We start from the raw sequence: 67,500 nt of genomic DNA, 5'->3' as shown, positions 1-67,500 counted from the left end.
ATCACTCTGTTTGTCAATAACACTTTCCTCGGCTGATGACGGTGAAAACGGACCGCACTCAACACTTAGAATTATTGACGTTCATGGCGACAATTAGTAAGAAAACAAATGGAACAACAACCTTACCCATGGACATTTGTTACACGTCTGATAATTATTCAGGTGGACATTTGTGATACAAGTGTCGTGCTCAAACACTGAACAACAATCGCTCAGCTAATTTAGCTGAGGTAGCACCAGAGCTCGTACCATCACCAGCTTGTCCAATCAGTTTCCGATGTCCTCACTCCTACACAAAATGAGCCTCCATTGAAACAAGGCAGACTATGTACTGTACATGAAAAACTCCTGCCAATGCTGTTCACAGTATGATGAATGTTGTTCGATTTACGATGAAGTATAGCATACAAACGATCTCAAAGTTCATTGAATTATTGGCTCTGTACACATTTCTAGATTTTATCGACGTTGGAATGAAAAGTTGCTCAATTTTTTGGTTAGTTTAGTTTTGTGAATTTCGTCGTGCAAACTGGTGCTCCAAATGTGACCCTCCACCACGAAATGAGTCGCATGTCACTTCACGCGGTTCTGCGCTAGGCATAATATAAGTCTGGGGGGTGTCCATTACACAGTGTGAGAGTCACCATAGTCACAGGCTTATAACTCGAAAAGTGTTCACTCTTTTCTAAAACGGTTTTCACCACTGGATAGAGAATTAAAAAAACTCTTTAAGAAAATGTAAAAATATGAAAATCATGAAAAGGTGACATGCGACTCATTCCGTGGTGGAGGGTCACAAATATGCTGTCTTGTGGGAACACGATTTGTCGGCAAATACCGATAGATGTAAGGACTGTGAAAAGTAACAATCCTTCTTGTCAAATAAGACCATCCTTCCACTTGGACACATACCTAAAAACAAACCGCAACACGGTTGGCCTAGTGGTAAGGTGTCCGCCCCGTGATCGGGAGGTCGTGGGTTCGAACCCGGCCGGGTCATACCTAAGACTTTAAAATTGGCAATCTAGTGGCTGCTCCGCCTGGCGTCTGGCATTATGGGGTTAGTGCGAGGACTGGTTGGTCCAGTGTCAGATTAATGTGACTGGGTGAGACATGAAGCCTGTGCTGCGACTTCTGTCTTGTGTGTGGCGCACGTTAAATGTCAAAGCAGCACCGCCCTGATATCACCCTTCGACTGGGCGTTAAGCAAACAAACAAACAAACAAACAAATCAACAGCTTAACCGCTACCTGGTCTTGAGATCCAAAGAACAAAACAAACTGAGCGAATTTCCTTTTCTGTTCATTTCTCATTAGTATTTGTTTTACCATCCACTTCGAAGACCACTACGCCGATATACTTAACTTGTGTGAATGTTTCTTTCATCTCTATGGTTAAGACGTTCCTATAGGAACCCTTTGTTGTAGTTTGATATCTCCATCTCTGATTCAGCCACACTCTGTATTCATGGGGACAAAGTTAGAAGTTGTCTTACCAATAAAATATCCCAAGAGCTCACACAGAGTTCTAAACAAGCCGCATTCTGGGAGACGGATCGTAAATGTCTTACCGATTGGGAAACCAATTCACTACAAGAAATATGCACACCGCATCTTTAGACAGCCACATTCCGTCTTTAGGTCGCAAATGCCTTACCCATTAGGACATCACAACACTACACGACTGAATAGTTCACGGCACCACGTCTTTAGTGAGCCACATTCCGTCTTCAAATCACAGTTCCCTTACCTATTAAGACATCACAACACTACAAGACTTAATAGTCCACACCACGTCTTTAGCTAGTGAGCCACATTCCGTCTTCAAATCACAATTGCCTTACCCATTAAGACACCACTACACTACACGACTGAATAGTCCACACCACGTCTTTAGCTAGTGAGCCACATTCCGTCTTCAAATCACAATTGCCTTACCCATTAAGACACCACAACACTACAAGACTTAATAGTCCACACCACGTCTTTAGCTAGTGAGACATTCCGTCTTCAAATCACAATTGTCTTACCCATTAAGACACCACAACACTACAAGACTGAATAGTCCACACCACGTCTTTAGCTAGTGAGCCACATTTCGCCTTCAAATCACAGTTGCCTTACCCAGTAAGACGCCACAACACTACAAGACTTAATAGTCCACACCACGTCTTTAGCTAGTGAGCTACATTCCGTCTTCAAATCACAATTGCCTTACCCAGTAAGACGCCACAACACTACAAGACTTAATACTCCACACTACGTTTTCAGTCAGCCACTTTCCGTCTACCGGGGAAATGGATGGAATGTGTCTTAACCTTTAGGCCACCAAAGTACCCCAAGATGAGGCCACACCACGTCGTGTGGCGTGGTAAATCAGGAGCAACAGCTGAAGAAGTTTACGGTTAATCGTCATGCTGTTTGTTTTAAAAACTGGACCAGCTTGATTAAATGGCTGTGTTGATCAATTGTGCTCCTCGGCTGAATAGTCTGTCGTAATTAGCAGCGGTTCAGTACAGGAGAAGAGTAGTATTAGTATATATGTATAGTAGTAGTAGTATCTGTACATTCTAGAATGTTCGTAAGCATACGCTGGTACACTCAAAGATGGGCGCACGTGCACATACACGCACACACAAACACACACTCACACACACACACACACACACACACACACACACACACACACACACACACACACACACACACACAAGCGCGCGCGCGCGCACTCACGCGCATACACTCACGCTCACATAACGGCAACGAACCAACTAGCTAAGTGACTGACTGACTGACTGAGTAACAATGTGTTTTTGTTTGTTTGTTTTTTAACCATAGTAGATAGATAACTACACAAAGCGCATGCTCAAAATCTAAAGCATGGTTACACCGGTTTTTTTCAAAGCCGTACACCAACTTTTCCTTTTCGTTTATATGGACATGGGAAATGACGCGTTTGATCAAATAAAGAACATAGAATCAACGCCTTTACTAAATTGCTGTGAATAATTATGAAACGACAGTAGGCCATAGATAATCGATTAGTTTTATCAGGCCGTTTCAAATTTCTTAATTTTGGCAAGCGGTTATGGAGAAATATCTACAAAATTGTGATGATAAATAAACCCTTTTGCTTCAGTTTATGAACAGCCTTCTGTAAATTAAGCAAAACGATAAATGTAATGCACAACTGAGAGATGATTTGTTCGATGCAAAAAGCACTTCCTTGTAAACCATTTTTTCACACACACACACACACACACACACACACACACACACACACACACACACACACACACTGACACACACATACACACGCACACACTGACACACATATACACACGCACACACATACAGACAGACAGACACACACACACACTGACACATACTGACACACATATACACACGCACACACTCTTTCGCGCGCATACACACACACACAACCCCCCCCCTTACACACACATGTTGTTTTTGAGAAAATAAGTCCGTCGCTAAACAGTCAATCACAGGTGTCAAGAAAATGCAAATAGACATGTGCCTGTGCCGTCATACCGTGGTCTTTTTATTGATCTGTTGTGTCATTAATCATAAACGTCGATATTCGGGTGGGGATGAGTTCACATATCATTCCACGTGCACAGTCAATAACAAAATCCTGCACGGAAGAATTACACGCGTTGCAATACGTGTAGTGTGGTGTGTGCAGAAATGATGATAGCCCGGTGTTGGTTATATATTGTAATTTAACATCCTCCTAAGTATTGAGTTGATTCATTTTGCAGGCTGTATCGTTGTGTCGACATCGCTTTGTCATCTGAAAGAGACGCCTACGTAAGCTCTTACATTATTTTTATTTTTTATTGCGTGTGTAGGTAAACTGAGATTAAATACACCTGAATATAAACAAACTTAAATTGTTCACAGAGAGAAAGACAGACGAACAAACAAACAGACAGACAGACTGACAGACAGACAGACGAACGGACACACACACACACACACAAACACACACACACACACACACACACACACACACACACTGACACACTGACACACAGACTACACACACAGACACAGACACACACACAGACACAGACACAGACACACACAGACACAGCCACACACAGACACAGACACACACACAGACACACACACACACACACACACATACAGCAACACGCACACACTCAGCGGACACACATGCACACACCGATTCGAGTCCAAGGGAAATAATCGTACTCACACGCATACACACAAAGACACAGACGCATACTCCCCAGGCCTACACCGCTTGATCGAGTGCACGCCGATTCAAGCCAAAGGGAAACAATCGCATAGAAGCATGAATTCGTTTGTTCTGTGTTGTTTCGTACCTTGTTAGTATGTATCCATCCATTTAACAACAATAGGGAGGTTTAGATATTGCGTTACGTACCCCGACTTCACCTATCCCAATCGAGATAAGTCACGCAGAGGAAAGTTGTAAAAACTGCTCGTTAGATACCACGTCACCTTGGGGGCCCGGTAGCTCAGTTGGTAGAGCACTGGACTTGTGATCGGAAGGTCGCAGGTTCGAATTCGGGCCGGGACGGACACGGGTCAACTTTATGTGCAGACCCAGAGACGGAAGCCATGTCCCACCCCCGTGTCATCACAATGGCACGTAAAAGACCTTGGTCATTCTGCCATAAGTGCAGGTGGCTGAATACACCTAAACACGCAGACACCTGGGTAGCGCGACTCCGTTGCTGCTAGCTTTCCACTGGGAGGAAGCGACCCGAATTTCCCAGCGATGGGACAATAAAGTAATGAAAATGAAAATGAAAATGAAAAAATGAAAGTAGGGCAAAACTCCAAAACTCGTGCTTTAAAAAATCGTGGACAGCGCGCTAAAGTCTGCAACAATATCCAGTGTTGAAACTGCTGCTGTCATTGTGTCAGTGTCGCTGTGTGCTGCAGGTGGAAGTCATGTTCCACTGACCCAGATCATACCAAGTGTTAACCAGCAGGTAAAGTCAACGATTTTTTTTTTTTTTAAAGGAAACAGAACAGAAAAGTAGGGCAATCGAACTTCGAGCGTTGGTTTGTGTTCGTTCTGACCACCACGCTTTCACCCCTCGCTTATAAGTGTGTGTGTTAGTGTGTAAGTGGGCGTCGTTGTGTTTCTGACTGTCATGTGCATGTGCGAATGTGTGTATGTGTGTATATGTGTGTGTGTGTGTTTGTATGTCTGTCTGCTTGTCTGTCTGTCTGTCTGTCTGTCTGTGTAAATGGGCGACGCCATGTGTGTGTGTGTGTGTGTGTGTGTGTGTGTGTGTGTGTGTGTGTGTGTGTGTGTGTGTGTGTGTTTGTGGGTGTGCGTGTGTGCGTGCGTACGCGCATGCCTTTATGTGTGTACCCAAACCTGGCCTTCAATTCAAATGAATTGGACGGAACATTACTTTATGGTCGTTTACAAAGTCTTTATGAAACAAAACATTCTTGCTAGGCAGTTTTACTAACCGGCAAAACTATACAACACCCCCCTCCCCCACCACACACACATGATACACGTGTGCATTGAGTTACCAAGCAGACTTGATCTGTTCCTGGGAACATCCTTGACCGACACAACGTTCTCCACCACTCTTTTGCCGACGACTCTCAACTTCACAACAGCTCTTCCCCTGACCAGTCTGAATCTCTTCTTTCCTCTATCTCTGACACTATCACTGACGTGCATAATTGGATGACAGAAAACAAATTTCAGCTCAATAGCAACAAAACTGAAGCTATCCTAATAGGCACTACATCCAAACTCTCCAAAGCCACCTCCGACTCTCTTCAACTCTCTGACTCTTCTGTCCCTCTGTCTTCTGCTGTCAAAAACCTCGGAGTCACTCTAGACAACACCCTTTCCATGAAACAACACATCTCTTCTGTCTCTCGCACCTGCTACTTCCAACTCCGCCGCATCAGTCGCCACTATCCGCAAGTACCTCACCACAGATGCTACCGCCAAACTGGTCACTTCCACCATTCTCTCACGTCTTGACTATTGTAACTCTCTCGGCGGGTCTTCCCTCTTCTTCTATCTTTCGTCTCCAACGCATTCAAAATAGCTCTGCCCGTCTTGTCCTACGAAAGAAAAAGAGAGACCATATCACCCCCCTCCTAAATCAGCTCCACTGGTTGCCCGTCCCTGCCCGTATCACATACAAAATCAACACTCTCACCTACAAATACCTCCATGGTCTCGCCCCTGCCTATCTCTCTGACTCTCTCTCTCTCTATGTCCCTTCACGAGCACTCAGATCATCTGCCGACTCCCTCAAGCTCAACATCCCCCACACCAAACTCAACAGCAGGTCAACGCTCATTTTCTTTCCAAGCACCTAGCCAATGGAACACACTACCTCTCCCCCTCCGTCAACAACAGTCCCTCGAATCATTCAAATCTGCACTCAAGACATTCCTTTTTTCCAAATAATCCATGCATTCTACACTGCCCACCCCCATCCCACCCTGAATAACTGTACATATTTAATGGTTGATGGTGTGTGTGTGTGTGTGTTAGTGACTTTAAGTCTCCGTGTGTGTGAATGAGTGTATGTGCGCCTTGAGTCGCCTGTTGGTGAGATATGTGCGCGTTATAAATATTCGTATTATTATTATTATTACTGTTATGCTGAATTTTCAGTCTTTTTGAACATACGCTTCCTGGGAGTATTTTGGTCGAGATGACATTTCTAAATTTAACTTGGGTCGTCCTTGCGATATCGCAGAGCCGTTGGAACGGGTCACCCAATTTATTTAATTTTAGTCAAGCAACTACACAACTAAAAAATGTGGCTTATGCGCCAGGATATATATAGGAAAATGCTGTAAGGGGAGGTCTCGTACTTTATTTGAATGGTTCATATTTAGATTTTAAAGTGATATGAGATACGTTGCCTTCACGTGATCACGCCCGTATCAGAAGCACGCACAGCGATCGACAGTGGGAATACCCGCAGTGATAGGGGTGTAGTATGCACGTAACGTGGTATCTAACGCTCAGAAGTTGTCAAAAAGAAGGTCACAGTGTTCACGTATTATCGAGACACCGACACATTTGCACTAAAATCCATTCTAGGGGAGCTTTTCCATTATTTTTTCTACCGTAGGGATTGAATTCATTCCACTGAACAGATTTAACTACAAAATACATTTGAACGAGCGGTATTTTGCTTTCTGTGTCTGCTTTTCGAAGTGAATCGAGGCGAGCACACTCAATAGGCCCACAGAAGGATACGCGACGTAAGTCTCAGCGCCTTGTCGTTCGTAGGGTCATGCTCTTGACACATCGGCGACTACGATGTATACAAACCAGAATTATGAAATATGGACTGAAGCGTGAAGGAAAGATTCCAGAAAATATTGAGCATCCTTACACCCTTCTCGGATGGTTGGACTTGATAAAATCTGACATACGTTGCGCTGACGTATGGAAGGGTTTGCTACGTGAACACGTACCTAATCACCACACGCAGCGCGACCCGCATGTGAGATAGGTGTCCTGGTAGGTGACGTAGCTGATAGGGACGCAGTTTCTAAACCTCCCTAATGTTAATTTACGTAGAGCTTGTCGCAGAAATATCGAGAAGTACTATTTTGCTTGTGATAATGAGAATATGCAATGCACAGAGAAACTTCGGTAATGTAATGAAAGCAGACTACATGTATTTTCTCTACAAAAAATGTTCTTGAACGCAATTATTGCCAACTAAATGCGTGTGCATGCGTCCGGGCGCGTGAGCGCAATATGCGCGTGTTTGTATGTGTTAGTGTTAGTGTTGGTGTTGTTGTTAGTGTGTGTGTGTGTGTGTGTGTGTGTGTGTGTGTGTGTGTGTGTGTGTGTGTGTGTGTGTGTGTTCATCTGTGCCTGCTACTCACGCTCACACTTGTAAGCGCTTGTCAAATTTAAAGTGCACCCCCCCCACACACACACACACACACACACTCACTCAGACACGCCCAAACACACAGAAACACATCCACACATAGAAAAAAAAGAGAGAGAGAGAGAGAGAAAGAGTGAGTGAGTGAGTGAGTGAGAGAGAGAGAGAGAGAGACAGACAGACAGACAGACAAGCAGACAGAGTGACAGAATAACCAGATAAAGACAGCAATCATAAAGCACACTATACCAGACAGTTTCCTGACATTATAACAATCAGTTTCACATATTTCGTGAGAGTTGATGGATATTTTTAATTTCACATGAATGCAAAACTTCCACTTCACATGAATGCTAATGGGCCAAATGGCATAGTGTCTCAAATAACCACACACTGTTGACAAACATAGCCCTTCCGCGAAAACCGATCTTCCCAGGGTTTTACTCGTGGCTTTTAAAGAAGTATCGAGTCTATGAAGACAATCTAACTCTATGAGGAAGCAGTCTGGCTGTTGAGTGTTGGTATGCGGTCTACCGGAGCGATGGCGTTATTCCATTCAACATCCTGCATGGCCAGGTATGAGACGTTGAGTAACATTATTCACGAGAGAGGGACTGTGCCATTAGTGTACACATTAATACAACCAACAGGTCAGACATATTCAAGTCAACCAAGACGAACGTTATCAGTTACGTGTACTTGGTTGTTTTTTTTTTTTTATAAATACTCGGCTTGCTATTACAGTCAATCGATAATTTGACGAAGTATTGGATTGGAGCCGGTTGGTTTCCTGATGAGGCAAGTAAGTGAGTGAGTGGGTGGGTGGGTGAGTGAGTGAGTGAGTGTATGATTGCGTGAGTGATAGAGTGAGTGAGTGGGTGGGTGAGTGGGTGGGTGAGTGTATGATTGCGTGAGTGATAGAGTGAGTGAGTGGGTGGGTGAGTGGGTGGGTGGGTGAGTGAGTAAGTGTATGATTGCGTGAGTGATAGAGTGAGTGAGTGGGTGGGTGAGTGGGTGGGTGAGTGAGTGAGTGTATGATTGCGTGAGTGATAGAGTGAGTGAGTGAGTGAGTGGGTGGGTGAGTGTATGATTGCGTGAGTGATAGAGTGAGTGAGTGGGTGGGTGAGTGGGTGGGTGAGTGTATGATTGCGTGAGTGATAGAGTGAGTGGGTGGGTGAGTGAGTGTATGATTGCGTGAGCGATAGAGTGAGTGAGTGGGTGGGTGAGTGGGTGGGTGAGTGTATGATTGCGTGAGTGATAGAGTGAGTGAGTGGGTGGGTGAGTGAGTGAGTGAGTGTATGATTGCGTGAGTGATAGAGTGAGTGAGTGGGTGGGTGAGTGGGTTGGTGGGTGAGTGAGAGTGGCCAAGTCGGTGAATGATGGAGTTAGTGAACAAGAAGGTATTTAAATCTTAGAACCACCTTCATCAAAACGTATAATACATGTTTTTTGTTTAAAGGTCCTTGTCTACATTTTTATACCGAAATCGCCATTTGACCATTAAAATGCAGAGTCTATTATCTACAAATATCAACAATACACCCCCGGCCCCTTTCGATCAGGAAAGACGAAGCCAGTGTAGCCGTTTGAAAATTCATTGTAGTATTCCAGCGTAGTACTCATAGTAGGATATCCTTATTTGGAAAATGCCAAGCGCAAAACTCCTCTCAAATCCCGTGCATTTCGTGCGTTTAAAAAAAAAAGCGTGGACAACGCTCCAGTGTCAAACTGTTGCTGCACTTGTTTGGGCGTGGCTATAAGCATAGTGACATGAATTTGATTGGTCAGTATTTTTAGGCAAAGCACATGTTCTCAGCAAACAGAAAACAAAATATTGGAAGCGTGAGTCACGCTACCCAAAAATAAAATCTTTTTTTACATATATTTTTTTTTCTATAACTTTTTTCCCCATGGTTCATTCATCATCTGACATAACTTTTTAGCGAAATCTAACCATAAGATTATTGAAAAAAAGCAAAAATGTAGACGACCACCTTTAAGACGGAATAAGTTAATTGAGGACAGTTCAGTTTAACGATATCCTCCTTTCCGTGTATATTGGTGGTGCACACCGCCACACCCCTGTCAAGCCATGGTAACAAAACATCCCTTGACTTGAACACATACACACAATCAACAATTTGCCTCTTGTGCGGTATCGCGACAATTTTGATGAAGGAACTTCGCACACAGACGTCAGCCATGTAATAAATTCAGGAAAAAACACCAACAACTGAATGTACACAAAGAGCTGCCAGTGTACAGAACTTTGTGTATGCGTTCAAGTGGAAAGATGCTTTTATCCCAGGTAAAAGCCTGGTGAAAGCCGCGGTGATTTACAGGATTTTCTTGACAGGTAGGAAGGTATCTTTAAGCATAAACTGTCCTCACTCCATTTGCTCCTCCCTGGAAAGTGAAAAAAAATTACTGTATCCAAAATGTTCAAAATTACGCCCATATTTACAAAGTCACGAAAGATCGTGGGATAATTTACATTCACATATCTTAATGTACACGAACGTTTGAATGTACATGGCCATTAAAACAGCGTCATCACAGATTCGTCAGTGCATGAGCGAAATCACCCTCAAAACCCAAAACAATCACAGAAGTAATTGTTTCAATGTAGCGACAAAATTTATCACATAAAATGCTGTGTAACGAATAATTATGTCAATGTGTTCCTTGGTCCCAGGCAGCTTGTGATTTAACAACAGAACACAACAATGCCCGCCTGAAATAATCTATGTATCTATATTTACATTTTAACGGTATTGAAATAATGAATCCACATTTACATTTTCAATTTGTCTGAAATAATGAATCCACATTTACATTTTCAATTTGTCTGAAATAATGAATCCACATTTACATTTTCAATTTGTCTGAAATAATGAATCCACATTTACATTTTCAATTTGTCTGAAATAATGAATCCACATTTACATTTTCAATTTGTCTGAAATAATGAATCCACATTTACATTTTCAATTTGTCTGAAATAATGAATCCACATTTACATTTTCAATTTGTCTGAAATAAGGGAATCCACATTTACATTTTCAATTTGTCTGAAATAATGAATCCACATTTACATTTTCAATTTGTCTGAAATAATGAATCCACATGATTGTATATTTCAATGGTATTGAAATAAAGAATCAACATACATATATTTCAACGGTCTTGACATGATGAATTCACATAACATTCCTATGGTATTTAAAACAAGTTGCGTGAAGCAATATAAAAACAATGTCAATCTCTCGGCATCAAACTAAAAGATCAACACCATAAACCAGTCTTCGCCGAGACTACATTTTGATAGTCTCGACTAATCATACCCGAAGACGGGTCACGCCCGTTTCCACGAAGAATGCTTAACCTATTTTCTTTAATTCTGAGCACATTCTCAGAGCAAATATGATCTATATCTTTTGAATTCAGGAGAAGATGCAGAATACACTGCCATCATTTTAAAATCTCTTAGTGAAAAATCGATTTTAATGACAACCTCAATGAGCAAACCAATCAACTAATTTTAATGCTTCCGAGCTGAAATGCAATCCCATAGTCCAGACTTCGTCAAAGATTGCTTCAACAAAATTTCAATCAATTTGCTTAAAAAATGAAGGCGTGACAGTGCCGCCTCAACTTTCACAAAAAGCCGGATATGACGTCATTAAGGACATTTATAAAAATAAAAATAATAATATTCTGGGGATATCATACTCAGGAACACTCATGTAAAGTTTCACGAAGATCAGTCCAGTAGTTTTCTCTGAATCTCTCTCTACACACACACACACACACACACACACACACACACACACACACACATCACAACCCTCGTCTCGATTCCCCGTCTATGTTAAAACATTTAGTCAAAACTGACTAAATGTTAAAAGATTCAACCTGTACAATTCAACGGTATGGACAAAAATGGAATTGTACACAATTACAATTTCAACGGTATAACCAATCAAATGACGTGTGACATTGAGCACGAAATTACACTCAGTGACTTTATCACCTTGAACCCCAATTCAGCAAAACGTTAACAATACACGTTTATTCCAACAATGCATATAACATGAAAACAGATTGATTCGGGCGCACGTTTGCAATAAAACAGCATGTTTATATTCAAAAGGAGTCAGCATTATTTTTGTTAATGCCCATTTCACGCAGAAAATGTAACCGCTTGTACACATACACACACACACGCACGCACGCACGCACGCACGCACGCACGCACGCACGAATACACATGCAAATACACGCACACACGAACACACACATACACGCACACAAACACACGCACGCACGCAAACATACACACATGCACCGAGCGTGTTTACAGAGACGTCAGACATATAAGCCATAGAAGTTCAAATAACGGATGTGACGTTTCACTGCTAGACACAACTAGACACCCTCTTCAACAACGCTCAGAAAACAACTGTATACAATTTACAATGACACGTACCAAAAGAGAGAGAGAGAGAGAGAGAGAGAGAGAGAGAGAGAGAGAGAGAGAGAGAGAGAGAGAGAGAGAGAGAGAGAGAGAGTAAAAGAGAGAGAGAGAGAGAGAGAGAGAGAGAGAGAGAGAGAGAGAGAGAGAGAGAGAGTGTGTAGTGGGGTGTTGGTAGACAACATTATATTTGTTGAATTGTCTTTGCAGGTTTTAGTAGTGAAAACTGATCCCAGATTTTTAGTGTCGATATTTCAGTTTCTTTCTTTCTTTATTTGGTGTTTAACGTCGTTTTCAACCACGAAGGTTATATCGCGACGGGGAAGGGGGGGGGGGGGGGGGAGATGGGATAGAGCCACTTGTTAATTGTTTCTTGTTCACAAAAGCACTAATAAAAAAATTGCTCCAGGGGCTTGCAACGTAGTACAATATATTACCTTACTGGGAGAATGCAAGTTTCCAGTACAAAGGACTTAACATTTCTTACACACTGCTTGACTTTAAATCTTCACAAACATTGACTATATTTTATACAAGAAACACTTAACAAGGGTAAAAGGAGAATTCATGAATCATTGAGTCGTATTTTGCACAAGTGGAGCATATAACTCATGTTAATGTTTAAACTAAACTCACATGAGACTTTTGAACACATGATTTGAAAAAAAATTAAAAAATTGGAAACCATTTTAATATGGTCATACTCAAATCGATCGGCCCTTAAACAAGGAGGCGCCGGTGAACAAATATGCAAGAAAAAACACACAAAGCCAACCAGTAACAGGCCATACCGTTTAGATCGAAAGGGAGACGCTTAGCGTCCAAAAACTATGTCCAGCCCACTGGAATGGAAGTACAACATTTGCAGATCAGTACATGTTGCACGCGGCATGTGTCATCGACATCACGAATAGACAACTGTCGCATTCCACTTGAACTTTAAATGATTGCCAACGTACCTTTGTCAATGAAATTAATCATCTTTTGACATGTAATGTGTGTCGCTCCCTCTTCGCAAAAACTCGAAGCGTTTTCATTTTTGTTTTTGCTTTAATGCTGGGCGCAGCAAAAATTAAGTCAACACATATTAGAAGACTGTTGCTTTTTGACGGATTTGTAAGATCCCATGTCCTACATTATGTCATTCAGTACATACCAGCTGCCAGCTTATGCAAGCTAAAATCTTGCCATGTCTTTGAAGTTTTCAGTCTTTCAGCAAAGCTCTGACTTCCTAAGAAAAAAGTACAGTTTTCACAGCTTCCGAGTCTTTTCTCACATCAAGGACACTGGCTCAGGTTTCAACTGAATAATTGTGGAATCTCGAATGCAGTCATAGGACTATCATACACACTCTATATGTACACATGAACTTAAACCTCCGGTGGTGTTCATACATACGACTTCAATCCGTTACTGCACTTTGTTAATATTTGTTCTTTGTATCATTCCAGGGCAGTGTACACGTCTTTCAACGCCAGGAATGTAAGTTTCTTCAAACGACAGTCTTTACGTCCTTCTTCCGACCCCCATTATCACGTGGTCAAACAAACAGGATGCAAGATAAGGTAACCCCTTCTGTCCATCAGTCAGCATGTTGTTCGATTCGCGAGCTAAGTGGAGGCGCAATTCATTTGTACAAACTCATGTCAATATTCAAAGTCCTGAAGCTCTATGTCAGATGTATAACTGAAATCCAGTCTTCCTTTTTCAAGGACCTTTAATGTCCGTACTGGGATTACCGTGCAAAAACCGTCACAGTTCTACACTGTTTGTCATCAGTTGATATCCCATGCATTCATCAGACAGGCTGAATTTCTCTTCTCTTCCTTCATTAAAGCTTTCATGTCCGCCAGCTGCTTGCATGTCTTGACTACACATGTCTCACGAGTGAAACAAGCATCACTCTTGTATATCTTTGTGTACAGTACTTGTCTCCCCAAACGTCACCACTGTACTGCAAAGCTTTGATGTCCACGACATGATGGCAAAACACACAGCTCACGAATGAAACCATCATCGCAAGCCCATGCTCGAACCACAACGACTCATGATGACACCCGAACGTTCTCTCTTGACCTGCACATCACTGTCGGGGCCACCTGGACCTCCAACCCCACCCCGCACACATCGAAATTAGACTTTCTTGTCCTTGAGCAAGGCCTTGATGTCAGCCAGGTGCTGGCTCATCCTGACGGCCAAGGTCTCCAGGTTGGCCACGCGTTGCGTCAGGTCTCTCTGCTCGCACTGAATGCTGTTCACCGTGTCCTGCATCGTGTTCACCCCCGTGTTCACCTCCACTGTGCCCACCGTGAACTCGGACAGTGCAGTCATGTGGAACTGTGCCCCGTGCATATCGCGCACGGCTTGCAGAAGGCGCGAGCGGTGGCGGATAACGAGGCTGGAGTTGTGGGCCTTGCCCCCTCTCTTCTCGCGAAGTATACGGAAGGCCTGCTTGACGACGTTGGCGGCTGCGTTCTTCCGTCGCTTGTCCAGTTCTACTTGCTGCACGAAGGTGTGGACGTATCTGAAAGGAACGGTAGGAGAAAATTGTGTGGTTTAAAAAGTGTGGTTGAGAGGAAGGAAGGAAGGAAGGAAGGAAAGAAGGAAGGAAGGAAGGAAGGAAGGAAGGAAGGAAGGAAGGAAGGAAGGAAGGCAGGCAGGCAGGCAGGAAGTAAACAACCATTCAACCACCAACTAACCAGTCAACCACACAACCAACCCCCCCCCCCCCCCTCTCTCTCTCTCTCACTCTCTCTCAGCCCTCTCTTTATCCCTTTCTCTCCCTCTCCCTCGTCCTCCCCCTGTCTCTGTCTCTATCTCTGTGTCCTTCGGTCTGTCTCTCTCTCTTTCACGCTTACACAGATATACGGACAAAAACACACTCATAATCACAAACAAACAAAGGGGTACACATACAATAATAGACGCAGACATACAACCACACGCACGCACGCGCCACACGCAAACGCGAATTCCACTTGCTTCGCACAAAATCACTTCCCGATAATCACGACGGAATGAAGGAATTAACTCAGTTTTATCGAAGGACACGCACCCACACAGACAAAACAGGGAGAGAAGACAACAACAGACAGTAATGCCGATACTGTCTCGATCACGACAACCCCATTACCGCTTCATTAGCGAAGGAAGGGCAGAGCAATGCGTTCTGTCATTAGACCACTGAATTACCTCCCTGCCTCGCTGTGACTTATTGACTGTGACGGATGTGGCGCTGCTGACCTATTCCTCGTTAAATACCATGCCTTTTATTTTCGGATTCTGAAGCAACGGCAAATGCCACAAAAGAAGGATGTTCCTACAATATAATTAAAAGCTGCAGCGACCGCGAGAAGGAAATGTCATCAAATATCACACGGATCAGCTGTCGTTCTTTTCTGGCTGTCAATACCGACTTTTCTCTTCTGTGACCACGTGAAACCGTTACCATGGAGAAAGTGCACTTGTTTCTGCAATGCCAAGCGTTTTTGCTGTTTGCATCTTGTTTTAGTACACAGTCATGTCCACTGTTTTAGGGAAAAAAGTCAAAGAAATGGAAACCATCGCAGTTTCAGCTTTGCATAAATTGCGAGAGATAATTGTAGCTGCTCGCCTATTTTCTGCAATGTAAACCATGGAGGATGCTCGAGAGATGAATTTATCCTGCATTTGTTTCTGCAACGCTTAGTGTTTTGGACGTTTTCCAGGCTTGTCAGTTTAGCACACATTTCCACTGCTCCAGAAAAAAGCCACAGACTTCGTGAAAATTATCATCACAATTTCAGCTTTGGAGAAAAATGTACAAAAGAATTATACAGGTTGTTTCTTTTTTTCGGAAATGCTAAGCAATTTGGGGTTGTTTATAATTACTTTTTTTTAGTACGCGTCATGTGCCCTGTCCTTAAAAAAAGTCAAAGATTACGTAAAAACCATCGAAGATTCAAATTCGGAGACAATTTGAGAGATATGTAATTAAAACGAGTCTATTTTCTGCAATGCTGGGAGTTTTGATTTCCCATTCTTCCTTATTGCGCATGCGCACTGTCCCAGAGAAATGCCAATGGCTGGGTGGAAACCATAATAAATTCAAGAAGCCAAAGAAGCGTCGATGGAAGATTTTGTTTTTGTCTCATCTTTCCATTTTTCATCATGGTCATTTCTCCACCTTGATATTTTCCAGCGTTCTTGTTCTCTCATATTCGTATCTCCTTCTCTCCAACCCCCCCCCCCCCTACTCTCCTTTTCACGAGAAGGACTGGTCGAAATAACAGGAAATGAATTCGATCTAATGCTAAATGGCAATCATGCTGAATTGGAAAACAAGCGCACGCTCGCCCACGCTCTGAATAGTCAGATGAACGAAAACATCGACACAGACAGTCGCATAGACGGAAGATTGGCCAGACAAATATGAAAAACATGTGGACATAGACATAGACGGAGACTGAACCTTATTTCATCCTTTATAATTCTCTCTGCTTTTATGACGCTTCTGTTTACTCCATACGAACATGTCCGTATTTAATTTCAGCATGTTGTGTGTACAAAAAACCCCAACGTATTAAAGAATTTTATTCCGCACGAACTGTAAACAAGACCTAATTGAAAACGAACAATGTCTATCTTGAGAGGTTTAATCAACCTTTTAGTAAATAACAAAGAAGCAGAACGAAGAACCACAGCAAACACCACAACTGCCACATCACTGATATTTATTAGTGAGTATTTCTACGCACATACCCTCCCAGAGGGGAGGCTCATGGCGTTTACAATATGCCGTGTGAGATGGAATTTTTTACACAATATATCACGCATTCACATCGGCCAGTAAATCTCAAGCGTGTTAGGCGAGTATATACTTTTCACGGCCTATTATTCCAAGTCACACGGGTATTTGGTGGACATTTTTTTTATATATGTCTATACAATTTTGCCAGGAAAGACCCTTTTGTCAATCGTGGGATCTTTAACGTGCACACCCCAATGTAATGTACACGGGACCTCGGTTTTTCGTCTCATCCGAAAGACTAGCACTTGAACCCACCACCTAGGTTAGGAATGGGGGGAGAAAATAGCGGCCCGACCCAGGGTAATGAGAGACAGTCGAGCATGTCTATAACGCCCAACCAAAGGACCGATAAAAAGTGGTCGCAAAAAAACCCAGGTGGTCGCTATGGAAAGGTGAAGTATAATGGAAAAAGCACGTCCGGGAGCCTTTGGGGTGGACGTTGTAGGAAGGCGGTCATTATGGAGAGGTGTTCGCTTCGGAAGGTTCAACTGTACTTACCAAAACTCACACATTACTACCGCCGGGAATGTCCACAAGCACGAGCACTTGTTAAAAGGTAAAGGTAAAGGCAGTCCCATGACCGTGTTTTGGTGGTAGGGGAGCGAGATGTTAGAGATCTCAACTACTCTCGGGCCAGCTTTATGAGGGCGGTGTTATAGATCTCAACTTCTCTCGGGCCAGCTTTATGAGGGCGGTGTTAGAGATCTCAACTACTCTCGGGCCAGCTTTATGAGGGCGGTGCCCATCCTCTCCCTCGCTGCCTTTTCCCGGCCCTCAATAGGGTGAGATACCCATTTCCAACTGGGTAGACGAGAGCGCTCGGAAAAATCGGATATTTGTATCCACCATGGATGGGGATCGAACCCACGACCTCAAGAGTGAGAGGCAAACGCTCTTACCACTGTGCCACTCCGGCTCTCTTGTAACACAACCACAAACACCCATCACTCAAATCCCAACACCTTTCCTTACCTTTCTGCTCTGGATTGCTCGAGCTTCTTGGCGAGGACGGCGACGGAGAGAGCCATGCTTCCCACCCCCATCAGACCGGTAAAACTGGAGATGACCCGGGCACAGTATGACCTTGGCACAAGGTCACCGTAACCCACTGTCAGAAAGGTCACGGCCGTCAGCCACATGGACTGTCCGAACAAGGTGTAGTGAGATTCTGGGTCTGTGTATACCTAGAAAAAAAATGAAGAAAAGCCATTGAAATGTATGATTACCGAATTCGCCGGATAACTGCATTTCAACTGCAGTCTACCAACTGTGTAGCTGCCCCATGAAACCGGCCCCTGGTCTCGGGTCTCCAGGGAAAGGATCACCTGTTGCATTGTTAGCTTCTAGTTGTTACATTGTTAGGTTATAACTGTTACATTGTTAGGTTCTAACTGTTACATTGTTAGGTTCTAACTGTTACATTGTTAGGTTCTAGTTGTTACATTGTTAGGTTCTAACTGTTGCATTGTTAGGTTCTAACTGTTACATTGTTAGGTTCTAGCTGTTACATTGTTAGCTTCTAACTGTTACATTGTTAGGTTCTAGTTGTTACATTGTTAGGTTCTAGTTGTTACATTGTTAGGTTCTAACTGTTGCATTTTTAGGTTCTAGTTGTTACATTGTTAGGTTCTAACTGTTACATTGTTAGGTTCTAGTTGTTACATTGTTAGGTTCTAACTGTTGCATTGTTAGGTTCTAGTTGTTACATTGTTAGGTTCTAACTGTTGCATTGTTAGGTTCTAGTTGTTACATTGTTAGGTTCTAACTGTTACATTGTTAGGTTCTAGCTGTTGTCGAAGACGATCACGACTTTATAAGTCATAAACGGAAAAACAAACTTCAAAGAACGGCTTCTTCCTCACCTCACAGACCCTCAAGTTCCAGCTGTTGATGATGAAGGTGACGAACATCCAGGAACTGAGCACCACCATGGGTGAGGTGGACATGAGCGCCCTGAAGACGAACTGGGCGTTGATCTTGACTCTGGAGAGGGCCCCTAGACTCTGCACCGAGGTGTCGAGGAAGAGCTTGCTGTGCACCACCACCAGACGACCCACCAGGTATAGTCTTATGAACATCAGGATAGTCAGCACGGCGTTGAGGGGCAGCTCGGCCTCCTCTAGGATCTGGCAGGGAAGAGAATGTACGAATGAATAAAGCCTGATATTAGTTTGGCAAAGTCGACTTCGAGAGGTCTACTTCACGAAGCTTACTGCACGAAGCTACGGCACTGCATTTTCGGTAAAAAGACATCGCGAAGACTTCTTGAAGTCAACTTCGGGCTCAATTTAGGAAGGCCTGAGTATTGTGACCAGTTTGGAAAGATTAAAAAAAAAGTGTGCTGTTTTTGAATGTATTGAATGTACTCATGCACGTCAAGATATATCCATAGTGTACAACACACTTAAGCCAACATAATATATTCCTAGTGTTTTACACATCTAAGCCAAGTGTTTTACACATGTAATTCTCATGTCTTTTTTTTTTTTACCTGTTTGCCATCAGAACCATCCCTGACGATGACGGTGGGTAGAGAGAAGGTGGGGAAGGGCAGAGGGTGGAAGGAACACACCATCAGTTCAAAGAGCAGCTTGCACCACTTAGTGATGGTCATTGCCAGACGCCAGTCCTGCAACAGTGGACAAACACACGCATGATTAGATCTTTCCCTCAAGGCGGTTAATACAATGGAAGCCCTCTTTTCACACCTCAGGAAAAAGGAGGGAGTCTTAAAATGGTGGTACATTTACAAAGGTTCTGAAGCAAAAATCTGAAACAACAAGGTCGTAAAAGGGGGGAAGGTCTTAATTAAACTGGAGGTCTTAAAAGGGGGTTTCATTGCCCTGTGGAACATCCCTTGAAGACCTCCAACAATCTGAGAAAACCAGGCCTTAAAAGCGGGTTTCATTGCCCTGTGGAACATCCCTTGAAGACCTCCAACAATCTGAGAAAACCAGGTCTTAAAAGGGGGTTTCATTGCCCTGTGGAACATCCCTTGAAGACCTCCAACAATCTGAGAAAACCAGGCCTTAAAAGCGGGTTTCATTGCCCTGTGGAACATCCCTTGAAGACCTCCAACAATCTGAGAAAACCAGGTCTTAAAAGGGGGTTTCATTGCCCTGTGGAACATCTTTTGAAGACCTCCAACAATCTGAGAAAACCAGGTCTTAAAAGGGGGTTTCATTGCCCTGTGGAACATCCCTTGAAGACCTCCAACAATCTGAGAAAACCAGGTCTTAACAAAGAAGATTTTTGTCACATGAGGCAGAGCGCTACAATAAGATTTAAGAAACAAATCAGGGGACATGTTGCACACGTCGTCGTATACATGTAGAGCGCTTTCGTGTCCGAATAAAATGTTTCACAGCGGTTCAAGTTTAAAACGTTTCGCCACTGTTATGGTTAGTTGCCTTGCTCTACCTTATTCTTTCGGCAAATATTAACTGCAATAAACACTTCGGGTTTGTCCATTTTGGTTAAAATGTAATGCTGAGGTTAAACACACACACACACATACACACACACACAAACGGACACACACACACGCACGCGCGCTTGCGCACACACACGCACTCACACACTAACGCACGCACGCACGCACGCACACACGCACGCACGCACACACACACACACACACACACACACATACACACACACACACTCACTTACTCATTCACAGAGAAACAAATTAACAAACAAACAAACAAACAAAACCACAGCGACAGTAAGTATTGTGTTATTTGACTAATTATTGAAGTCACGAATCTCATTATAACATGTTTGCCTACAGAAATACAAAGCGAGCAAGGTATTATATGAAAGATTTCAACATTACGAAACAGAACAGAACTACGATTAAATGGAGTTTAGCTCTAACGTAACAACGCAGAATGTAATTTCCAAACATCATTTTTGCCTATGTATATTCGTCTTAGAAGATACCCAAGCTGAACTCGGTTGATCGCTGCTACTCGCAAAAGAAGCAGGCATCATTGAACTGAATACCAAAGGTCACTGACTCTACTATTGTATTGGGCGTGTCCTGCTCCTTATAAAACATGCAACGCAAGCACTGCATGAGAGAGAGAGAGAGAGAGAGAGAGAGAGAGAGAGAGAGAGAGAGAGAGAGAGAGAGAGAGAGAGAGAGAGAGGAAGGAAGGAAAGGAGAGAGGGGGGGGGGGGGGCAAAGAGAGAGGGGTGGGGGGTAGAAAGAGAGATTGGGAAAGAAAGAGAAATACAGAGAGGAAAACAGAATGCGGTTTATCTACACACAAAAACCAAGCCAGCGGTTATAGGAAGGTAAACGATCGTGACATAAATCAAGCATTCAATTACTACAGAGTGTGTGCATAGTTTTACGTCCCAAAGGAGTACATCTTTATCATACATAATTATGCCTTTTCCGCTGGCGCTCTCTCGTTTGTCTTTACTGCTGAGGATTGAACAAGCTAAACGACTAGCTGTGTCCTGCTGCTAAGTGAATCACATCTAGGCAGAAAAACTGAGTACTTCTGAAAATTGAATCAGCGGAAGTATTCAATCTACTGTACTCTATTTAAGTTATCAGAGAAGTGTGGAGAAATGCACTGAAAAAAGAAGGAAAATGAACTGTATTGAACCAGACTCAGTAAAATACAAATCTGATAAATGCACTGAAAAATGAAGGAAAATGAACTGTATTGAACCAGAATCAGTAAGATAAAAACCTAAACAGTCAGCAATGCGAAGATATACCATACGTACACTCACTAAAAGTACACTAATTACAAATACACTCACTAATAGTTCCCTTATCAAAAGCACATCCATAAACAAATCGCGTAAGGCGAAATTACTACATTTAGTCAAGCTGTGGAACTCACAGAATGAAACTGAACGCACTGCATTTTTTTTTACAATGACCGTATTCCGCCGCTTGTGCAAAACGGAGTGAAACTGACGAGCCTGTTTAGCGCGGTAGTGGTTTCGCTGTGCTGCATAGCACGCTTTTCTGTACCTCTCTTCGTTTTAACTTTCTGAGCGTGTTTTTTATTCAAACATATATCTATATGTTTTTGGAATCAGGAACCGACAAGGAATAAGATGAAATTGTTTTTAAATCGATTTCGGAAATTTAATTTTGATCATAATTTTTATATTTTTAATTTTCAGAGCTTGTTTTTAATCCAAATATAACATATGTATATGTTTTTGGAATCAGAAAATGACGAAGAATAAAATGAAATTGTTTTTGGATCGTTTAATAAAAAAAATAATTTTAATTACAAGTTTCCGATTTTTAATGACCAAACTCACTCATTAGTTTTTAAGCCACCAAGCGGAAATGCAATATCAAACCCCGGCCTTTGTCGAAAATTGCTTTGCCAAAGTTTCAATCAATTTAATGGAAAACTGAGGGTGTGACAGTGCCGCCTCAACTTTTACAAAAAGCCGGATATGACGTCATGAAAAGTATTTATCGAAAACAAGAAAAAAACGTCCGGGGATATCATTCCCAGGAACTCTCATGTCAAATTTCATAAAGATCGGTCCAGTAGTTTGGTCTGAATCGCTCTACACACACACACGCACAGACAGACAGACAGACACACACACACACACACACACACATACACCACGACCCTCGTCTCGATTCCCCCTCTATGTTAAAACATTTAGTCAAAACTTGACTAAATGTAAAAAAGAACAGCCATACGTACAGTTCAAGGCCGTAAAAAACGACTACAGTACGAGACTATAATTGTCTATCAATTAAAAGAAACAAGGAAATAAGAAACGGATTTACATAGTATACATTTGTAACCGGATATAAATAAGAGAGAGAGAGAGAGAGAGAGAGAGAGAGAGAGAGAGAGAGAGAGAGAGAGAGAGAGAGAGAGAGAGAGAGAGAGAGAGAGAGAGAGAGAGATAATGCTAAAAAAGCTCAGTTCATTATCTGTTCTCACTAATATTTGTGAGCATGTTCGTACACTTCAAATATCGACGCACTGATAAACGTTTCGTGTTTCCTTTATCATGATCAAAACTTTCAACTAACTAACTTTTCTTGTTTGTGAACTCCATGTTCAAAAACAAACTTCAGAAAGAGGGTAACAAATCAAAAACAGGCGGTAAAAAAGAATACTTTAAGAGGCAAATAATTATTGTGTTGTTGGTGTTGTAGTTGGTGGAAAGTGGGGGTGGGGGTTAGCTTGTAGCACATGCACATTTACTAACGTTTTCACCTATTGTTACTCTTTTTGGTATGAAAAACAAGCATTGATACGCTTTCTTTCTTTCTTTCTTTATTTGGTGTTAAACGTCGTTTTCAACCACAAAGGTTATATCGTGACGGGGAAAGGGGGGAGATGGGATAGAGCCACTTGTCAATTGTTTCTTGTTCACAAAATCACTAATCAAAAATTTGCTCCAGGGGCTTGCAACGTAGTACAATATATTACCTTACTGGGAGAATGCAAGTTTCCAGTACAAAGGACTTAACATTTCTTACATACTGCTTGACTAACATCTTTACAAAAATTGACTATATTCTATACAAGAAACACTTAACAAGGGTAACAGGAGAAACAGAATCCGTTAGTCGCCTCTTACGACATGCTGGGGAGCATCGGGTAAATTCTTCCCCTTAACCCGCGGGGGGTATTGATACGCTTAATCATTGCCAATTCATATAATATTTGAGATTAAACAACATTTTTTTCCTTTTGTTATTGATTTAAAGCAGGGCCAATAAAGTCTACTTCGACTAACCAAATACTGTATCTATCAGAAAAGAAGAACTTCTCTGCCTTAATCAAAGACTTTCCTGAGTTGTCTTCTAAGGAGTGTATAACTACTGTTGCCAGACATATGGTAATATCAGCATCTGGGAGCCTCGTTGACATCAATGGAATGACATGTTACAAGAACGTACAGTATAAGTGACATGGAAATCGAAGCTGAGGAAATTGATAAGCCGAAAGATTCCCAAGTGCCCTCGGAATGCGAAGAATATTTTAATAACCGTCTTTTTTTTGCCAACCATCGTGTAAAATCACCATAGATTTGTCCAGGCTCAAATATGGCAGAAGAGCAACATCCCGTTGGAAACACGCCCAAAATCTATAAAGCGAGCCTGCTGTCTCTGCAGATAACTGTGTGCGTTTGCTTAATTAAGTTCGTTACTAACACCAAAGTTCAGCAACAACAAGGAACGTATTTCAGTACGCACAAGAAGAAAAGAAAGAATGCTTTATGTCCTTCAGGCTAAATATTTCGCCTCTCAAGGATAAGATATGGGTTATATGATTCGAGTTTTACGCCCTCAAGGCTTTTGACGAGATACACAAGTGTATGCGTGTTTAGGTGGTATCAGCCATCTGCACGTATGGCAAAATGACCGAGGTCTTTTACGTGCCATCGTGGTGACACGGAGGTGGGACATGGCTTCCGTCTCTGGGTCTGCCCATAAAGTTGACCCGTGTCCGTCCCGGCCTGAATTCGAACTTGCGAGAAAGAAGTGAGGCTGCTGGCTTTTGGTATAAACATGTATGTCTTAGTGGACGGGTGTTCTTTTAGCATGCAAAACACCTGGACAGATCTGTGGTGGTTTACATGATCGTTCATGGGAGAAAAGGTATCTTCATGGTATTAAATATCGCAAGGAGTCGACTCTACTTCTTCACTTGTAAAGAAGAAGAAGTGAAAAGAAAAGAACGCGAAAAAGGAAGAGAAAAGGGTTAAAGAAGAACAAATTGAATCAAAAACAAAAAACAAAAAATCCCAACTCATTCCCAAAATGATTTCATACACATATATGAATCATACGAGGATAACACAAAATACAAAATTAAACCCTCCCATGTACATGCAACGTTTTTGCAAAATAACAACAACAACAACCAAAAACAAACCAAAACCCCAAATCAAAAATCCAATAAGGGAAAAACGTATGCATTACCTTCTCCATGAACGACTAACAGAATTCGAAAAGAAATATAGGATATTCATAACTGAATACGTTCGTGTAATTTTCTAGCATGCAGTTTACTCATTTAAAAAAGTGTGCATCTATATGGCAATCCGAATGGTGCAAAAGTCCCTTTTAGCTCTTGATGTCTAAATAACACATTATTTAGCTAAATAACGCGTTATTTAGCTAAACAATGCTTTATTTAGCTATATCATGCATTATTTACAGATACAGAAAAAAGAGAGCCCAGAGCACTAAATAATGCATTGTTTAGCATAAATAAGAGATTGTGTTTGTAAATAACTCATTATTTATAAATAATTACGCGTTTTCTCTAAACAATATATTATATGTAAATAAAGTGTTATTTAAATAAATAAAATATTATTTAGATAAATAAAATATTATTTATCTAAATAAAATATTATTTAGATAAATAAAATATTATATGTAAATAAAATATTATTTATCTAAATAAAATATTATTTATCTAAATAAAATATTATTTAGATAAATAATTTATTATTTAGATAAATAATTTATTATTTAGATAAATAATTTATTATTTAGATAAATAATTTATTATTTACTGTTTTTGCCTTGAAATAGTATTATTACACTAAATAATGCTTTATATAGCTATATAATAGGTTTCCGCTATATAATTCATGATTTGGTAAATAATACATTATATACCGTAAATAAAATATTATATACCGTAAACAATTCATTGTTTAGCGCATCGCGAAGCCGTTTTTTCTCTTGTTGTTTTTTTCCACGTGTTTCCGTGGATCCACGAGAGCTCTGTTGATTCTCAAACTGACCAATCAGACAACTAGCATCTGTACACTAATTAAAGTCCCATTGTTGAGTGTGACGAAAACTCGTGGTGACGATTTTAAAACATGTTGGGTCACGCATGGTCCAATCTTACATGGTCCAATCTTACATGGTCCAACCTTACATGGTCCAACCTTACATGGTCCAACCTTACATGGTCCAATCTTACATGGTCCAACCTTACATGGTCCAACCTTACATGGTCCAATCTTACATGGTCCAACCTTACATGGTTCAACCTTACATGGTCCAATCTTACATGGTCCAATCTTGCATGGTCCAATCTTACATGGTCCAATCTTACATGGTCCAACCTTACATGGTCCAACCTTACATGGTCCAACCTTACATGGTCCAATCTTACATGGTCCAACCTTACATGGTCCAACCTTACATGGTCCAATCTTACATGGTCCAATCTTGCATGGTCCAATCTTGCATGGTCCAACCTTACATGGTCCAATCTTACATGGTCCAACCTTACATGGTCCAACCTTACATGGTCCAATCTTACATGGTCCAATCTTACATGGTCCAACCTTACATGGTTCAACCTTACATGGTCCAATCTTACATGGTCCAATCTTGCATGGTCCAATCTTACATGGTCCAACCTTGCATGGTCCAACCTTGCATGGTCCAATCTTACATGGTCCAACCTTACATGGTCCAACCTTACATGGTCCAATCTTACATGGTCCAACCTTACATGGTCCAACCTTACATGGTCCAATCTTACATGGTCCAATCTTGCATGGACCAATCTTGCATGGTCCAACCTTGCATGGTCCAATCTTACATGGTCCAACCTTACATGGTCCAACCTTACATGGTCCAACCTTACATGGTCCAATCTTGCATGGTCCAATCTTACATGGTCCAACCTTGCATGGTCCAACCTTGCATGGTCCAATCTTACATGGTCCAACCTTACATGGTCCAACCTTACATGGTCCAACCTTACATGGTCCAATCTTACATGGTCCAACCTTACATGGTCCAACCTTGCATGGTCCAATCTTACATGGTCCAACCTTACATGGTCCAACCTTACATGGTCCAACCTTACATGGTCCAATCTTACATGGTCCAACCTTACATGGTCCAACCTTACATGGTCCAATCTTACATGGTCCAATCTTGCATGGTCCAATCTTACATGGTCCAACCTTGCATGGTCCAATCTTACATGGTCCAATCTTACATGGTCCAACCTTACATGGTCCAACCTTACATGGTCCAACCTTACATGGTCCAATCTTACATGGTCCAACCTTACATGGTCCAATCTTGCATGGTCCAATCTTACATGGTCCAATCTTACATGGTCCAACCTTACATGGTCCAACCTTACATGGTCCAACCTTACATGGTCCAATCTTACATGGTCCAACCTTACATGGTCCAACCTTACATGGTCCAATCTTACATGGTCCAACCTTGCATGGTCCAACCTTGCATGGTCCAACCTTACATGGTCCAACCTTGCATGGTGCAACCTTACATGGTCCAACCTTACATAGTCCAATCTTACATGGTCCAACCTTACATGGTCCAACCTTACATGGTCCAATCTTACATGGTCCAATCTTACATGGTCCAACCTTACATGGTCCAACCTTACATGGTCCAACCTTACATGGTCCAATCTTACATGGTCCAACCTTACATGGTCCAACCTTACATGGTCCAATCTTACATGGTCCAATCTTGCATGGTCCAATCTTGCATGGTCCAACCTTACATGGTCCAACCTTGCATGGTCCAACCTTACATGGTCCAACCTTACATAGTCCAATCTTACATGGTCCAACCTTACATGGTCCAACCTTACATGGTCCAATCTTACATGGTCCAATCTTACATGGTCCAACCTTACATGGTTCAACCTTACATGGTCCAATCTTACATGGTCCAATCTTGCATGGTCCAATCTTACATGGTCCAACCTTGCATGGTCCAACCTTGCATGGTCCAATCTTACATGGTCCAACCTTACATGGTCCAACCTTACATGGTCCAACCTTACATGGTCCAATCTTACATGGTCCAACCTTACATGGTCCAACCTTGCATGGTCCAATCTTACATGGTCCAATCTTACATGGTCCAACCTTACATGGTCCAACCTTACATGGTCCAACCTTACATGGTCCAATCTTACATGGTCCAACCTTACATGGTCCAACCTTACATGGTCCAATCTTACATGGTCCAATCTTGCATGGTCCAATCTTGCATGGTCCAACCTTACATGGTCCAACCTTGCATGGTCCAACCTTACATGGTCCAACCTTACATGGTCCAATCTTACATGGTCCAACCTTACATGGTCCAACCTTACATGGTCCAATCTTACATGGTCCAATCTTACATGGTCCAACCTTACATGGTTCAACCTTACATGGTCCAATCTTACATGGTCCAATCTTGCATGGTCCAATCTTACATGGTCCAACCTTGCATGGTCCAACCTTGCATGGTCCAATCTTACATGGTCCAACCTTACATGGTCCAACCTTACATGGTCCAACCTTACATGGTCCAATCTTACATGGTCCAACCTTACATGGTCCAACCTTACATGGTCCAATCTTACATGGTCCAATCTTGCATGGTCCAATCTTGCATGGTCCAACCTTGCATGGTCCAATCTTACATGGTCCAACCTTACATGGTCCAACCTTACATGGTCCAATCTTACATGGTCCAACCTTACATGGTCCAACCTTGCATGGTCCAATCTTACATGGTCCAATAATATATATGGACCATGTAAGATTGGACCATGTAAGGTTGGACCATGTAAGATTGGACCATGTAAGGTTGGACCATGCACGATTGGACCATGTAAGGTTGGACCATGTAAGATTGGACCATGCAAGGTTGGACCATGTAAGATTGGACCATGCAAGATTGGACCATGTAAGATTGGACCATGTAAGGTTGAACCATGTAAGGTTGGACCATGTAAGATGGGACCATGTAAGATTGGACCATGTAAGGTTGGACCATGTAAGGTTGGACCATGTAAGATTGGACCATGTAAGATTGGACCATGCGTGACCCAACATGTTTTAAAATCGTCACCACGAGTTTTCGTCACACTCAACAATGGGACTTTAATTAGTGTACAGATGCTAGTTGTCTGATTGGTCAGTTTGAGAATCAACAGAGCTCTCGTGGATCCACGGAAACACGTGGAAAAAAACAACAAGAGAAAAAACGGCTTCGCGATGCGCTAAACAATGAATTGTTTACGGTATATAATATTTTATTTACGGTATATAATGTATTATTTACCAAATCATGAATTATATAGCGGAAACCTATTATATAGCTATATAAAGCATTATTTAGTGTAATAATACTATTTCAAGGCAAAAACAGTAAATAATAAATTATTTATCTAAATAATAAATTATTTATCTAAATAATAAATTATTTATCTAAATAATAAATTATTTATCTAAATAATATTTTATTTAGATAAATAATATTTTATTTAGATAAATAATATTTTATTTACATATAATATTTTATTTATCTAAATAATATTTTGATTTGATAAATACTATTTTATTTATCTAAATAATATTTTATTTATTTAAATAACACTTTATTTACATATAATATATTGTTTAGAGAAAACGCGTAATTATTTATAAATAATGAGTTATTTACAAACACAATCTCTTATTTATGCTAAACAATGCATTATTTAGTGCTCTGGGCTCTCTTTTTTCTGTATCTGTAAATAATGCATTGTTTAATTTAAACAATGCATTATTTAGCTAAATAATGCATGATATAGCTAAATAAAGCATTGTTTAGCTAAATAACGCGTTATTTAGCTAAATAATGTGTTATTTAGACATCAAGAGCTAAAAGGGACTTTTGCACCATTCGGATTGCCATACATCTAGGCCTAAAAAAAATAGGTGTGGTTACGGTAACCCGACCTACCCTATTTTTAGGGGCCGACCCTATAACTTTTTATTACATTTGTCAAAAAAACACAACAAAAAACAAGAAAACGAGTGCAGAAAACGCAATGAAAGCGAAAGCGCCCGAGTCGCACACTTATTTCCCTGTCAAGTAGGTTTAATTTGTACACATTAGAAAAAAAGTTTAAAAAAAAAGTGATTGCCTACCTTCCTACCCTATTTTGTTTGGCTATGTTACCGTAACCACACCTATTATTTTTTTTTTTTGCCCTATAAAACGCTGCCCTTGCAGCACGAACGAAAACCTGTATCAAGAGGTGAGTAAGAGTGTGCAGCAAATTCAGTCTTCAGAAAGAAAAAGTAGCTAAGTTTAAGTCAAATATGTATTTTAGGAAAATGAGTTGTAAAGCAGCTATACGACAGAGAGAACCAATATTACCGTGCGAACTAGTGAGGTTTTAAAATAAGGCATATAGCAATCAGAGCATTTTGAGAAAAAAAATGAAGCGATCTGAGCAGGCAAAGTGTTGCAAGTCACAATGCTTTTTGCGTTACCTCGGACACAAACCTTAATGATTCCCTGAAACAGTAACAGCTGGATCAAATTTATGTGTGTGTGTGTGTGTGTGTGTGTGTGTGTGTGTGTGTGTGTGTGTGTGTGTGTGTGTGTGTGTGTCTGTGTGTGTCTGTGTGTGTCTGTGTGTGTGTGTTTACAAGATAAAAATGTTCCTTTAAGAAGTCTTAAATTGCCACAATTTGACGTGCGTGCGTGTGTGTGTGTGTGTGTGTGTGTGTGTGTGTGTGTGTGTGTGTGTGTGTGCGCGGTGTCATATTTGACGGCGGAACTACTAAACAAACTTCAAAACAACAAAACCTTTTTAACAAAACACAACATTTTGCCTACCAACCAAACCCCCAGAAAATCACAACGAAATATCCCTCATTTAAGTACATGTATACTACTTTGTATATGTAGACATTTCTATATGACTATACCTGAAAACCAGCACTGGCCATGTGAAGCCGGAGACCAGTCACGTGATAGGCCACAATGGCGAAGAGGAGACAGGCAGTGGACACGGAGGTCAAGATTTTGAGCAGCAGAGAGACGGCTGAATCATCGCCGATGACCAATCCAAACCGCAACTCTGTGTCCAGGACTACAAAGATGATTCCTGTGTAAAGCAGATAGGCAAAATCAACTCATGCTTATGATTATATACATTGATAAACCTCCCACTAACGCCCAAGAACATGTCCAGAAATATCGGTCGTAAAATTGAGGGGTCTTTATGGGGAATTTGCTGGTCACTTGCGGTTTCTCTTTTGCTACTTCTCTTTATGACTTAAAATCCATTTTCGTCGTTTCGTTCGTATATCTACTACATACGCGCAGTTCAGACTTGGATACCACGCCCTATTCTGGTATGGGCAGGAATGTGTAAAACGGCATTTGGACGGTACATGTACCGTTCTTTCTCCATTCAAGATCATGTTCACTGTCACACAACTATCCAAGCTTTCAAATGGATTAAGAGCTTCCATTGAATAGACGCACTCCGGAAATAGATCTGTCGGGTTTGTATTTTTTGTTTGTTTGCTTAACGCCCAGCCGACCACGAAGGGCCATATCAGGGCGGTGCTGCTTTGACATAATATAACGTGCGCCACACACAAGAGGACCCCAAAGGGTTTACAATCCTGATCGTGATTGGCGTTTTTTGACCTTTCTGTGACCGTGATTGCCGAAATTTCCATTTCTGTGATCGTGATGGGACTTTGCCCGTGATCCGTGATGACAAAAAAATCAAGTCTCGTGATCGTGATCGTGATTTGTTTTCGTGATCGTGATGGGCATTATTGCAAAGCATTTTATTTTCAACGTACATTTTTTCACAGCTGTATCACTCTATGATCCTCTATTCGTCAAGGTGTTTGTGATCGTGAAAACAAAAATCAAGGTAACTGTGATCGTGAAAGCTAAAATGTCCCTTCCCGTGATCGTGATGATACCCCCCCCCCCCCCCCCTTGGGGGCCCTCACACAAAACAGAAGTCGCATCGGGTTTGTATGGGTTGTGAAAGAGTAAATGCTCTTGCTTTGAGTGAGGCAATATTTATACACGTGCTCCTTGTCCACGTGTATCAAACACACCCCTTGCTAGTGACTGGCCTACAATGACACGTGGGAAAATTTGACTGAATAAAAGCAAGAGTATTAATCCACTCTTTTACAACCTAAACAAACCCGACAGAGTTATTACCAAACATCGTCCATTGAACACATACCGAAAACCAACAGTCTGACTTGTCCCAATGCACTGTAGCACATTTTTGCTGATTTAATTCCATGAGTGACACCCATATCATTCTGTGAAATTAATTCAGCAAATAATTCCTGCTCCGCACAGAGAGCAGTCAGGGTGTAGAGTTTTGGATTATGTCCCAAATGAAGAATGCCCGTAGTATTTGTTTGTTTGTTTATTTTTGAATTTTGTCTCGAGAACCAAGGGGTCATGCTAGACCGATTCAGCATCGATCTTAAGGCTAGGAGCTACGTTGTGAACCATAAAAATACACCATTTTACTCTTCAAGTCAATTGAGCACAACATTATTGAAACAGAACTGTTTGTGTTAAAATTTGGTGTGCATTTGCTTCAATGTCTGTAGAATAACAGTATAAATTATGGTCCCAAAAAAACCCTGTTTTTAGATTGACTTAATACAAATTATTAAATGAAAAATAAGCACAGCGTTGAATCGAAACATTTTTGATGTTTTCTCGGCCTACTATGCAAAAGCTATTCATTTTCATAATGCATGTAAAACCCTGTGTCCATCTCATACGATGCACTCAACGGCTTGCAAAAGAAGAATAGTATTTTCAATTACGATCTGGGGGCAATGCATTCAAGTGACGTCTCGGGGTACAAGGCCGTGATCGTAACACGATTTATTGAATAAAATGCGATGAAGGGAGCTCGCTGTGCTAATGACTTGCTGATGCCTGCGAATTAAATCAGTAGAGATGATGAATGACGGTCAGGTTACACACAGAGCACTAAGAGGCAGACCGATTAGACGTTTACTGTCAGAAGAGGATGGTGCAGTTCGTTTAGAGTTCATTACTTTAACATCTTTGACAACATCGCTCTATCAAGATCGTTCATTATCGAACTGTAATTATAGTGGCTTAGGCTCTCTGTACGCTCACGTAAAATCCACTGTCTTCTGATCGCATCCGTTTACACACATACACGATACATATACATATATATATTATATATATATTTTCTTTTTTCTTTTTTCTTTCCTGCTTCCCTTCTTCATTTCCTTTCTTACTTTTTTCCCGTCTTGACTTTCTTTCCTGTCCTTCTTTTCTTTCTTCTTTCTTTCTCTTCAAGTTTGAAGTCTGTTTTTCTCTTCATTATTGGGCATGTTTTGTTTCACGCTCATTCCCTCTTTATTTTTTTTCAATAATTAACGTCGAGTCTTCACCTGCAATTCCCAGCGCAAAGCTGATATCCACAATGCACTTCCGCTGCTGCAGGACATCTTTGCGCCTGCGCAGTCGCTGACTGAGGGAGTACTGTTGGTCTTTGTCCAGCTTCATGGTCTGCCGGAAGGGGGAGCCGTTGTCAGAGGTCACGGAGGTCAGCAGAGTGTCAGTGCTGGAATACTTGCTGTAGTCCGCGACGCCGAGCGGAAGTGCGGGTTCTTCCATGGCCACGCGCATGCGCCGCTCAGATCACACGTCTGATCTGAAACACAAGGAAGCAGAATTTAAAAAAAAATAATGACATTTCGGAACCGGGGGGGTAATTCGAGTAAATTTTGTGACAAGAGTACGGGCAAAGAAATGTATCTACTTGTAAACTCCATGTACAGGCTAGACAACTGTACTGCTCCATGTACAGGCTAAACAACTGTACTGCTCCATGTACAGGCTAGACAACTGTACTGCTCCATGTACAGGCTAAACAACTGTACTGCTCCATGTACAGGCTAGACAACTGTACTGCTCCATGTACAGGCTAGACAACTGTACTGCTCCATGTACAGGCTAGACAACTGTACTGCTCCATGTACAGGCTAGACAACTGTACTGCTCCATGTACAGGCTAGACAACTGTACTGCTCCATGTACAGGCTAGACAACTGTACTGCTCCATGTACAGGCTAGACAACTGTACTGCTCCATGCAGAGGCTAGACAACTGTACTGCCGCAAGACAATGGTATACATGCAGGGTACTTTCCACTGTGGTTGAGAATGCCATCAGTTAGCTTTGCCCAAAGGAGGATGGTAATCTGAAAAAACTTCAAGGAAAATGTGTAAATGAACGTGTCTTTTCATGTAACAGTTACGGCCTCCCTTGCCTAATTTTGCTCGACCATGCACGCGTTTCCGTTGAATTGGGCCTGGCTTTCTTTGAGGACGTACCGATTCAGGCTGCATTTCCTCTATGATACAAGCTATGCAGTCTCTTTACCCGGGGATAATGCAGTTAATTTTGAGGTGATATGGGAGGATGCAAGCCGTCTTGGTTTCAGTCTCCAGAGAAATAGGAGAACTCGCAAAAGTAATCTGGTCACTAAATGCTTCTGACCATGATTGTGTTCCGAATGTTATATGGACCTTTTGAAAACGCAACCAAGTCGTTAGCACCAAAAGTGTCAGTGAACGAAAGGTTTCTAAACAAATAAAAATTGAATACAAATTTCAAACGGCAACAAAATGAAACTCTCTGCCTTTTTTTTCCGCCTCGTAATTGCGAAACAGGTATTTCTGCATCCAAATGAAAATCAGAATCACATTTTATTGTTATTCAAACAAGTTGGGTTTAGAATGAAACAGATTCTGTGACCGGTCAGATTACCGGTGTTCTGTAAACGACTTCGGGAAATCTTCTTCTTCTGCGTTCGTGGGCTGAAACTCCCACGTACACTCGTGTTTTTGCACGAGTGGAATTTTACGTGTATGACCGTTTTTACTCCGCCATTAAGGCAGCCATACGCCGCTTTCGGAGGAAACTTCGGGAAATAACACTGTCGGGTTTGTATGGGCTGTGGAAGTTGCTTTCCTTTGGTTTTTTTCCCCTTTTTTTCATAGAAACACTGAGGCAAGCTACACGTGGCATTGCAGGCTTGCCTCAGTGTTTCTGTGGAAACAATTAGGGAAAGAAACTCTTCCACAACTCCCACCTCTCAATGAAACAACACATCAAAAAAGTCTGTCAGACATGTTACTTTGAGATCAGAAGAATAGGTTCCATAAGAAAATTTCTCACTGTTGATGCCACTAAAACTCTCGTTACATCCTTCATTCTGTCCAGATTAGATTACTGCAACTCCCTTCTCATAGCCTGCCCTGACTCCACTCTCCAACCCTTGCAAAAAGTACAACACTCTGCTGCACGTCTCATTTTCAGAGCACAGCATCGACAACCCTGCACTCCTCTCATGAAAGAACTTCACTGGCTTCCTGTATCTGAACGTATTAGGTATAAAGCTGCCTGCTTCTGCTACAATATCATCTCTGAATCGGCACCTGCATATCTTTCTGAACTGGTCTCCCTCTCGCACCCTTCGTTCTTCTGATGATGCTCAACTTCTCCGTCAAGGTCGCTTTAAACGCAAGGCTCATGGCTTCCGCACGTTTTCGTATTATGGACCTCAGTTATGGAATTCACTCCCCTTTCAATTACGTCACTCTCCATCCATTTCATCTTTTAAGTCCAATTTGAAAACTCACTTGTTCCAACAACATTACGGATAGTTCCTTAGTATAGAGTCTGGGGATGTGAGATGTGCATGATGTGTTGTTTGAATCTGACAGTGATTGTATGATTTTTGTATACATGTATTGTTGTCACGCGCTTTGAACTTCTGATAAGGCGCTTTATAAATGCCCGTTATTATTATTATTATAAACACTTAACAGAGTTATTTTCGAACATCACATATTCCGGTGAATACCGGACATATCTGCTCATTAGACACCTACCGGCGAGGCGCATTGTTTCACGTCCAACTAGCTTCTGTTAGCCTGAAGAGTCATAAACAAGTAGTAAAGACAGAGAGTCCGCATAACACCGAACTGAAAGGAGCATATGAACTGAAAAAATCATGTTGGCATTGATGCAATCACATGAGAGCAAAAAGAAGTTTAGTGAAATATTGGATTACAATAACACTGTTGTTTATTGTCGTGGATTGACGCCTTCACACCGTCGAGCTTCAAGGTTTTGGTCGGGCGTCAATCAACAATGATAACAGAAACATTTCAAATGGAACCCTATCAGTGTGTGTATCCTCGGAAAGAGTGACTTCAAAACTTACCCGCACTTCAAACAGACTCGATCTGCGAGCAAACGACAGGGAACAGATAATAGATATATAGACGTAGAACAGTTTAATTGAACGCAAAACTCATCTCCCTTTTCAATTCAATTTTACAAGCGAGAATACATTCCTAGAGTTTGCGAAGCTAATCAATCACGCACTCTAATAAAACACAGAAAGATAAGTTCACCCCGGCAATTTCTTCAAGATAATGCCAGAGATGTCGTCACCAAACTAAGAAGATAACTAAGACGAGAAACCTTGAAATACATGAAATTAAAGCACCAAAAACAGATTTTTCATACTGCACCTCCAAACCAGAAAATCACAGCGGCATCAGTATCACAAATGCAATTCACACAAATATCTGACAATGAAGCAACTCGCAGTTTGTACTTAAGAAGCTGTGCGTAACGATTACGAATTTATTGTTCCCACACCCGTGACGTCAGTGTCGAGGCGAACATTGACATATATCCACCTACTTCAAACCTATTGTTAAGTGTGGCAAGATATCGTTCAATGTAGCAACCAACTGTTTCGGCTTCTGTTCTTTAGTCCACAACAGTGAGCGAATTTCTGTAACAATGGCGACTTCTGCCCACATACCGCACCCTAAGATCAATGGGGCAAATGTGACACATTTTTATTACAAGTACGCTCTAACCTGACGATGTATCCCACAATAACAGACATAAGGAGATAAGAATTACAACACTTTATTGCTGTCAAGTCGCAAAATTCTTTCAAGTGATTTATATAGCCGTCATTTGGTTACAAATCCGTCATTTATGTGCGAGGATGTGGTTTGGTGGTATCAGTCGTAACGTCTTTTTAATCCCCCAACACTTTACTGTCATATTTGTTTGTCATGTTTGTTGCCATGTTTGCGTCGCCAGCATCTTAAAATCGTTTTTTGTCGACATTTTTGTTAGAAAATTTCCCTGTAGGAATCATTAGTGTTTGTCTTTATATCTACTTAAACGACCACTGGGTCGAGGTACTGTTAATGTAACGTTTTGTTTTGTCATACATTAAACGTTTTAATAACCTAGCATTATTGTTGTTGTACCGGTCGTCAAATATTTGTTTTTTCACGTTTCACGTTTTCACTTTGAAACATTGTCGAAACATTTATGATCCTGTCGGTAAATTTACCGAAGAAATTAAACTCAAGCATCACTCGCGCATGTGTTAATATCATTCAGACCGCATGACATTTCCTCTAGCGTCATCCTTGCTCCTGACGGACACGACTCAGCTACTTGACTATGTCTCAACACAAACAGTAAGCATCATAGAATTAAGAAATGACGGGCGCAGTGGCGTGGTGGTAAGACGTCGGCCTCCTAATCGGGAGGTCGTGAGTTCGAATCCCGGTCGCTGCCGCCTGGTGGGTTAGGAGTGGAGATTTTTCCGATCTCCCAGGTCAACTTATATGCAGACCTGCTAGTGACTTAACCCCCTTCGTGTGTACACGCAAGCACAAGTCCAAGTGCGCACGGAAAAGATCATGTAATCCATGTCAGAGTTCAATTCGGTGGGTTATAGAAACACGAAAATACCCAGCATGCCTCCCCCGAAATCGGCGTATGCTGCCTGAATGGTGGGGTAAAAACGGTCATACACGTAAAAATTCACTCGTGCTAAAAACATGAGTGAACGTGGGAGCCTAAGCCCATGAACAAAGAAGAAGAAGAAGAATTAAGAAATAATACTATATAGTGTGATGCCTGAGGTAAACATCACAAACCTAAAATGATATGTGACAGTTTTATTTATTATATTTCATTATTGTCGCACTGTATCTTCAAAGGGAGTGTTCGTGTGTGTGTGTGTGTGTGTGTGTGTGTGTGTGTGTGTGTGTGTGTGTGAGTGTGTGTGTGAGTGTGTGTGTGTGTCTGTGTGTGTGTGTGTGTGTCTGTGTGTGTGTGTGTGTGTGTGTGTGTGTGTGTGTGTGTGTGTGTGTGTGTGTGTGTGTGTTAAATACGCAGATCTTTCAAGTAACCAGCCCATGCGAGTCTTTCTACTTGTCTATTTAATAACCAAGCAAGTAAACAGCTCTAAACAAACAAAACGTGTCTCTGTCTATACATGCTTTTGTTTTAGGCGGTATCAATTTATGTGCGCGGGTGTTATTCTACCAAACGTTCATAGTTTTAGCATAAACAATTCATATATTTTCTGCTTAAGGCCGGCCATGGTCTGAACATAATTTGTATTTCCTATAACAACACAAGCGCCAGTATAGGACATGATGTTATTTTATTGGGTGTCATACATAAATGTTAATGTTAATAACATTTGCCAGAAAGTTCTGGTGAAATTGCATTCGTTTCTGCAGCATTTATCATCTGAGAAATGAACCGGAAAAGTCGAGATAAAGACAACAACATGTCTGCAGACAAACATATGACAAAGAAAAAGAAGAGAAAAGTAAACAAATAATAAAACCACCACCCTCCCACCCCCCAAAAAAACCCCAAAAAACAGACAGACTGACAGTCGCACACACACACACACACACACACACACACACACACACACACACACACACACACACACACACACACACACACACACACACACACACACACATACACACATACATTCTGATATTCGAAAACATAAGTTTTCTCACACACAAATCACCCTGGTTTGAGATGGATCTAAACCTGAAGCCTCAAAGTTTCCCCCGAAAACAATGTGTACGTCAGCTATGACAGACAATAAATAAACATGTTCATCGCTTATGTGTGCATGATTTATGCTATATATGGACCGTACAGAATGCAATATTCACATATGTGTGGGATGTTTCCATGAAACTGTATTTTCGGTCAATAAGGCAATTAGTTTCCAATAGCATCGTGTCAAGTGGGATCGAAAGATTGTTGAATTATTTCCACATCAAATTCTCACTTATAGACGTTCTGCGAAGTCTTGTCCACTAAATCAAGAACCACACGTTTTAGTGACAATATACTTAACGGCTGCTTAATGATTTAAACGCTTTATTTAATTTTGTAGGTACAGTAAGACAGCAAAACGTCCACCCCCTTCTACCCCCCCCTCCCCAAACAAAAGCACACCAAAAAAACGAAAACAAAAATAAACCACACCCCCCCCAAAAAAAAACCACCCACTACAACAACCGAAAAAACAAACAAACCCAGAATTAAATCGCGTAAAACGAAATTACTACATTCAGGCCATCTGTCGAACTCACAGAATGAAATTGAACGCACTGCATTTTTTTCACCGAGACAATATAGCTTCGTCGATTCCCCGCGGCAAGGAAATCGCTATTACTTTCACGTGAAAAACGCCCGGACACTGACAAGCCAGTATAGCGCAGTAGCGATTGCGCTTCACAAGAAAGCGCTTTTCTCTGGGATTGTTTTTGATCATAACATCATATATCGATATGTTTTTGGAATCAGAAAATGATAAAGTATATACAATGAAATCATTTTAGAATCGATTAGTTAAATTTTTGATAATTATTAGAATGTTCAGATTTGTAAGGACCATTAATTAATTTGTAAGCCTCAAAGCTGACATGCGATCACATAGTCTGGGCTTCCTCGAAGATTGCTCGACCATAATTTCAATCAATTTGATCGAAAGATGAGAGTTTGACATTGCCGCCTCAACTCTCAAAAAAGGCCGGATATTACGTCATCAAAGACATTTATTAAAATAATGGAAACAGTTTCTAAGGATTGACTTGACTAAATGAAAAAAACACGACAAAAAAAGACAAAAACAAAACATTCATGCAAAGAAACAGTTGTATATTGCTAGCTGCATGCACCACAACAAAGTCGTGAAAACAGCATTTATCTCCAGATTGAAATTGCAATGTCAGATGCAGGTGTCTTAATTTCTGTCACGGTCAAAGCAAACGGTGGAAAGTTAAAGAGTATAAACACTTCTATACTTACCTTACCTCCGTCCCACCCTATCCCTCAAATACATCCCAACACAACGAGCATAATTCACGAGTACTCTAATAATAGGCTGCAAATAAGTCAACGCTAGAACTCCAAACAAAGCTAATTTTCCCCTTTGGACAGACATTGCACATCAAACAACGAGATAAAAAGCTTGTTCTAGCTTAGAATAGAAAACAACATGATATAACAAGAACAACAAGAACAACAAGAACAAGAACAACAAGAACAAGAACAAGAACAACAAGAACAACAAGAACAAGAACAACAAGAACAAGAACAACAAGAACAACAAGAACAAGAACAACAACAAGAACAACAAGAACAACAAGAATAACAAGAACAAGAACGCGAAGAAGACGACGAACAACAGCAACCGAAAAAGTTACACGCGCATTCCATTTTCCTTCAATCGGAACGATCGGAAAAGGAAAAGAAGACATGAGACGAAAAGAGTTCCTCAATCAACTATTGAAGAAGTGAGTGAGACGAAAAGAGTTTCTCAGTCAATCAACAAATAACGAAGCAATAGCTCTCTTGAGAAAAAATACCTTTGCTGAAAAAACAATATCTCTAAATTTAGACAGAATTGCACCGCACACTCGCCTAATGAAGTCAACAAGAAATATCCTCTGGGGAACAATTAGACAGTAATAACAGAGCTTAACTCTATTGGTTTTGGGAATATCTATTGTCCTTCGGGAATCTCCTCAAAAAATAGCGTGTAGTGACTGATTCACACTACCCAACGTTTTCCCCTACCTGCGTGTATTCTTGTTTCTCAAGTCCGGAGACTTTTGCACAGAGTTCAGAATCTTTAACGTGCACATGCGCTAACACAGGGATGTCCGGACACTCGGAAGCATCTGCACCGTGTTTATTATATTAGGTCATTTCGATTTATCTATGTTTTTTGTTTTAATTCAGAAGTGTTGTCTCTTTTAATGTTCTTTGTTTTTGAATGCTGTTGTAATTTACATAATTCATGTAACCCTAGAGGTCTTTTAAAATTCAATTTTTGCCTTGCCTGGTCTCTTGAAAATATATTCCACGCCGCACTGGGATTCGAACCCACGCTAATAGTCAAGAACTGGTTTCAAAGCTAGCGCACTTATCTACAGGCTGAGCTATGAGTAAATCAAGAAAAAGGGTTCGATCAGAGGAGGGAAGAAGGGGATTCCACAGTCTACAATCGGTTAATAACGTTACTGTAATGACTACTAGTGCATTGTCCTTGACTGTCCGGCCATCATTTTAAAGGCTGCCATATACGTACCGTTCATTAATTAATTCATATTGTTTACATGTGCCAATAATGTTATAAAACCGTACCTAAGGGGATATAATAACGATTGGCTGTAGCTTTCGAACACAGAAAAAATTATTTCAGTATTGCAAAGTGGTGTTGATAGTGTCGAATGTAAACAGAACAGTCTCAAAGTGAAAGTGGATGTTTTCCGGAAATTGCAAAGTTAACAAGAATACAGAAAAGCGCGCTTTCCTGCTTAGCACAATACGCTACCGCGCTAATCTGGCGTGTCAATATCACTACGTTTTGCACGTGGAAGGTGAGCGATTTCCTTCACGCGGGGATTGACGAAGCTGTACTGTCTGTGTTGACGGTCTAAAAATAGCCCAAGTCCTGGAGAACTGTTGCTAAACAATACAATAAAGAATTAATTATTTCTCGTAATTGGTAAGGACTTCAAACCTAAAACTTTGCAGGAAGCTTAATTTATACATCCCCGCAACGATGGGAAAAGCCCTGGAAGTAATTAAACTAATTAAATAGGACTATGTCAGCCTTTAAATGTTGGGCAGAGCTTTGTACAAAGCTGGAATCTTATGAGTATTACTGAACTACCGTTCAGATTGTCGTTCCATTAACACATTGCAAATCAAAAATCACTCGTTTAAATCAATGCATTTACCCTGAAGCCAAATTGTGCCTTACTTATAATATATGGGCAGAGGTTTGTATAAGCTATACTATTTCTGGTCCACCATATACATTTTTCTTTAAATTATGGACAGTGATTTATTAGGAAGTATTTTCCTTTAAATATAATTTATAAAGCGCCAAAAGTAGGCTAATGGAATTTAGATAATAAAAAAATCCCAAAAGCAATTTGGCAATACAAATCATAATCAACCGTGCGACAACAGCATAATTATTTTGAGCTTCACAATCAGTTAATGGTGTCACTAGAGCAGAGTCCTCTTGGGAGAAACTACTCCCTACTTCCATTAGTTGCAGCACTTAAATCAAGCAAACACTCCACAATTAATTAATAAAATCAACTGCGAGATCAATGCAAGATAAAGTAGGGATAAACTGTTCCATGCAAGATTATCCATCAGCTTGTACTTACCGTACAAGCTTTCTCGTCAACCAGCTTACCAACAAAAATAGTTAAAGAAACAAACGAACAGACAATCGAATAAACGGACGGAAGTACGGACCAACAAATGAGTGAACGGACTAAGTGACTAACCAACCCAAAAATGAACTTTTACTTTAGCGCCCAATAACCTATTTGTCAATGTACCACACAATTAACTAACTCGGTAACTAGCTAACCAACTAAAAATCAAACCGTCTTACTAACTACGTAAACTTGGACAACAGCCTTCAAAACACAGAGAAAATATCACACAGTTTAAAGAAGAAGAAGAAGAAGAAGAAGAAGAAGAAGAAGAAGAAGAAGAAGAAGAAGAAGAAGAAGAAGAAGAAGAAGAAGAAGAAGAAGAAGAAGAAGAAGAAGAACAAGAAGAACAAGAAGAACAAGAAGAACAAGAACAAGAAGAAGAACAAGAAGAAGAACAAGAACAAGAAGAACAAGAAGAAAGAAGAACAAGAACAACAACAACACCACCACCAAGAACGGAGCTTGACCAATCAACGTAATGAAACCACAAAATACAGCAACGCATTGTCCAAAGTCTGTTCGTTGTATGAAAGATCGCACAGACACAACCACTACTATTACTTACCGAGACAGCAAGCTGGCCCGAATAGCTGACAGGCCGATTGTGTGCACTGAGAGTCGGCGACTGACTGTTGCATGTCTCCAAACTATCGGACACAACCAGCTGTTTCGAGATGCGTGCCACAGCTTCAAAGTAATCGATCACGCAACGCACGTGATGCTGGAGAAAGACCGATTGTATGACGTAATTTTGTGTCATATCTTGATTACTGATGACACAGGTGCTTGGTAATTTTTGTTTGACATTTATTATGCGACTGAACGTTTTTGCTGGGGGAACAAGGGATTGTGTGGGAGGGGTATGCCAGAGTGGTGGTGGTGGTAGTGGTTTGCTTGTGTGTGCGCAATCTTTGCTCAGAATTCAAGAAAATTGATGTATGCGAATTAGGTACTACGTTCGCATGCTTCGCCGAGACTGACGAGCACAATCCGTTTCGGTCTTCGGGTTTGGGCTCGTCACGCCTTACTTCATGTAGTCTTGGCGACGACTGGTTTTCAGTGTTGGTGTAATAGTTTCAGTCCGAAAGATTGACTAAAGGTTTTGATAGCACTTCATGTGAATTTTTCTTTTTTTTAAATCATTATGTTGCTTGTCTTTGGCTGTTCATATATAACAAAAATATAACAATAATTATAATAATAATAATACTGCTTCTACTACTAATAATGACAGCTTATATAGCGCGAACCACTATAATCAATGCTCTCCGCGCTTTACATATTAACTATGAATAAAATACATTGTATAAAACGTTCATAGTTTTCTGATAGACGAGTGAAACATGTATTGTCCCGATGTGTTCTTGTTTTCATGCTTGTTTTAACCATACCTCTGTCCCGTCGGTAACTAACTTTAATTGTCTTTTGATTATTTTTCGTAGTTGCACTTATATATACCTCGTGGCTATTTATTTTCTAATTTATGACCTTTATCTATCTTTATTCTTTTTCTTGGATCAAGCAGCGTTCAATGTCTTGTGGATATTTGCGTTCGTGGTAACCAGATAATAACTGTCGCGTGGGTGTTTATTTTCTGAGCTTTATTGACAATTACTGTCTTGTGACATAGCGTTTCCTTGGTTATATTGGCTGAAATTGTCTAAAAAAAAAAGTGCTGTTTTTTTTAAATTTCTTGCTTGAATGACATGTACTGTCTCCTGCAATCTAGAGTTATTATGTTCACGTGCACACGTGTTTACGTATGGAAAGCCGTTTGGCTCATAACCATTACGCGTGTAATAAAACATAAATACACGCGTAATAAATGACTAATACACGTGTATTTATTTCTTATTGCACGTGTAATTTATCTTTTTTCTCATGCTATGGAATAGCATAATGATTAAATACACGTGTAATAAATATTTCATACTCGTGTAAGAAATGATTAAATACACGTGTAATTAACATTTCATGCGCGTGTAAGAAATATTTAAATACACGTGTAGTTATTTATTACACGTGTATTTAAATATATTTTACACGCGCATGAAATGATTATTACGCGTGTATTAATTATTTCTTACACGCGCATGAAATATTTCTTACGCGTGTATTAAATATTTCTTACACGCGCATGAAATATTTATTACGCGTGTATTTAATCATTTCGTACACGTGTATGACATTTTTATTCCACGTGTATTTAATCATTTCGTACACGTGTAAGACATGATTAAATACACGTGTAATACATTTTTCATACACGCGTAAGAAATGAATAAATACGCGTGTAATAAATATTTCATACAAGCGTTAAAAATGCAGGAGTCACGTGGTTAAGCGACTTAAAAACTCGGACTGGGAATCCACATGAAAAACACTCTATGCGTTTTCATCGCCTCGCTTTGCACGCTTACAGCTCAAGATGGCGGAAGCGGCAAACGTCAATGTCACCTTAGAAGGTTTGCGAGAACAATTTAACGCCTTTGCCCAGGCTCGCACAGCATTGGAAAGGTAAGTTACTTGTTTTATCAGATGAAGTCGGTTGTTGTGCGCGCGAACCGGAAGTAGAATAGACGAGAGTTGTTGCTTTGCATGTCGTATATTTTCCGATTCAAGTTTTAAGTTTATTACGGGTGTATGTAATGATTAAATACACGTGTATTTAAATAATTTCCTACACGTGTATTTAATCATTTCTTACACGCGTATAAACTATTTCCTGCACGTGTATTTAATCATTTCTTACACGTGCATGAAATATTTATTACACGCGTATTTAATCATTTCTTACACGCGCATGAAATATTTATTACACGCGTATTTAATCATTTCTTACACGTGTATGAATTATTTATTACACGCGTAAAAATGATTATTACACGTGCATTAATCATTTATTACACGTGTATCAATTATTTATTACACGTGTATTTATGTTTTATTACGCGTGTAATGGTTATGAGCCAAACGGCTTTCCATATTTACGTGCGTGCGTGTGTGTGTGTGTGTGTGTGTGTGTGTGGGTCGTGCGTGTGTGCGTGCGTACGTACGTGTCTATGTGTCGGTGGGTATGTATGTATGGAAAGAGAGAGAGAGAGAGAAAGAGAGAGAAAGAGAGAGAGAGAGATTGAGACAGAGAGAGACAGAGAGGGAGGAGAGAGAGATCGAGAGAGAGAGTGAGACAGAGAGAGAGAGACAGAGGGTGAAAGATAGAGAGAGAAAGAGAGAGTGTGTGTGTGTATGTGTGCGTCTGTGTGTGTGTGTTTACGTGTGTGTGTGTGTGTGTGTGTGTGGCTCTTCAGGGATGGTCAAATCGTCCGCCCGGTCCCCAGGGGCGAGTAAAAATCCGCCTTTCTAGTAGAAACCGCCTGGCAACTCTCCCGGCTGGCCAATGAACATTCTGGTCAAATGTGACCCTTTCGGTTGTAATATCGGGTTTTAAAGCCATATAAATACTGCAGATCAACTATGGTTTGTACTGGGCCAGCGACATTTCTGCCGGGCTAGTGACTTTCTTGAAGTCACTCGCCCGGCTGGCGAGTTAAAATTTTGAGATTTGGCCATCCCTGCTTTTTGTCTTTTTAGTCATAATAGTTGCCGACTGCCGACGACAAACGGCATTTCTGTTCACTCGCAGTCTGTTCCAGCTGTTTCCCAGAACAGCTGGTTTTTGACATTTTTTTCCCCATGAGAAGTGCGACCAAGGATCTCTTGGTTTCTCCATGAAGCTATGCACCAACATGGTTTAAGTCTCCCTGCCATGAAGCTTTTATTAGTCTGTTTTTCCTTTTTTTCTGTTTTAACTCATCGTCACCGTCATAACGCGCTTATATAATAATGAGAACTTCGTTCGTAGAAACAGCCTACGGCATACAAGAAAACATCGTTCAGCGTTGGTGAAACACCAATCAGAAAACGTTGCGATTAAATCGGCAGATTTTTTTGTTACTGCAGGAGAAACGTGACCATTTCGGCAAATTTGCAACAACAACTACAACGAATACAACAACAACAACAGCAGCAACAAGAACAACACAACAACAACAACTATCGACTCAGCACGAGTTCAGCTGTCTCAGCAGAGTCTAAGAAGATGTTGTCACATACCAACTGAAACCGTTAAAGCCCCTGTTCTTCTGCTGCCATTCTTTTGGATGCTTAGGTTGCATAGACCATCACGCAATACCCATGTATGGGTCAAGCTGAAAATCCGACTTAAGCGGATTTGAAGGGTTATCGTGGGGATGGTGGTGGGTGAGTGAAAGGCGAGGGCCCCAAAGGGGGGGGAGGGGGGGGTATCATCACGATCACGGGAAGGGAAATTTTAGCTTTCACGATCACAGTTACCTTGATTTTTGTTTTCACGATCACAAACACCTTGACGAATAGAGGATCATAGAGTGATACAGCTGTGAAAAATGTACGTTGAAAATAATATGCTTTTCAATAATGCCCATCACGATCACGAAAACAAATGACGATCACGATCACGAGACTTGATTTTTTTGTCATCACGGATCACGGGCAAAGTCCCATCACGATCACAGAAATGGAAATTTCGGCAATCACGGTCACAGAAAGGTCAAAAAACGCCAATCACGATCACGATTTTAAACCCTTTGGGGCCCTCAAAGGCCTTTGTGGCTGATTCTTGTTGTTTTTGTCTAGGCCAGAATTAAAGAGGAATTTAAGGAACATGAAGTAAACAGACACATACCGTATGATATATATTCTCTCATACAGCATGTAGAGAAGAGATGAACGGCTACTGACTAATCTAATAGGCCTATGATGTGGCTGAGTTTAGGTCCAGACTGGAATTCATCAAGAGGAGCATACAAGTACTGATAAGGACACATAAAGTATGATTTATATTTTCTCAAACGTAATTTTTCAGCACGTAGAGAAGAGGTAGATGAACAGCTACTGATTGGTGTAATTAGTGATTAGTGTAATAGGCCTTTGCGGCTGACGTTTTGTATGGACCGAAATTATAGAGGGAAAAAACGAAGTACACAGATGATTTATATTCGCTCCAACGTTATTTTCAGTTGGTAGAGAAAAGGCACGTTAACAGCCACACACAATCAGTTACTGGTAGCTCCGACATGAAAACAATGATACTTGTGATACTCGTGTCTCTAAATGCAGAACATGTAAGAAGTTGCATTAGTGTGCTTTGTGCCAAAGACAAAACGAACTATAGGAAGTTGACACAAAATAGACCAGAGGAACCAGAAATAGGAAGAAAAAACAAGTCGCGTAAGGCGAAAATACAATATTTAGTCAAGTAGCTGCCCTTTTTCAGCAAGACCGTATACTCGTAGCATCGTCAGTCCACCGCTCATGGCAAAGGCAGTGAAATTGACAAGAAGAGCGGGGTAGTAGTTGCGCTAAGAAGGATAGCACGCTTTTCTGTACCTCTCTTTGTTTTAACTTTCTGAGCGTGTTTTTAATCCAAACATATCATATCTATATGTTTTTGGAATCAGGAACCGACAAGGAATAAGATGAAAGTGTTTTTAAATTGATTTCGAAAAAAAAATTTTGATAATAATTTTTATATATTTAATTTTCAGAGCTTGTTTTTAATCCGAATATAACATATTTATATGTTTTTGGAATCAGCAAATGATGGAGAATAAGATAAACGTAAATTTGGATCGTTTTATAAATTTTTATTTTTTTTTACAATTTTCCGATTTTTAATGACCAAAGTCATAAATTAATTTTTAAGCCACCAAGCTGAAATGCAATACCGAACCCCGGGCTTCGTCGAAGATTACTTGACCAAAATTTCAACCAATTTGGTTGAAAAATGAGGGCGTGACAGTGCCGCCTCAACTTTCACGAAAAGCCGGATATGACGTCATCAAAGACATTTATCAAAAAAATGAAAAAAACGTTCGGGGATTTCATACCCAGGAACTCTCATGTCAAATTTCATAAAGATCGGTCCAGTAGTTTAGTCTGAATCGCTCTACACACACACACAGACACACACACAGACACACACACAGACACACGCACATACACCATACCCTCGTTTCGATTCCCCCTCGATGTTAAAATATTTAGTCAAAACTTGACTAAATATAATAAATATAAAAAGAGGAATTGTTCTCACACCCATAACACACACTCGCCGGCATTAACACACTGACGCTTGTTTCCTCTCAAAATGCAGAGCATGGAGTAGCTAGTTAACTGTTATTGTGCTGAAGACGACACGCACGAATCGAACTAGGAAGGTAACAAAGAGACAAGACAGCCCCCCCCCCCCCACCCCTTAAAGGAGAAATTGTTCTCTAACCAACACCACACGCGCCGGATTAGAGTTGGCTCTGTTGAAGCCTTCTAGTTTCGTGTTAACGAGGTAAAAACTAGAGAGATAGAGAGTGACGAGACAAAAAAGAGACAGAGACAGAGAGAGAGAGAGAGAGAGGGTCGGAGGAGGGGAGAGTGAGAGAGGGAGAGTGAGAGAGAGAGTGAGAGAGAGAGAGAGAGAGAGAGAGAGAGAGAGAGAGAGAGAGAGAGAGAGAGAACGAGAGAGACAGACCGAAGAGGGGAATGAAGAGGGAGATTTAGAGAGAGGGATAAAGGGAGGGCTGCATGTGAGAGGGGGTTAGAGAGAGAGAGAGAGAGAGAGAGAGAGAGAGAGAGAGAGAGAGAGAGAGAGAGAGAGAGAGAGAGACAAGACAAGACAAGACAAGACAAGACAAGACAAGACAAAATCTTTATTATCGAGGGTAATAGATAAGCAAGAATATTGCTTTTTTACATCCAGCCCTCGCCCTAGGGTCAACAAGAACAGAAAACAATATAATCAAAGAACTATCACATCAAACTTAATACATTATAACTGTACAGATACACATTTAAAAATAACAATTTCCAATGATAAAAAGTGTCAATATTTAATTTAGATCTGCATATTATTATAACTTTGTTTAACATGCACATACATTTTAAATGAATTGATGAACCATTCAGCACATGTTTAGTTGCATTATGTGCGACATATACATTTTTTTGAAGCTGTCTGTGTTTGTTTTATGCTTAAGAAAAATAGGCAGTGAGTTCCATAGGACCGCACCTGAATAAAGAAGGCTTGATTTGAAAAGGTCAATACGTGGAGTCGGTGTTATGATTTTTAGTCTGTTATAGTTCAAAATAAAATTATCACGTAATGTCTCCGGTGCATATCCTGACATCACTTTATGCATTATAACACCTTTATTATACATTAATCTTTTTTGAAATGGTAATACTTGCAAATTTTTATAATCAGATTCTGAAGGAGTGTGATTTTTTAGCATAATAAGCTTAACTGCTCTTCTGTGAAGACTGGCTAAAGGTTTGAAAACATTAGCATTTGCACAATCCCATACAGTGGATGCATAATCAATAGTTGACAAGATGTGATTGTAAAAAAAAATCTTTCGCGAGTGGAGATTCAAGAAGTGTTTTATCTTTGATAACTGATATATGTTTTGGGAAGCAATCTTACAGATGTAATCAATGTGATCATGCCATGATAAATTATTATCAATCTTTACACCAAGGACTTTATGGTGAGACACTTCTTCCAATACTTGATTTTTAATATAAAGAGGTGGAATGCTCGATAATAGATTTTGTCGTTTCTGTCCTGTGGTTATGAGCATAAATTTTGTTTTTGTATGGTTAAGAGACATATGGTTTATAAGAGAAAGAGAGAGAGAGAGAGAGAGAGAGAGAGAGAGAGAGAGAGAGAGAGAGAGAGAGAGAGAGAGAGAGAGAGAGAGAGAGAGAGAGAGAGAGAGAGAGAGTACAATATCCGAGAACAACAAAATCACTTGGTCAATATCATCAACAGAGACGATGATATCAACAAGACTGACATAAAAATCAGCGTCACTGCGTGAGTTATTTCATAAAAAAGATGCACAAACAACACCAGATAAGATGAAAAACTCACAAGTGTCACGAACACATCACCGAACGAACTGTCAGAAAGCAACCTGATGAACAACCGCATACTATGCGTATAAAACAAATATCGAAGCAACTGACAGAAAACAACAATGCGAATTTGACAGCATGCACATCAGCGAGCCAAACTATTGAACAGCGAACACTGTTCTTTCCCAGCACACGTACGGTAGTCTTCATCGACAAGGAAAGATCGTTACGATTCTAAAAGAAAGCAGAATACGGGCAATATCCTTACAGACTCTCTGGAAACGAGAGACGTAGAACGTCAAGAAAAGGTCGTTGGAATCAGGTTTCATGGCTCTCTTTTCAGCACTTACAGAGGAAGTGAAAATGATATATATACTCGTTACCCTGCTAGCAGCACTATCACCTTTCTGTTCTGTAAATTATGTGAAATGTTCTTGTAGAAAAATGACACCCGTACAGCGCTTTTGATCTTTTTTAATTGTATTATTTTCTTCTTGCTTTCGATGGTTTTTATGTCAGATTATTCGTGATATATTGATCTACAACAAAGACGTAAATATGAAGATTGTCTTGACGTAGCTCTGAGGATTGTTTCGGTTTTTGATGATGAGATTTTAAAAGAACGCTGCAATTTTTACATATGAGAATTTCGCGCTTTACTCGTGAACGGATTTTGTGAACTAAACCACACACAAAATCAAGTAAATGTCAACACACATACACAAAAATACACACACACACACACACACACACACACACACACACACACACACACGCACAAACCAACAAACAAACCAACAAACAAACCAACATACAAACACACACACACACACACCCACACACACACACACACACACACACACACACACACACAAACATACATACACACATACTCATGCCCGTCGTGTATCAGTGCCTAAGCCTGCAAGACAAAATATCGCGAGAGGCATATAGCCTGTTAGACGGGCCAGCGGAGGATTTTTTTGTTATCAGTAAAGAAAATTCAAAGGAACTTTCATATAGCGCTTATAAAAAAAGTTGTTCAGTACGATTAGTACCATCTTGTGTTCAATGTTATTCTCAACCGTTTTAGCTCAACCCCGGTACATTTTTTAGTTATACGACCAAACATGGGTAAGTTTCAACTTTGGATATGCCTTAAATAGTGACGCATCAATTTTGACATAACTTTTGGCGTCTCAAGCGAGTCAGGTGTGCCGGGTGCACGTTTTTCACACATGTATGTCAAGTTCTGCTTCACTGAATTCTTGTGTCAGGTTCTGTCGTATGAGCTTGACAGTTTTAAGAAGCACGAGAGTTCAAACAAATATATTCAAATGTGACATTTAGCTTTTTTTCCGGGTATAAATGTGACCATTTCTCGCTTGATCTGTGAAAATGAATGAATACAGAACTCAAACCGCGAAAGCTGGAAACAGTCATTTTCACAGAAAATAGTAATACTCGTTCTGAACAACTTTTCTTTTTAAGGAGTATAAACAAGTTTTTTTGATGTTTTTGAAATAATACAAACAATCGTCCACCACCTGTCCCACACCCAGATTGTACAGATGTCCATTGATGTCTGTCTGTTGACAGTAACGCACGCTGACACTGTCTCGATGGATTCCTCATAACCGTTTCCACAAGTCGTTGCTTTATATTGCAATCACTTGGAATAAGCAAACAAAGTGACGTATATCATGTTGCATGAAGTTGATTGACCTTTGCTTGATAAAAGTGAATACTTGGCCGTTAAGAAGTTAATTCACTGTACAACAACAACAAGCAAAAACCAAAAGCTTTTGCAATTTTCCCAGAAGGAATATGAATGTTTGACACCCCTTCTTCGTTTCAGGAAGTAAGATCGAATTGTAAAGGTCTACTTTACCGCCGATGAAAGTATACATCTTGGGATCTCGGCACATCTACGCCAAACGTTCTTCAATCACTTCGAACAAAAACGCATTTCTGACACCTTCGTACTTTTTCAGGAAGCAAAGTGTCCTCTATTCAACAGAGAGCTGTATTTGACCCTTCAAAAAGCCGAAGATTATAGACTTCAAAACCAAATATATATCAGAATAGATACGCATATCTGTTCTAAAACGGGAAACAAAGCAACGTTGTTATAATGTTTTTGTGAGTGGATGTTTTTTTTTTAGGAGAATATAAAGCCGACCTTGTTTTCTCATAACAGGTTCCTTTGAGCACTAAAACATGATCGATATATATGCCGTGGATCATTTGAAATAGAAAAAAATGTAGATAAGCATCCTTTACTCTAATTCATGATACTGAAAACTCTTTCTGTTATGTAAACTGCAAATTTGCCTCTATTTCAACTGTTCCGTGGCATATATATATATCGATCTTGTTAATACATTTCAAGCTTCTAAATGCAGACGGGACCATTAAGCACCCATGTTTCAAGGAATTTAGGTAAGAAGGCACTGGTATTACGCAGAAAAGGAGCAAAAATATTTTACGATCATCTTATTAGAAAGGCTGTTAAAAGTGTCCCAAAGGCATGTAAAAGTTGGGAAAACCTCCTTGGCACTGAAATTAACTGGGATAACATTTTCCATAAAACCAAGAAAATACAAGATGTGAAATATCAATGGTTCCAAATTAAAATAAATAATAGGGTTCTCGTGAATAATTCAATATTGAAGGACATGGGTGTAGTCACAAGTAATGTGTGCAATTTTTGTGAACTGGAAAAAGATACAGTTTACCACTACTTGTGGCAATGTGAACATGTCCAGGTTTTTTGGTCTGAGTTTGAAAAATGTCTGAAAGAAAAATGTTTTAACTGTAACAGACTCAGACTAACGTAACACCAACACTGATATTATTGAACCATGAAAACCACATTAAAACAGACGCTGGTTTTGACTATATTTTATTAACAGCAAAGTTTTTTGTATACAAATGTAGAATGAACAAAATTCATCCTCGCATGCACATGTTTTTAAGAGAACTATGTAACTTATATCAAATTGATAAATATGCTCACAATATCCTCATGAAACAAATTCAGTTTATTAACAAATGGAACCCGTACCAACAGCTAATAACAGTTTGATGACGACTGGTGATGTTGTGATTTGCTATTACAATAGCCGTTAATGCATTTCTGATTTCGGGATATGTATGCTTTGAACATATAACAATACCAACTGCCATGTAACTTATCATGTGTGCTTAGCTCTGTTACTGCTGCAATTTACTATCAGTATAAGTATCAATGCTTTTAATTTGTCATTGTAAATCTGTGTTTGCCTGAATAAAAAAACTGTTGAAGAAAAATAAATATCTCAATGGAATGATTTCGTGTATAGCTACTGAGAAGAATGACACCTACACCGTTCAGCATGCCGTAGCTTCATTGTTATACAAAATCAATGAACAAAACAGACTGTTTTGGATACACATGTGGTTGTTCTTTCCACTGACATGCAAAACTGGTTCAGTTTTAGCTGTTCTTATTTTTCGTCGATTATAACGCGGGAACCTTGCTGTTGCTGTTGTGAATTAGATTTTCAGAGGTGTCTGTGTTATCTGTTCCTCTGTATATAGACCATACCTCATGTAAAACCAATCTGCTTGCTGAAAATGGTAAGGGAATGAATGTACTGTCTAGTCAAATACATGGTTTTCCAATAAACGGCCTCATCACAAAAATAGGCACTCAAACGCAGTTTTGTTTTAAATGACGGGTAGTATATATATTAGCATCCATATTTCTTCTACTTACACGTACCGAAGAAGGTACAGCCTGGCTGCTTTCTTTGAAAAGTCAGATTTATTGTTGAAGTTAGTTCATAACTGACATTCTGCACAGAAAGTTGAAGGTTACACTTGAACCATGTGAAAACATCCACGGTGGATAGAATGGTCGTATACACGCGAGGAAAAAAAGTACCGTGAAAAAAATAATCGATATGCGTTATTTCACAGGGTAAAAAAGAACTGTAGATTTGATTACAACATTTCACAACTTAATTGTAGGCCAGGGCGCGTAACCACGCTCGACACAAAGCCGTCATTGTTTGCTCAGTATAAGCGTGGTCGTCTTAGATTTCTCCTCTGTTTCAGGAAGTGCTGAGACCCAAAACCTGCCATTTCTTTCGCGTGGGAACGAAACTATGAACTGAAATAGCCAGCGAAAATGTTAGTGAAAACCGTTGTTGTTTTCAAGATCGTATCCAAACCTTTGCGTTAACAGAGAAGTCGCTCCTTGCCCCAGTAAGAGATGTAACAACTTCCTTCTCGTTCACCTGATCGTGGACCGGCACGGTTGGCCTAGTGGTAAGGCATCCGCCCCGTGATCGGGAGGTCGTGGGTTCGAACCCCGGCCGGGTCATACCTATGACTTTAAAATTGGCAATCTAGTGGCTGCTCCGCCTGGCGTCTGGCATTATGGGGTTAGTGCTAGGACTGGTTGGTCCGGTGTCAGATTAATGTGACTGGGTGAGACATGAAGCCTGTGCTGCGACTTCTGTCTTGTGTGTGGCGCACATTATATGTCAAAGCAGCACCGCCCTGATATGGCCCTTCGTGGTCGGCTGGGCGTTAAGCAAACAAACAAACAAACAAACAAACCTGATCGTGGCATGGACGTTTACGCAAGATGGAAGATATATCTAAAGGCACACTCCTTCTCGTGAAAACCTTTCGGCTCACCATCTCAGATCTAGCTAGGCTTTTACATGGGATAAGACCATCTTTCCTCTTGGTAACATACCAAAAATCAACAGCTTCAGGTGCAGTCTTTAAACAATGGGAATTGTTTAATAATAATAATAATAATAATAAGGGTATTTATAGGGCACAAATCCTAAACAAGAAGAGCAAACGCTCGATCGAGTCACTTTCGCAGTTCTGAATATTATATGAGGCATCAGATGGACAGGAAGAAATTGCTATTCACAACACAATGAGTCACGTTCACATAAAATTTGAGCCCGATCACTTTTATAGTTTCCGAGAAAAGCCCAACGTTAAGTTGTGTGTTGCCGAACAGAAAAGGCTAGTTATCTCCCTTGTTTTTCTGATAACGTTCGTAAAAGGCTACAGATGTAAATACTTTGATGTAAAGAATAATCCTACAAAGTTTCAATCACATCCGATGAACTTTGTCAAAGATATAAAATGTCTAATTTTTCCTTTGACGCTGACCTGTGACCTTGAAAAAGGTCAAAGGTCAACGAAACCATCGTTAAAGTGTAGAGGTCATTGGAGGTCACGACTAAACAAAATATGAGTCCGATCGCTTTGATAGTTTCCGAGAAAAGTCCAACGTTAAAGTGGTGTCTACGGACGGCCGGACGGCCGGCCGGACAGACTAACACTGACCGATTACATAGAGTCACTTTTTCTCAAGTGACTCAAATAGTTCCAAGCGCCTTACAATGACGGGTAGTATATATGTATTAGCATCCATTTTAATGAATTAATTTGGTAAAAGGCACCAGTAGTTTTTATTTTATTTTAAAGAAACTAATTCATCAAACAATCCCAAATCACCACAGCACACAATCAGGGTGCTTTTTTTCTTTCTTATTTTGTTGTTGATGGGTGTATAAGATGTTCTTCTCTCATGTAAAAGCCTGGCCACATCTGAGATGATGCGTCCAACTGTTATCACGGGAAGGAGTATTTACAAAATCTATTAATAGATGTGTCATTTCACAGGAAAACATTTTTTAGATTTAAAAACATTTTATATTTCACAACTTAAATGTAGGTTAGAAAGCACAATGACCTTTACGATGCACGACACAAAGCCGTCATCGTTTGCTCAAAATAAGCACGGTCATCTTACATTTCTCCCCTGTTTCAGGAAATGATTTGACACCGAAGCTACAATTCCATCTGTAGGCGAAGGAAATTACCGTCGACGTAAATAGCTTACACAACCGGTGCGCGTCAAAATCGTTGTTATTTTCAAGATCGCTTCCAAACCTCTGCGTAACTCTGTTCCGGTTCCATTTTGTGTTTTCGTTTTTCTGTAAGGTATATCAGCCAAAAACCACTTCTGATATACCAAACCCCAAAAACAAGATTCACAAAATTATGTTCTCCATGCTTCTGAAAAATATTGATTTGGTAGACATCGAGATTACTAAGTGCCCAGGAGTATGGAAATTCTGATCCGGAGTTTCCCTGCATCAAATCATTAATCAGAAGTTGTTCGACAAAGTACGCAAGCCTTTATTGTCAAAAATAAACTTGAAAAAATCCTGAAATAACTGTTCTATATATAATTTGTTTCTTTCATCCACAAAAACAGCATCTCGACAATCGTTTGTTGAGTTCATGTGTAACATTTTAAAAGTCTTTGATTATTATTGCTTGAGATAATTGATATGGGGGGAGTTCATACTATTTATTGCATACCATTTGACTGTGTGGTCTGTCACCTTGTCAAAGAAATCCCTAATGTTGACAGACGACAAAATCGCTTCTATTGCCGCATGTTATCCTGCCCGGTGGCCTTCTCATATCTACTTAAAAGGATCCGTTATGTCTATGAACAAACGCTCTGTTTTTCGTTTTTGTTAGACAGGCGGCACAGGTGACAGCAAATAGTTATCAAGTCACAATACGTGTTGCGCGCAATGATGGGTTGCATGCAGCTGTGTTTTTGTCCCCTTCATGATAGCATCTTTCTTGTGTAAGCGACCATGTCAACATTCACACATCGGTCCCATTCTGATTACATCGCTCAACGGCTATTGCCAGTATATCTCTCTGACCGGACGCGAAACTCCTGCGCGAATCTATCAAAACAAGTTATCTCCCATAATTATGTTGTTTGCAAGCCGCGTTCGCGAGACGAAAATAATTGCAGATTGGCTGACTTCGACAGTGATCTCCGTTCTGTTCTTCACAGTTATGATAAAGACATCGTTCTAAGGTCAAAACAAGTCGAAATGTTGGGACTGCTGCCGGAAGGAGACCGTAATATATGGTTGCATCACTACAGAAAAAAATCGTCTGCTTCAGCGAACGCCGAAACCAAACGGTTGATTATCACGTGACACTTTTGCCATATTTAGAGTTGTTTGCACAGTAAATACAGCCGCGAAAAAATAGCTCCCTTAAAACTGTCTTACAAATCAATTCCTTTGTAATTTAAAAATTACACAACAGCATGAAAAATCATTATCGACGATCGCGAATCTGCTTATATCCATAACACATTACAAAAAGCTCTAAATATGTAAATAAATCGGTTTCCTTGCCAGACAAGGAAACTCAAGGCATCCTGTCAGGGAGAAAATGAGCCGAATATTTTGACCTGAGGTCAGGATGACATAGGTCCAGGCTTGTTCATGGGATAAGAGCGTCCTTCCGTGACACATACCAAATGTAAACAGCCTAGCTACACTTAGTGCGGCGTAGGAATCTTTTGGGGAATTAATATCACAGATTGACATCGGTGTCATTTAAGAAATGCCAAACCCATCCCTCTGCTGAGTGCACCACTCAGTGCAAACACACACCAATGGAAAATACAGCTAGTCCACCCACACAGTTACCATGACCGCTTTTTCCCTGCCGATAATTAGCTTTGAGGAATTAAGCCGCTTCATTGCCTTACTCCATCTCTAACTCCCTTGCTAAGTCCAGTAAATGGCCGTGCTGAGAAGCCTCTGCCACTGAATGACTGAACGACTGATCGAGGTCGGTCAGGCTATGGATAGATTTGTGATTAGGGACCCCGAGACTAAAATGGAGGCTCGTGATAGAATTTTCTGAGACCAAAGCAGTGGTTACCCTTGTGATATAATGGTCACAAAATTGCCGTGGCCTTTAAATCTCGCCCATTTCCATTGCGTGAAATGCTTTGATACTTTGGATAGAAGGGGCGAGTACTATACACGACATGCCGATGTGGACGGAAGAAACAGAAATAGCACAGTAGTCCACGATTACATCCAATACTTGTTGCTAACACGCACGTAGCCTACTACACGACAACGACGAGGATGGCGGAAAGAACAAAAACAATACAACCAACAACAACAAAACCAAAAACATTAACACACCCCAGATACTCAAGTGACCGATTTCAAACTGCTTGAATATTCTCAATCATCAATTACAACACCGAGAGCAACATGGTAATGCGACAAACGCTTATACAAATACAAAGATAGTCCGAACATGCACAGCCTTTTCAACATGGTCGTTTGGGACTACCAATGGCTTCCTCAAAGTATTAGTATTCAGTGCCATTATCTCTTTACCTCTACGACCCATTACCCCGAAATGTCCCAGAGCGGGTGAGCTTGAACCGCCCCTAGATGGAAAGTGCTTGTTAAAAATCGTTATGTAAATTGCTCCGCCAATGGATTGTATTGGTGATAAAACGGTCAAAGTGGTATAATTATTCTGCCACAAGCCTCTGTTTTCTCCAGAATTAATATTTATGAGCACTGAATTCAAGTGGTATGCCCTCTCTTATCTGTCGCTGAAATAATACTGTTATTTCACATATTTACATTTCCAACACAAACGTGGTTATTTTCAGTGAGGAGAGAGCAGCCGAGGTCACACACACACACACACACACACACACACACACACACATACACACACACACACACACACACACACACACACACACACACACACACACACACACGTCAAATTGTGGCAATTTAAGACTTCTTAAAGGAACATTTTTATCTTGTACCCAAGACAGTCGCTTTTCTTGATCTTGGAACATCGCGAATACGAGGAGAGTTCTCCAAACTTGTTTTTCTTTTTCTTTTTATGTGTGACAGAGGGGGTAAAATATTGATAACAACTTTGAATGTTTCTGGTTAAACCTAATTATGTTTGAAAAACTGCAATTCAAACCGCCGTGTAAGATGTGGACGATAAAGAAGAAGTGGGGAACAAATAAGGTGTGAATGTTTCTGCATGGCAAAGTACAAAGCTCGTCATTTCTGTGTGACAAGAGAGACAGTGAACGCAAGACATTATGGTATTGTCTACAGTTACTTTGTTAACATCAGCAGCATTACAGGAAAACTATTTTCGGCCCTGAATACATTACTGTCATATTATATGACGTAATCAGTTAAAACAATAAAAAATAAAGAGAGAGAGAGAGAGAGAGAGAGAGAGAGAGAGAGAGAGAGAGAGAGAGAGAGAGAGAGAGAGAGAGAGAGAGAGAGAGAGAGAGAGAGAGAGAGAGAGAGAGAGAGAGAGAGAGAGAGAGAAGGAAAAAAAGAAAAAAGAAAAACAAAAAAACAATACCTTCCACATTATGTAAGCAAACAACGACATTATTTCATGTCTGTATCCGTGAAATGAATTTCGGACCAAATTATGACATTAACTACAAATCCAAAAAGTCAGTGTTCAACGAGAGCAAGATAGAGGGGTCGAGTTGAACAATCAATGTGGAGATCTGCTATAAAAGTCATATTATGTTGGTTCAAAAAGCAAGTACCATTTATGTTTCGGTCCCTTCAAGTTAGAAGTCTTGATTTGTTTACGATTGAAAGCGCACTCACAATCATGAAGTCTCGACCAGCCGCTTCAATGTGAGTTTAGTCGGCATCTGACGTCACATGTCTCAGCTAAGATAAAATAAGATATAAGATAAGATAATTTATTGTACATGGAAAATAGTGGTCCATCTGCTCTTAAAACAACCAAACAACATATGACAACAACCCTAAACATGCAAACAAGAAAACATACGAAGTAAGAACTCCTAAAATACTCAAGACAGGCACGTCCGCCCACATCCAGGAATGACCGGAGTATTAACAATGCATACAGAAAGTTTAATTTTCTCTTGATGTCGCCAAAATGACCTCTGACAGTGTCGGTGAACGCCCGACATTATTCGGTCAAAGAAGCAAAAGAAACGTATGTTCAACATTCGCTCATCGTGTCATCTGGTTCAATGTTTCCAAACAGAAAAGAAAGGCTTGGTCCTTACAAAACATATCATGGCGTTGTTTCTGTGATCAGTGAGAAAAATAAAGCTAGCAAAACCTTTCTGCCTGGCGTCAATAAAGAGAGGGCGGGGCGCGGGGGAGGTGTGTACGGGGACAGGGAGGAGGGGTAATTACGTTGTTTATCAAAAACAGAAAACGACCGGTTCATGAACAGTGCGTGAACCTCATAAACCTTGTACCTGCTTGTAGTTGCTCGGTGGAACAGTACAACTGTCAATGTACGCGCGTCGCAAAAGAAATGTAGATCTTCAACATTCGCTCAACCTGTTTCCTGATTCAATTGTTCAAAGCAGAAACTCGACAGAAAAAATGGTCCGTCTCACATTACATATCTGTAATTTCATATCTGTAACACAATGACCCAAACGCTATTAGTAAAAATAACAAAACAACAAAAACCAACAAAAACTCTTTTAGTCTAACTTCAACAAAGCGAGTAATTTACGCCGCAACTGCTCGTATGTACCAACGTAGAGATAATAAACAAATTACACACGAGAATGGCCGGTATATAACTACATGGAATTAAAACACTTGTACCTGCCCTATGTTAGTATAGTGTATGACAACAGTGTCAGTGAGTGCAGAGATATTTAAATGAATTTATCTTAGAACACAAAAGAAAAGTATACAATATTCCCTCGTCACGTCAGCTGGTTCCATTGTCCAGGATAGAAACAGCGTTCTGTTCTGTTCACGTTACACAACTGCCAGACTCATTTAGTAATCTCTGCAATTAGCAAGAAAAAAGAAAGATAAGAAAACCTTTCCATACATCGTCAACAAAAGGGCGAATTTACGCCATAACTGTATTTATATATGGACAAAAACACACTTATATAAGAGAATCAGTGACTGATATATTAGGAATACGGGAACCCCAACAACTCTTTTCGGATTGATGTTACCAAAATGAATGGTGACAGTACATGTACAATGGTCATTTTATTCACACACAAAAACACAGAACATTGGGTATGCAGTATTCGCTCGTCCCGTGGTCTACTTTCATGGTTCAAAGTCGGAGGACAGAAAAACAATGTTCAGCACACCTTACATAACTTTCCTATACCATGACAAAAAAATCGCTGCAATTATTAACACACATATACATAACAAAACCATTCTGTCTTCCGACAACAATGGGCAGGGGAGGAGGAGGCAGGAGGGGTAACGCTATAACTGTATTTATTTAGCGACAGAAAGAACATTAAAAACGAAAATGACCGGTATTTTAACAGTGCATTGACCTAAAACAAGGTGGGTTTTTTCTCATTGATGACGACAACATGAATGATGAAAGTGTCAGTGAACGTCTGGCTGTGAATGGTAAATTTATCCACGAATACAAAAGACATTTGTATGCCATATTCGCTCATAACGCCATCTAGTTTCATATTGTTATAAATAAGAAACTAGACAGAACACCATTGTACGGCTAACATAACATAACTGTCATATTGGACATGCCGATACCATAGATCCTAACGAAGACCAGACACAAACAAAACTGGCGGAATCAATACATTGTCACTATTTGTTGGCAGCATGTTGTTCGGACACGCCGGTAGCTCCGTTTCTTGATCCCCACAAGACTTGAGACATATTCTTGTGGAATCAAAAGAGCGGCATTATTCTTGACAGCATGTTACAGGGACCGGCCGGATGTCCATTTTCTTGATCCATGTGACGCATACATTGTCACACGAAGAATACCAGACACACGAACAAAACTTTTGCCATCAATCAAATGTCATTACTTGTTGACAATATATACTGGCAGCCCCGTTTCTTGACCTCTGCGATATTACAAAAACCAGCCACAAACACAATGCAATTAAGATCGTTCGTCTCGTAAACAAGATCCTGTTCTTAGAATGTGGTAAAACCACCTGGCCAGAATTCCTGGAATCTTGCAGAATGCGTCGACAAACTATACCTTTTTTCGTTGCATGTAAACTGCAGGAAACATGATAGGACGTGATGCCATTGACTTCATGTGCAGCGGGACATTTTGTTGTATTATTGACGCTGTCCTACAACGGCATGGTCTTTTGTTGCCATTGGGAAATCACGCCCTTTGGTAGGCGTACATGATTCAACATTTACCTGTAACGAGTCAACAGAAGAACGCATAGGCTAACCTTTCTGTCCCCTTCCGAGATGCATTGTGCTTACTTTCTATACAGAGGTAATAGCCAAAGTTAACAGCACTTTGTACAATGGCATGGTCTGGTGTTGCAAACCAGAGATCACACCCTACTTCTGTTTCTCTTTTTAGAGGGCCATTATGCTAACTTTCTATGCAGGGCTTAATAGCCTAGGTTGGAAGTCTTTAGAAGCCTTACCACCTGGCCAGAATTCCTGCATGGTTTGTTGATGCCAAGGAGAGATCACACCTGTTGGTAGGCGTACATGATTTCCCATTTACCTACCCATCTCTTCACACAGTATTAATAGCATTAATTAGAAGCAATTCTCAAAGGCATCAAGCCTTGCAGCAACGGCGTGGCCTTTTGTTGTCAGAGAGAGATCATCCCCTTGGGAAAGCATACGTGACTCATCAGTTGCCAGCCACAAGTCAACAGAAGTAATGATAATATACTTCTCTTTCCGGCAGCCATTTTGCCACTGCACTATTATAGAGTAAATGGTTAAAGTTAGAAGCCATTAGATGCCACGCCACAGTTGCGCTGTACATTGTTCCACTTGGCCATTAACATGGTATTTTTTCAAGACACAGATGTTGTAGCCATGTATCCTTGTCATAAAGAACCAAGAAACTTCACCAACAACAACAACAACAACAACAACAACAACAACAACAACAACAACAACAACAACAACAACAACAACAACAACAACAACAACAACTAACAACAACAACAAACAACAAAACAACGAACTAGACTTTAGGCAGTGTTTTAGTCAGAAATGATTCGTCATTCAAGTATGTATATGAACTAGAAATGACCGGTCGCCATGGCTTCTAATAGGTGTCTTTACGCATAGAATTTCTGACGTTTCGGTCAAGGACAAAACAGACTGATCCAGTGGTTTCGACAAAACACATTCAGCTTATTAAATATTGACAAATGACCTAGTTTATGCAAATTATGTTATACATTGTTGAGTAATCTCGTTTCCAAACATGCGTATTGTCTCCGAGGAAAACGACAGAAAAGGTCATGGGAACAGTGCCTCTGGTAATGGGTAATGAGCTATGTGGGTGGTAGGTAGGCGTTTGTGAAATATCAACCTCGCATGAACAAACTACAGTAACGATTGCTTTCTGTAAAGCATTTTTGCAGTCGTTTGTTACAAACGGAATGTATGCAATTATAAACAAGGGTTTGCCATAGGTGGGTGGAGGCAATCATGCATCGCAAAAAAAGGCAAGGCAAGGTTTTTGTTTGTTTGTTTGTTTGCTTAACGCCCAGCCGACCACGAAGGGCCATATCAGGGCGGTGCTGCTTTGACATATAATGTGCGCCACACACAAGACAGAAGTCGCAGCACAGGCTTCATGTCTCACCCAGTCACATTATTCTGACACCGGACCAACCAGTCCTAGCACTAACCCCATAATGCCAGACGCCAGGCGGAGCAGCCACTAGATTGCCAATTTTAAAGTCTTAGGTATGACCCGGCCGGGGTTCGAACCCACGACCTCCCGATCACGGGGCGGACGGCAAGGCAAGGTAAGGCAATCGGAGGCAAGAAAAGGTCAACAACAACAACAACAAACAAAACAACACGTAATGGGACAGAAAGAAACGAGACGATATAATACAAAACTTGTTTTTTTGTTTAAACTAAATTCTTAACTCTCTGCAAGTATTGTCATGCATGCGTATCTATAGAAACAAACACCTAGCGATAGTGAAAGATTCGAGAAAAGATCGAACATCTTGGACAAGGTCCCATAATGTGAGAATAGAGACACGTACACCTCTTTCAAAAGGTAACTTCCTCTCCCTGTCACTTTAATTATCATGCACATCACTACATATGTGTGTGCGTGTGTGTGTGTGTGTGTGTGTGTGTGTGTGTGTGTGTGTGTGTGTGTGTGTGTGTGTGTGGTTGCGTGCGTTAGTGTGTGTGTGTGTGTGTGTCGGCGTGTGTGTGTGTGTGTGTGTGTGTGTTAATGTGTGTGTGTGAATGTGTGATGAGTGTGTATGTATGTGTGCCCGTGCGTGTGTGCGTGCATGTGTGTGGTTGCATGCGAAAGTGTGTGTGTGTGTGTGTGTGTGTGTGTGTGTGTGTGTGTGTGTGCGTGTGTGTATGTGTGTGTGTGTAAGTGCGTGTTAATAAAGATAATGATGTCTATGGCACAAGCTAGGCCATCACTTTCACTTGGAGACATATAACACATAGTCGTGACCAGCCTGGCTGCTCTCTGTGCACAGTGGAAAGTACTCGCTGAATTAATTTCGTAACTGACACCTTTGCCAATCAGCAAAGTACATCCAACAAAGCATGCCCCCCTCTGCACGGGAGGTAGTCAGGCGGTTGATGTTAAGATAAGTGAACAAGTGGAATACGGCTCCTGTCCCATGTAAGAACTTGGGCTGAGTTGCAATGAAGCAGAACTGAGTGCCGCCAACATGGGTGCTACGCATCCTGACCTCAGGTCAAAATGAGTTCGGCTCATTCTCTCCCTGACAGGATGCCTTGAGTTTCCTTGTCTGGCAAGGAAACCGATTTTTTTTTTAATTTTTTTTTTTAACATATTTAGAGCTTTTTGTAATGTGTTATGGGTGTAAGCAGATTCGCGATCGTCGATAATGATTTTTCATGGTGTTATGTAATTTTTAAATTACAGAGGAATTTTTATTTTAGACAGTTTCAAGCGAGCTATTTTTCGCGGATGTATTTACTGTGCAAACAACTCTAAGTATGGCATAAGTGTCACGTGATAATCAACCGTTTGGTTTCGTCGCTCTTGGAGCAGACGATCATGTTTTTTTGACAGTGATGCAACCATATATTACGGTCTCCTTCCGGCAGCAGTCCCAAAATTTCGACTTGTTTTGACATTAGAACGATGTGTTTATATCATAACTGTGAAGAACAGAACGGAGATCACTGTCGAAGTCGGCCAATCTGCAATCATTTTCGTCTCGCGAACACTGCTCGTGAACAACATATGGGAGATCACTCTGTATTCTGGTTTTGATAGATTCGCGTAGGACTGTCGCGTCCGGTCAGAGAGACAACTGGCGATAGCCGTGGAGCGAGGATTATGGTCGATTATCAGAATGGGGTGCTACGCTGCCGCGGGGTCGGTTGAATTGAATTTGAGGTTTGTTGTGATTTCAACCAATCAGACCCCGCTGCTTGTTCCAACCTAATTGGGTGGCACCAGAAGCCTAATATACTAGTAGTATTTCATTCACTTGTGGTGGCACCCAGTTTCGCTTCGTGCATCTCAGATCTGGACAGTTGTGTGGTGATGTGCATTATAAGATACAGGATGGTACAGTCGAACCTGTCTATCACAACCACTCAGAAGGACCGACCAAAAGTGGTCGTTATATAGAGCGGTGGTCGCTATTGAAAGATTAATGATATTGAAAAAGAGCTCGTCGGGTTCGTTCGAGTTGGTCGTTGTGGGCAGGTGGTCGTCATAGAGATGTGGTCGCCAGGGCAGGTTCCACTGTATATCGTTTAGCTTTAAACTAGGTGGCACGTGTATGCATGTTTAGTCCTTGTCCATCCTACTTTGGCCCGATTCTTCTCTCATCGTCTGGAATTTGTGTCCATGGATGCGCATGCTTGACGAAATTTACGTCACCAGTGGTGTGCTTGATCATTTACAGAAAGGATGGTACCTTTAATGCAAAATATTTAATCAACATGTGTTCGATCAATGCTGACCTTATGCCCAAAGATACCAATCTGGTCCAGCAATAATAAATGTGCAAACTATATCTATCACTCACAGGACTGCTTTCGAGGTCTACTGGGATTGCTGGATATTGGTAATAGGATATCTCCAGCTTTAAACACCGCCAGGTGTGATATTGGTAATCATGTAAAAATAGCATGATTTACCAGTTCATGTTTGCTGGTATGCTGTGTGTGTGTGTGTGTGTGTGTGTGTGTGTGTGTGTGTGTGTGTGTGTGTGTGTGTTGGGGGTATGTTCTGTAAGTGTTAGCGGGTCAGTGTTTCTGTGTGTGTGTGTGTGTGTGTGTGTGTGTGTGTGTGTGTGTGTGTGTGTGTGTGTTGGGGGTATGTTCTGTAAGTGTCAGTGGGTCAGTGTTTCTGTGTGTGTGTGTGTGTGTGTGTGTGTGTGTGTGTGTGTGTGTGTGTGTGTGTGTGTGTGTGCGTGCACGAGAGTGCGTGCGAGCTTCAAAAACAATCAAACCACTCAAAACTATCCCCACAGACCTGCATCCAACCTGGTCGCGTTGCCACCATGCCAGTCCTAACCGGCAAGCACTCAGATACCATGTGTATAAACAGATAATTACTCTAAATACAACCTCACCTAGTATTACCACGCGTGGGTGGTTGATTACAACGGCTTTCAACTTCGATCGCAGAGCACTGCGTAACGCGGGAAAGGAGGTCAGTCGTGTGTATATAAAGTCACTACGGTAATATGGACTGATACAATAAAACAGGGAAAACTGATGAAAACGTGGGAAAGGAGGTCAGTCGTGTTTTTATAAAATCATCACGATCCAATCACTGTGAAAATACGGGTGCCACACAGGTGGAGCAAAACAGGGAAAACTGAACAAAATTCCCCAGATCGCCGGTTTTCTGACAGTAGCACACTATATTTAAGATATTGTATTGTCCTTCCAAAACAAAAAAAAATGCTTCGCAGCGTTAATTGGACCTGTAGTCAAAACAACAAATACATGTTTAAAGCATGCAATGAAAGGAAAGTAACTATTG

The 67,500-nt window shown here is 40.7% G+C and overlaps 1 protein-coding gene across 1 annotated transcript; it reads right to left on the bottom strand.

The window, feature by feature from the left end:
• Positions 1-10,958: 10,958 nt before the first annotated feature.
• LOC138968309 (small conductance calcium-activated potassium channel protein 3-like) lies at positions 10,959-43,272 on the bottom strand. Its single transcript, XM_070340871.1, has 8 exons — positions 43,214-43,272; positions 33,418-33,680; positions 30,916-31,094; positions 25,121-25,135; positions 19,673-19,810; positions 19,044-19,307; positions 18,154-18,365; positions 10,959-14,916 (listed from the first exon to the last, which is right to left on the bottom strand). Exons 2-8 carry the CDS (start codon positions 33,653-33,655, stop codon positions 14,526-14,528), a joined length of 1,437 nt encoding a protein of 478 aa, XP_070196972.1. The 5' UTR covers positions 33,656-33,680; positions 43,214-43,272; the 3' UTR covers positions 10,959-14,525.
• Positions 43,273-67,500: the final 24,228 nt, after the last annotated feature.

This window comes from Littorina saxatilis, linkage group LG1 (assembly GCF_037325665.1).
Source record: "Littorina saxatilis isolate snail1 linkage group LG1, US_GU_Lsax_2.0, whole genome shotgun sequence".
NCBI classification, from domain to species: Eukaryota; Metazoa; Mollusca; class Gastropoda; order Littorinimorpha; family Littorinidae; genus Littorina; species Littorina saxatilis.
Note: the sequence above shows the minus strand (reverse complement) of the source record. Positions and strands in the feature narration are given on the sequence as shown.

What these genes read in the sequence shown, in the direction of transcription:
- LOC138968309 (XM_070340871.1), bottom strand. Translation starts at nt 33,655, where the DNA reads ATGCGCGTGGCCATGGAAGAACCCGCACTTCCGCTCGGCGTCGCGGAC. An exon ending in ATGGTTCTGATGGCAAACAG is followed by an intron (nt 19,308 to 19,672) that starts GTAAAAAAAAAA and finishes CTTCCCTGCCAG; the next exon opens with ATCCTAGAGGAGGCCGAGCT. An exon ending in GGAACTTGAGGGTCTGTGAG is followed by an intron (nt 18,366 to 19,043) that starts GTGAGGAAGAAG and finishes TTTTTTTTCTAG; the next exon opens with GTATACACAGACCCAGAATC.